The 72,089-nt window shown below is 42.9% G+C and overlaps 1 protein-coding gene across 1 annotated transcript; it reads right to left on the bottom strand.

Annotated features, from left to right (window-relative positions):
* Positions 1 to 13,430: 13,430 nt before the first annotated feature.
* LOC147450283 (protein KINESIN LIGHT CHAIN-RELATED 3-like) lies at positions 13,431 to 49,487 on the bottom strand. The gene is made up of 2 exons (XM_086519563.1): positions 47,603 to 49,487; positions 13,431 to 14,371 (listed from the first exon to the last, which is right to left on the bottom strand). The coding sequence occupies exons 1-2, from the start codon at positions 49,438 to 49,440 to the stop codon at positions 14,218 to 14,220; spliced, it is 1,992 nt and encodes a 663-aa protein (XP_086375689.1). The 5' UTR covers positions 49,441 to 49,487; the 3' UTR covers positions 13,431 to 14,217.
* Between the last annotated feature and the right edge of the window lie 22,602 nt (positions 49,488 to 72,089).

Below are 72,089 nucleotides of genomic sequence, written 5' to 3'. Positions count from 1 at the left end.
GTTTAAAATTATGATCACAACGCAAGGTACATTTACTTTAAATAAAGCTCTTGTATCGCAATACGTAGTTGTTATTTGTCGTCGTCATATATGTAGTCTTCCTTGTACTCGTGTATTGTCCAAGTTCCTTCAACTACTACACCCTTCAATTGATATTTTCATGCTTTAGCTTTATGCATTAACTTAACGCTTCATCACTCGCATGATTTTGTGCATACTCGAGACATTCCATGTGTACTTATTGTATTTTCTTTATATATGTATTTATATCTGCTTATGAAAAAAAAGCTTTTTATATATAGCCATGCCAATATATCATGCGTTTATATGACTATGAAGCGGAAGGAAAACGCTTTTCTTTTATGAAAGCGGAAGAAAAGAAACTTTTTTTCCAAATTGTGGTAGCACAATGCCCATGCTATATGTGAGATGATAGCTAGTGTCCCAGTTTTTCCTCCTTTGTGTGTGCATATATACCTGAAGACACTCTTTCGTGTGCTTCTGCCTGTGTGTGGTGTTTTGAGACAAGGTGTTATATATATGCTATGAGAAATCATTGTGTGTGCATAACCATAAAAAGCACTTATGCTCATAATTGATTGTATACACCTTGCAAAAACGAACCAAAGAAAACTCTTTTACCTTTTGTTATGCAAAGACCTGCAGTCCGTTTTTTGCTTTGTCATGCTGGGAGTTGTGTCATTGGTTGCGTATTGAGGATGCTTCCTGAGTATGCGTTCTCCGCAAATTGCGGCATACCAAAATCTTTTGGCTATTGCATGAGGAGTGCTCTTGCGCTACTGTGTAGTACTTGCGCTCTTCTCTTGTGTAGTACTTGCTCTATTCTCTTGTGCTCTTGCGCTAATGTGTGTGTGTGTGTGTGTGTGTGTGTGTGTGTCAAGATGGGAGTTGTGCCTCTTGGTGTATGGACTGTGTGCACTACAGAGAATTTTCTCAGCTTTGCATTTTTTTTACACCTTGCATATGCTTTTTTATAGTTATGGTGCACCGAACGGTGCCATTACTGTTACACGCTGTCGCTTTTGTATTTGCATGGGCAAGTTGCACCAGATTTTCTTTAAGTGGGTGCTTGACCTTGCCAGATACTCAGCCTTAAAAAGGCTACACTATTTTTGGAAAAAAAAATGGAAAGAATTAGGTACTAGATCTTATGAGTAACCATAACACATGGTAATTTGTTTTACTTGGATTTTTATTACCAGACCGTTTAATAAATACCAAATGTTGTTTATTGTTTCCAAAAAAAACCCACTGTGCAATAGTTTAAAATGTCCACTTTTTTTCCCAGGCTAGTATGTCCACAGATATATCCGCCTCTTTATAACCTTTACAAATTGAGTGCTTTAACTGCTATGTGTTGGCTTGGCAAGTTGTAGCGTTTTAATGGGTAAACTTTAAACATATGTCATAACCATTACCAGGTCATTTAAAAAAGCCTCAATTGATATAAAAAAAGGGGTTGGTTTTAATTCCACTTCTTACCTAAGGCAAGCTGTCCTTTTTTGGATTTTTACAGCAGGTTTTTTGCTTCTGAAAAAATTGGTCATGTACCTTAACTTGGAATTTCCATTTTTTTATTAAAAGAGTAACATGTTACTTTAAAATTTCAATTGTCACTGCAAATGGAGATATTTTATTTACTTGAAAAATAAGTACATCATCTGCTGCCTTCTATTGAAGCTTATGAAATACAAAAAAAAATGGTTCAATGCTAAAAAAACCCGGCATGTTTACAAACAACACTTGCTAATTGCTTGGCCCCATATTTTGTCTTTGTTGTGGTCCATCAATTTCCTGCTAATGACGTAGTTTCCAGCATCATATTCACAAGATTAGTACAGTTCTGCTTCTACGTAACCAATATCTGTGTTAAAAAACTTCTATATTTTGTGTTTGCATAAGTGCGTGTGTGTGTGGTTGAATGTCAACATATTGTATGTGTGTGTGTGTGTGTGTGTGTGTGTGTGTGTGTGTGTGTGTGTGTGTGTGTGCATGTGCATATAGCATTTGAATTGACAAGTGAGTGTGTGTGTGGGTGTCAAAAAGTCATCCACTTGCGAGGTTGTGGACAATCGAATACAAAGGTAGGGCCCGCAATTTGGTTGAGAGGGCAAAGATAGAGAGAAAATGTAATGAAATGTTATATTAACCATCTTCCAAAAGTCTATGGGACCAAACTGATCCAATCCTTATGGATCTAATGCAATGTTTGGGTACAAGATAAAATGAAACAACGTGAAAGAAAGGATTACAACTAAAAACCAAAAGTTGTCAGGTCATCATCATCGTCAATGCCTGAGGATGCCTGATGTAATGGTAATAGGTGTGAACGGACATCACCATCAAGCCAATGGTTTGTGGGTAGAGCAAAACAAAAATGGGTAGGTGACAAGTTGTAACTAAAACTTGGTTGGCATGGGCGATTCTCATAAACAGATATGGCAATTTATGAAGGAGAAGACTTTGTCTTGTAATGCTAGCTATGACTACTTGGGGGGGGGGGGGGGGGGGTGGATGCCTTACCGATTGTACTTTGGTAGGCCATTCGTAGTGAGCCACACACGATGAAGATCTTTAGTGGGATGTTGCTCCTAAAGGTGAGGCAGTATGTGTGGTTCTAGCTATCTGAAGTGATTCATGAAGCTTTAGTAACAAAAAGTAGAGAAAAGGGAAATTGTATGTCCACCAGTGTGATCAGGGTGAGTGTGTGCATCGTAAAGGTATGCTAGCAATGATAATTTTTCTTGGGACTCCTTTGATTAGCATCGTTGTGGAGAGGATTTGTCTTTTATTCTTGGACATTTTCATAGTCGCCTTGCCTTAAGTACCTTGTCTCATGTCGATGATGGTGACCTGGATCTTTATCGGTATCCCATGGTAGATCCTGAAGAATTTCATGCCACGTGCATTCTTGACAATATTCTTGGCCTACCTGGATTTTGAAAACCTGAAGTCACGAGCTCAGCAACCAGTGGGAAGGAGCCCAAGAAGTCACAAGGGTTTGTATAGGTGAAAGCATTTTGTCCACTAATGTGGTCCATTGTAAAATGACGGTTGATCCCAGCATATACTGTCAACAAATTGCCATCACACCAAGCCATTATGCCCTCACATCAACAAAACAAGCCGCCCAATTGTCTGTTGTCAAGTTCAACGAAGCCGAGAACGTGATGTGTGTATATGCAGGGCAAATAGTGCTCACAGAATTGTCCTTCCACTAGCAAGTCAAGCCGTCCAAGGTTGTTGTAGCAAATAACCTGAAGAGGTCGGGCCATGCAAAAGTTGGCAATCACAATCAGTGCAATGCACATGTGGCCTACCAGAGAGGTTTGAGCGCCAGTGGTCACATGGCAAACGTAGCGGGTGAGGGAATAAATTACAGCCTGAGAAGGCAATAAATGGGGAGAGCGAGAGGTGGTTGGAGTGTGGGCGCCTACTGCTCGACGCCATGCAAGAGATAGAGGGTGGGTGGGTTAGTTGGTGCAGTTCTCAAAAGGGCCATGCAGAACTCTTTGGCATGCAACCCTGTAGGACAAGTGAATTCTGCGACTACGGTAGGCGCCATTGGGTGATTGATAGAGAGAGAGAGAGAGAATTAAGAGTGTGAGTGGTATACATTGGCTGCCTATTGACGAGGAGGAAGAGAGAGAGAAAGAAGTTAGTAGGTAGCTGGTATATTTGACGAGGGAGAGAGAGTGAGAGAGGTAGGGTTGGTTGGCGGCCGACGTAAGAGAGAGGGGTAGTTGAGGCGTGGTGCCACTGAAAATTCTTGCATGGGTCAGCTGTGAAGGTGAGTGTGCATGGTTGGTGGTAGTTTAGACAGCCGAGATATTGTGTGTGCACTTCTACTTCAGCAATGAGGGGCAGACAAAGAGAGCAAGATAGAGTTGGACTGCAGATGGGATGTGCTCACCACCTCTTGTGTGGTAGGCGCCCCAACTGCGAGAGAGAGAGAGAGAGAGAGAGAGAGAGAGAGAGATCACTGGTTGGATGGCGATGGTACTGCATGGTGGTGGGGGGAATTTGTAAATGGGTGGTACAGGTCGGGTAGTAGTCGTGTGCCATACACTTTTCCACTTCATGCAGCTACCGGCACTACTTGGGTTGGTGCTGGATGATAGTGGATGCCATGGTGTACCCTGACTATCGTATGTGGTCAACGGCACTGGCTTGATGATGATGAGTGCTGATGCTTATCTTCGCACGACGACGATGATGAGGGCATAAGGTTCTTGGGGTGCCTTTGACTGCATGTTGTCATTTTCTAGCGTGATCGCAAATCAACAATGTCGTCTACTGCAGCAAGCAATAGATTCGACATATTTAGTCTCTTTTTTTTTCCCTACGTTGAAGTTTGTTTGGGTTTGTTCTTGCTATGTCTCAAAGCTAAAGTAGCTCATTTTTAATGAGAATTTTTGAGCTAAGTGCTGATCAAATCGCTCTCTAGCATCTCCTTGGACCATTCTTGTTATCATGTGAAGTGCTTCCCCGTTGCATTTTACAAAGAACCATTTGAAGGCCATGTGCTACATACATCTTGAAAGCTTAGGGATTCAATCAATTTTGATAAAGTTGAATGTGTCCCTTCTACAAAACACCACTATAACTTTTGTACTACTATAAGCAAGTATAATCTCTTCGGCGAGGTCATATTTCTCCTCCTCTTCTCGACATCTTTTCCACCTTCCTATCGTTACTAGAAAAACTCTAAACTTCATTTTTTTTTGTCCTATGATTTCTCATACTATGTACTCTATAAGAAAGTGTATTATTTTACCTCTAACTTAAGGTTCATCATTTTCCAAACAAAATATGTGTATATTGAAAGAAAGATTCAAGATAACTTATCTCTTTTTATTGTAGCTCTTTTCTTTCCAATTTTCATATTTCCTTAGAAATAATCACGATTCCAAGATTGTTTCCAAAGCTCTGATACTACTGCTAGAAACGGAGGCGCGGTGTGCCCTACAAAATACTCAAAATAGCACATAGCAAGATATAAAGGAACAAATCTACATACCTGCCGACTCGCACAAATCCATAATTGAGCACAACATGAATAGAGAGAGACAGAGAGCGGGAGAGAGCAAAAGAGCACGTGCAAACGTACCTTCTAGAGCGGACTACGCCAGCATGGCGAGACAGAAGAGAGAGAGAGAGAGAGAGAGAGAGAGAGAGAGAGAGAGAGAGACAAGCACTGGGTGCAATCTCTCCCCGTGCAAGAGTGACATTTTCCTCTTGCAGGTATTTGATTTATAGATTTTTTGAATGGTCAAATTGAGTACAAACTGACCGATTGGTCATAAATGGCCAAAGCTTATAAAGAGCACTTGAATAATCAAATATACATAAAATATAACATCCTTTGCAATGGCCTAGCTTGGTCAAGACTTTTCCACCTATCAGCTGCAATAAATAATAAGATATCAATTCCATAACATCCTCTATGAAATATTCATAGATCCTTTAGAGCTACCTTGAAAGCTTCCCAATCTTTTCCATGCTTAGCTCTCATAGTTTTCACACGATCTCGAATCTTTGGCACTACAACAAGCTCAAAACTCTTCATCATCTTGATTCCTAGCACCATGTTTAACTATATCTCCTTCTCATAGTGACGAAGATACTTTATGATATTATTTCCATCAAACTGATCAATCTTATCAATAATTGAGTGAAGTGCCTTTGTAGTTGAGACTTCTCTCCTTTTTGTAGCTTGTTATTGTTGCGCATGAAAAAAAAAAGGCTTGAAACATTTGCATTGACCCAGCATCAAATTGCACACCTTGATAGCCTTGTTGATCCACCATGGTTTCAAGCCTTGAAACACCTTTGCAAACCCTCATCCTAGCTTATTTCATGACAGGCCCACCAAAAAAGAATGTCGGAAAGTTAGCAGTCTTGCCACAAATGCATGAGGATCTAGTTATGGAGTTTGTGAGGAATTGCAAGAGACTTCAACACGTTGAAACTTAGTAGTTGATAGTAGAAACTTTGAGTGCATCCATGGGATTTCATTCTCTTGCACCCACATATACACCCCTCACTCAAAACAAGACAAAAATGAAAAAACATCAAAGCTCAAATCATATTTGATCATGGGTAGAATAGACGGGTTTAATGATGCATTAATGGTTGTAACCTTTGTGGCCCAAACATGCTATGGATTATCCTTTGAATTTGTAGTTTAAATCTCACAATGATATATATATTTTGCCTAGCAATTGGGACAAGCTGTGTATATAGATCTTCTTTGCTCAAAGCAAAACCAAGTGGAGGCTCAACTCTTAGAGAAGGAAGATGAGGGGCTTATAAGTACTAAGCACAAAAATTGAAAGAGAAAGGAATAAAATCACAACATGAAACTCCTGTACAAACTTGAACTAAACATGAAGAGTGTGACACACCTTTTACTATCCAAGCTCCACAGGCTCGATGCAAATTTGATGAAGGAGCAAAGAAGAGATACCCTTTAACACATTATTAACCGCCATCAACAAGGAGTTGTTGAGAAGAAATGGTTATATAGAGCATATGAGAGTTTACAATGCTAAGTGTGAGGGCAAGAGTAGCACATGATGATAGTAATATGATAGAGTTTTCTTGGGCTCATATGGGAGAAGAATGTCTCTCAAGTAAGTGATTGGGAGGCCATAGGCTTATGATGAGAGTTTGCAATGCTAAGTGTGAGGACAAGAGTAGCACATGATGATAGTAATATGATAGAGTTTTCTTGGGCTCATATGGGAGAACAAGGTCTCTCAAGTAAGTGATTGGGAGGCCATAGCTTTATAGAGTAGGAATGTGTTTGGGGGATTAATGCTTAGCGTGATAGAGTGGAAATGTGATTGAGAGATTAAGGCTTAGCGTGGTAAAGTGAAAATGTGATTGGGAGATTAAGGATTAGCTTGATAGAGTGGAAATGTGTGGAAGATTAAGGCTTACCTTGGTAGAGTGGATATGTGATTGGGAGATTAAGGTTTAGTGTGGTATAGTGGAAATGTGATTGGAAATTAAGGCTTGGCTTGATAGAGTGGAAATGTGATTGGGAGGTTAAGGTTTAGCTTGATAGAGTAAAAATATGATTATGAGATTAAGGCTTAGCGTGGTAGAGAGAAAATGTGATTGGGAGATTAAGGCTTAGCTTGATAGAGAGGAAATGTGATTGGGAGATTAAGGCTTAGCTTGATAGAGTGTAAATTCATTGCCCAAGTGATAGAAGGAGAGCCCTATTTATAGGCAAAGTTGCCTCCTTAAGGAAAAGATATTGGTACCATTCAAACACATGTTCAGCTACTTGTGTCACAAGTATCAATTGTGTGAATAATATGAGTGACGCTTGTCTATTTTCATCTCCAATCTTTTGTCTTAAAATATCTCCTTGTTGGTGATGACACTTGTCCTTCTAGAATTCATCTTCTTGCCACTTGTTCTTTCGCTTAGATGCTTCTAGCTCTAGAAGTCTTAGGCTTGCATAGGCTGTCATTTTCTTCCAAGAGCAAACGCATCATCACAGATGTAAGCATACTATGTAGCCTTTGACTAAAGCTAATAAGAGGATTGATCAGAATTTGAAATGATGCATGGTAGGGGAAAGACAAGCTAGTGCTTTGGATTATGTCACTATGCACTTATACTAGATATGCATAAGGAGTTAAATAGCATAAAGAAACAAGGTGAAGTAAAAGAAATAACTCGAAATATTCTTTTAGATGAGGTATATAATTTAGTCCTAATATATTATGTGTGCAAATGTACATTATGGAGAATGGTCCCATGCATCTAAATATATGTCATGGTGCTCATCACATGTTTCCACTATGTACCTAATACTACACAACAACAATGTGTTCTTCATGAGCTCCTTGTTACTTTGGTTATCATTAATTTTCACATTTCTTATCGAGCTCTTCCCAATTCTCAACAATGTCACAAGTTGCTTAGATCGCGTCGCAATACTCTCGAGTTATCTTGCTACCTCAATCACTTAGAGTGGTGAACAAACAAAAATTACTAGCCTTCTCTTTAGTAGTATTTTCTTACCGAGAATAAATTTTGATAAAATATCCATCACAACTTCCTTTTCTCTACAAGCCACAGTTGGCTTCAAGTCCAAAAATCACCTCATCTTCACTACCTAAATGATTCTTTGATCTTCCTTGACATCTTCCATTATTTTCTTGCTCGGGTAAAAACAAATCAATATTCACTTTGAAAAATAGTTTCAAGCAAGGCAAAGGTAGATAAAGTTAAGAATTTTGATAAAATTAAGAATCAAGGATAAGGCATACCAAAGACTTAATCTAATAGTTAAATTTAAACAATCAAGGATAAGACATAACAAAGACTTAAACTCAACCACAATGATCAAGGGTCTTGGATTTGAAATAATCCTTGAGATTTGAAAAATCAACCATTTCTAGTGCAAAGCCCACATGTAAAATCAACAAAAGTAGAATTTGGTAGTTTGGTTACATCAAGCCTATGAGAAATATTGTCTTTGAAGTTTGAGTTTGAGATTTGGACACTTGTCCAGATTTGCTTTGAAACTCAAATCCGGATGATTGTCCACATCTCATCATCCTCTATATTTATACATTTGTTTGAGACGTTAGGAGTTCTTAATCTATGAGTAGTTTAAGTCTATGATATTTGGATAACCACTTAGATCTCATATTCAAGCATAGATTTTTTTGGGGTTGAGATTTGGAGGATTATTCAAATTCTATCCCCCAGGTTTGTGTATTTTTTAGGGATGCTAAGTATCAACAAAAGTGAACAAGAGTTTTGGATTTGAGATAAGACTTGGAAACTCGATAATCATCCATCAATACCTATACATAAACTTAACAAAAGTGTGGTATCTTGTTGCAGCAAGCAAATGGAAAAGGTGGTCTTTGAAGCTTGGACTTGAGATTTGGATGGTTCTCTATATCTTATCCGCAAGGTTTTTGTATATGTTAGGAATGTTAAGTGTCCTAGATCCTCCCTAGATCTATCAATAAAAATTCTATGAGATCAAAACAATCAAATCTCATGTTCAAGCATATAGATTGAACATTGGAAAGTTCAAATCTCATAGCTAAGCCTTTTGTATTTGTTAGGAATTCTAAGCAGCATAAATCTTTAAGTGACAAATCTCTGAGATTTGGAAAGCCGTCAAAATTTAATGTTCAAGATGGATCTAATTTGAGGTTGAGATTTGGACAATTCTCCAAATCACATCCCATAGGGTTTTGTAATTGTCAGGAACTTTAAGTAGCATAAATCTTTGAGTAACAAATCTACGAGATTTGAAAAATCGTTCAATCTCATGTAGAAGATGGATCTAATTTGGGGTTGAGATTTGGACGATTGTCCAAATCGCATCCCATAGGTTTGTGTATTTTTTGGGATATTAAGATGCCAGGAAAACAGAGAGTCTTGGATTTGAGCTAAGCCTTGGAAAGTGGACAATAGACCATAAGTGGTGCAAGATCCATAGGTAAACTTAACAAAGCATAATTTAGAGTCTTATTTCTATGAGTGACAAGTAAAATTAACAAAAGTACAATTTTTAGTTTAGTTATACCAAATCCATAGGAAATGTGGTCTTTGAAGTTTGGGTTTGAAATTTAAACAGTTGTACAAATTTTGTTTGGGGTGGACGGTCATTCAAATATCAGTCCCTAGGTTGCTATATTTGTTAGGGATGTTAAGCATCTTAAATCTATGACAAATGTATGAAAGTTGTACAATTATCTTAATCTCATATTCAAGTATGGATTCAATTTTGGGTTCAAATTTAGATGAATCTCATTCCCTAGATTTGTTAGGGATGTTAAGATGTCAACAATAGTGATCAAGGGTCTTGGATTCAAGATAAGCTTTCAAAATTGGAAAAACCACTAGTGCAAGACCCATACATGAAATTAACAAATGTAGAATTGGGTATCTTGTTGCAGCAACCCAATGAGAAAGATGGTCTTTGAAGATTGGTTTTGAGATTTGGACGGTTGTCCACATCGCATCCCCTATATTTATGCAGTTCTTAGGCATGTTAAGCTTCCTAAATCTATAAGTGAAAATTCTATGGGATTTTGACAACTATCCAAATCTCATGTGCAAGCATGGATTTGGTCTCAGGTTAAGATTTGGATAATTGTCCAAATCTTATCCCAAGGCTATTGTATTTGTTAGGGATGTCGGCATCAAGGGTTTTGGATTTGAAATAAGCTTTGAGAACTAAACAATTGATTATGATTGGACCAAGACCCATAGATAAGCTTAATAAAAAGAGAATTTAATATTTAGTTGCAAAAATCCATGAGAACGTTCATCTTTAAAGTTTGAGTTTTAGATTTGAACGGCTAGCCAAAATGTTTTAAGGGTCATGAGATTTGGACACTTGCAAAATCCAGTCCACTAGGTTTATGAATTTGTTAGGGATGCTTAGAGTCCCAACTCTATGAATAATTAGTCAGATGGTTGAGATCTAGATGGTTGTCTAGATCTCTCATCCTCTAGGTTTTTGTATTTTTTTGGAGATGTTGAGAGTCCTATATCTATGATGAAAAGTCTATGAGATTTGAAAAATCATACAAATCTCATGTTTAAGCATAGATTTGGTTTGGGCTTGATATTTGGATGATTGTCCAAATCACATTTCCTATGATTGTATATGAATTAGAGATGATAAGATGTCAACAAGAGTGGTTAAGAATTTTGGATTTGAGATAAGTATTCGGTACTAGACAAGAGACCATAACTCCTACAAGATCAATCCATAAAATTAACAAAAGTAGAATTTGGTGTCTGGTTGTAGCAACCCCCCCATAGGAAAGGTGGTCATTGAAGCTTGAGTTTCAGATTTTTATGGTTGTCCAAATTTTTTGTTAGGATTGAAATTTGGACAATTATCCAAATCTAAGTCCACTAGGTTTTTGTATTTGTGAGGGATGTTTAGAGTCATAAATCTATGAGTGACAGGTAAGATGTTTGAGATCCAAATGTTTGTCCAAATCTCATCCTCTTCTAGATTTTTTTTATTTTTAAAGATGTTAAGAGTCCTAAATCTATGATGGTAAGCGTTCTAAATCTATGAGTGAAAAATACATGCAATTTGGTGGACAACCATCCTATTCTCATGTTCAAACATGGATCAGCTATGGGGTTGAGATTTGGATGATTGTTGTAATCTCATCCTATAGGTTTCTGTAGTTGTTAGGGATGTTAGATGCCAACACCCATATTCAAGGGTCTTGGATTTGAGATAAGCTTTGAAAAAATGGCTATCGACCATAATTGGTGTAAGACCCATACATAAAATTAACAAAAGTAGAAGGTATCTAGTTGCAGCAACCCCATACGAAAGGTGGCCTTTGGAGCTTGAGTTTGAAATTTGTATTGTGCTCAAATCTGATTTGGAGTTGAGATTTGGACGTTTTCCAAATGTCATTCCATACATAAAATTAACAAAAATAGAAGGTATCTAGTTGCAGCAACCCCATGAGAAAGGTGGTCTTTTGGAGCTTGAGTTTGAATTTTGTAAGACCCATACATAAAATTAACAAAAATAGAAGGTATCTAGTTGCAGCAACCCCATGAGAAAGGTGATCTTTGGAGCTTGAGTTTGAAATTTGAATTGTGTTCAAATTTGAATTGGAGTTGAGATTTTGACGTTTTCCAAATGTCATTCCCCCCTAGGTTTGCATAATGTTAGGCGTCGAAAATCTACAAGTGGCAACTCTATAAGATTTGGACATTATCCAAGTCTCATATTCAATCATGGATTTAGTGTGGGACGCAGATGTGAATAGTTCTCCAAATCTCATCCCCTATATTTGTGTGTTTGGTAGGGATGTTAAGATGTTACAACATTTATTCAGGGTCTTGGATATGAGATAAGCTTTGAGAACTAGAGTTGACCCATGATAAAGGTGGTCATTGAAGCTTGGGTTTGATTTTTGTACATTTGTCCAAATCTCACTTGGAGTTGAGAATTGAACTATTGCCCAAATCTCCTTTCTTAGGTTTGAGTATTTATTAACGATGTTTAGAATGCTAACTCTATGAGTGCCACATAAAACCCACATGCAACATTAACAAAAGTAAAATTTGGTAATTTGGTTGTTGTAAAAGATGATCTTTAAAGCATGGGCTTGAGATTTGGAAAACTGTTCAAATCTGGTTTGGGGTTAAGCTTTGAAGGGTTGTCCAAATCTCATCCCTTAGGTTTATATCTTTTTTAGGGATGTTAAGCATCCTAAATATAAGAGTGGAAAATCTACAACATTTGGAGAACCATTCAAATCTTAATTCAAGCGTAGGGGGTTGAGACTGGAACAATCGTCCAACTCTCATCCGCTAGGTTTGCATATTTATTAGAGTCTTGAGCTAAGCTTCCCCATGAGAAAGATGGTCATGTCCTTATATTTAAATTTACAAAAAATGATGTATCCAAAATGTGTGCGCGGTTTTTTCTTATCCACCCAGCTCTCCTCTAGTAGACCATGGTTGCATTCTTCCATTTGCCGAGCTGATCCGACCCTTGACCCTATTAAATAAATAAGCTCAATGCATTTCTCAAAATCTCAATTTGGGGTGGTTGGTTTGCCCATAAACAACTATTATTTAAGAGCTTACAGATAGAGATGTAGTACACCATCCAAGAGCCTTTGTTAGTGGTTTGGATCGTTCTTGCACTTGCATTGCAAAATCATGGCATGATGGCCCAAAAACAACCTTCTCTAGCCAGGTCTCCCATTCCAATGTTATCACCACAGAAGCATGCTTAGCTACAAGGATCCCATAATTTAATCAAGCCATCCAAAGCCCAAAACCCTAAGGCATTGGAAACCTTCAATTTACCAATTTATGCAAGCCTTGTCACAATTGCTTCACTATCAAAAAATTCACACCATCATTACCCACCATAAAAGCATACCATGGCATGTTAACAACCTTCCTTTCTTCTACTTTCTAGATAATTTGTTTTAGTGCAAATAATAATTGACTCCTCTCGCTAATTCATCATGGTCTCGCGGACCATATTGCCTTCCAGAATCTCTCTCTCTCTCTCTCTCTCTCTCTCTCTCTCTCTCTCTCTCTCTCTCTCTCTCTCATGCATGCAGACCTGAGTGCAACATAGCAAATCCATACTCTCCAACTTGCTGTCTTGGAAGGTTTCATTCCAAACTGCTGAGGAAACAATGTGCTGATCAAGTAGACCACTTGTCACCACCTTGGTCAACCCTCATGTATGCCCACTGCAGGAACAATCCCCAGATCTATTCGACAAGTCTTGAACTACATGTGCATGCATGCATGCACACAACTTTTGACATCTAAGGAACAATCCCAAGTAACCTCAAAGATCTATTTGAAAAGTCTTGCACTCACGACCCTTGCACACGAGAGAGAGAGAGAGAGAGAGAGAGAGAGAGAGAGAGATCTTATTAACACCCCATATACACTAAAAACATTATGACCTATCAATACTCTGGGTGAACATCTGAACTTAAACAGAACACTCCAACACCTTTCAGAGAGGGATATAAAATAGCATGAATGTCTAAACAAAGATGCACAGAAGTTCTCCAACCCTCATCAACCCTTCATATCTGGAACTCCTCCATAATAACTCCACCCATTATCCTTCCTTCCTTGCCTCATAAACTTAGTAAACTCTGGTTTCCTGCTCCTCTATAATGTGTAGGTGCAAGCCCATCTACCATCCATATCTTCGTGTCCACACAGACACACACAAGTTCAGTTGGTAGAGTCGAGCTCATCTCACACGGAAAATGCATGGTGCAAGTTGCAACAAGACTCCAACTTGGAAATGTCCAGGTCAGAGTCTAGTGGCATGACCATTGGGTTTAGCATTCTAATACTTCACAGAGGCTCATTCTAATACTTCACAGAAGCTCCGTTTACCAGAAACTGCCCTGGAGAGAGAAACACATGAAGTTGCCAGATATACACAAAATCCACTGTTGTAAACTACTGTTTACATGCTACTTTGAAAACTAGTCTACCAAAAAGGGGCATTTCGTAGTGAGGACGACCTGCAGTATGGCAGAACTTTGGCATAGCCCCCTTGCCCAAAAAAGCTTCCTGGTTTGAAGTATGCAGGAACTGAAACCAACAGTGAAACGACAAGCACTGCATACACTTCCATCCTCCGGACACATTGCCAGTTTCGAGGATATGAGATTACAATTCACACTTGCCCGTAGTCTCAGCTTGTGTTTGAAGTAAATTATCAAGTGATTTCTGAATTTCCTCCTTTAAGGAGGCAATTTCTTCTTGGTTGCTGTTTGTCGCTTTGTCAAGAGCGGTCTTCTGACAGTTAATGGCATCCTCCAGCCTGTACAAAATTGAACATTAGTATTTCAACGAACCTTGAAAATTATAATGAAACAAATTTCATCGTTTTTACTAGATGGAAACAAAACCAGTGGCCAAAAATGGTAAGCACAGCCAAATAAGGCACAATACCAGACTATTAGAAGGAAGCCAACAATGTGCAAGGTAGTCGTTTCATGCATGTGCCATGATATACAAGAAGAGAGACGAGTTTGTAAACACAACCTTCCACTTCTATAGACACAAGTACTGCTAAAAACGCAATGTGTGAGAGGTAAACAATAAAAAAGTTTCCACACCAAAGTGCTACACGAAAAGCACATTGATAGACAGATGCATGCGTAGCGGAGTCTCAAGAAAGACAGAAAAAAGCAGCAGATCGACTTGGTCGTGATTTGAAATTGAAGGAGAATTATTGTGTGCTCTTACATTTCGAGAAGGCATGCCCGAGAAAGAAAAAAAAAGGGGAAAGGAGCGACTTTCTTGAAAGCTTAGCATGAGATAGTGTGGACCTTTCCAGATTTCCCGAAAAGATAAATGATGTCTCCTTTGGACTGAAGCTGCCCGAATACTTGGAGGATTCACAATGTTTTTCATGTGAGCCTCTTGAAGCCTTTTGAAGGCGATGTGCCTGATGATGAGCAACCCGAAATGGACGAAAACGAGCAGATACTCGTTCCAGAACAGAGATTGGCACAAAAAGAAAGAAGGTAAAGCGAAATGACGGTTCTTGGTTAAATTAAAGACCTACTCCGCATTGGATGCGAGGCGAATGGAGGAGGACCTAGCAGATACTCCTCGGAATGTGAATCTTTACCTTGAAGCTTTTGGTTTAGCATAGTCTATTCCAAATGAAACCCCGAACTCAGCTTGGCCGGAGATCTGGTGCAGTGGGTATGCACAAGAGGGGAGTTACTCCGCTCCTTTGTCAACAGATGCCTCGATTTTTATTTTTTTTTAATACTAGAGTCACTGATGTCTCTTTGAGCCTCAGGGATACTAAGAGCTTACAGTATTCTGCTATGACTTTATGAAATGGAATTCCGGAAAATATGAAACTGATTTGTTCTTGACTTGTTTAAATGCAGGAACTGATAGACGAAATGACTGTAGCATTTTGGTCTGAATGATCTCGATAGACATGGTTGCAATAGGGATTAATCAATCGGGCATCTATGAGGTCCTGAGTGGATCTAGATGTGATTGCTAATTGCATTGCCGAAAAATCATGGTCTGAGATCTGAATGAATGTTGAATGTGATTTGTCATGTGACGTCTTGTGATGTCAAGTGATGTCCTGTGATGTCATGTGATGTGACTGTCGATTGGTACATGTGCTAGATGTGTATTCCTAGTGCGTCGGTACTAACAGTCAGTGTCTGCTAAGACAGTTTATGGCTTCTGTCTGTTTCGCAAGCGTAATCAAGGGCGATTACAATGCTTTCAAGAGGGGGGTATATCACAAACTGGTGACGTGGCTTCCCAGTTGTGTGACGTGGCTGCCCAGTACATACACACACACACACTTCCCCTTGGCAATGGACTCCCGGAAAGTCTGGCAAATGCTGACGTGGCTGGTTGCCGAAAAATGCAGCGCAATTTGCGGAAATTCATCCACGTGGCAGCCTGTACAGACATCCGTGATTTACTGCACTGCTTTTGGGCAATTTTGCGTGGGCTGCTTTTCTACGCAAAAGAGGAGAGAGAGAGAGAGAGAGAGAGAGAGAGAGAGAGAGAGAGAGAGAGCTCTGCTTTATTTATTAAAGAGAGAGAGCTTGTGAGAGACAGAGAGCTTTTGCTTTATTTGGCAAGGCTTTTGATTTTCAGCTTTGGGCTCTGCTTTAAATATGTGGGCAAGCCTCCCACTCTGCAGAGCATCTGAACGCAAAGTCTGAGAGTGAGAGCCTCCTTCTCGCTTATACTTTGCAACAGATTAATACAAAAAGAAATTCTGAAAGGGGCGTCAGTCTTTGGGGCCAACATCTCTAGGCACGGAACTCCGTCGGGCCAGTGTCGAATCAATTGTGAATTGTGAACTGTTTTGAAGTGATTTATTGTGGTGTCACGGTAGATTCTCAACTTGGAGTGTTCGAGTCTGTTACATTGAAGGTCATGCTCTAAGAACGAAAAGCACAGAAGGGGTATGTAAGTTCCTCTTGGATAATGTAATTAGTTGTTATGACTGTATTGGGAAAATAACAGCGGACAGGGGTGAGTTGGATGTTGACATAGCAAGGGAGTTTTTCTCTAGGCTGGGTATTAAACTTGCTCTCACTAGTATTGCATATAATCTTGAGGGAAATGGTAAACCAATCTCCAGAGCGTGGGCATCCTCCTGTCATTAAAGCTTTGGCTAAGGCCTGCAAAGATAAAATGGGAGAGTAGCCTAAGTTATTGCCTTATGCTCAGTTACTGGTTATATACCTTTTCAGTTGATGTATGGTCAGAAACCTATAATGCCAATCGAGGGTGTAATTCCCACATGGAATGTATTGCCTTGGGAAGATGAAATGAGTAGGGAAAACCTTCTTGCTTTGAGCATACAACAATTAGAAAGAAGGCCCCAAGATATTGAGATTGCAGTAGCACGATTGAAAGATGCAAGGTTAAAGAATAAAGACAGATTTGATAAGAGGCATAGGCTCAGACCTAAAGCCATTGAGGAAGGTGATAGGGTGTTGGTGTATGACAGCAGTCTTGACAACCAACATTCAACAATAAGAAAGCTTCCAAAGGGATAGTTTGGTCCTTATGTGGTTCAGCATGTAATGGGAATGCAACTTATACCTTGCAAGAGTTGGACGGGACAAAAATGAAGATTCCCATCACAAAGGAAAAGAATCAAGTTATTCAAAAGAAGAGGTGATGCAGATCCCTTTGATTCACAGGAAAGTCAAAATGAAGGCTCTTCTAAAAATGATATGGATGTGGATGAAGAACGAGAGGATGATGCGTTAGATTTTGTTGCAAGCGATGATGAAATCGACATGTAGGTGGGCTTACATGAAGACTAAACCTGCTGCAAAAAGATATGTGTGGCACATGCCGGAGGATGTGCAGGTTTAGAGGGGTGGATGTCATGCCGTAGCACGTACATATTGTGAAAATAAAAATATCTACCTCACTCTTAATGTTTTTTATGTGTGGGACCAAATGCTACAATGTACATAGTGTGATATATGCGAAAATGGATGCCATGGTTGCAGGCGTGTACATACCTTGCCGGGCACGCGAGGCCACGGACGTGGCATCGTTGCATGTTTTAACACATTAAAGGATTCTTAATTTGCATTAGGAATGTACAAATGTCAAGTGCTTTGAAGTGGCACGCTCGTTTTGCCTAGAAAGTTCAATGCGGACAATCTTGGCCAAAAATAGCAAGCTTCGGGCGCGGGCGTAAAAGACGTGTCCAAAGTGCTTACCAAGTGGGAAAATGAGGTTCAACATGATCTTTGAGCCCAATGGGATTTTTCCACAAATTTAGAGATTTTACGGAGCTCGTTTGGGCATTTTACGAACAAAAAAGGAGGCATTTTTGGGCAAAAAAATGCCATAAAATGGTCAAAAATAGCAAAAAATGGCTCAAAATGCCACATCAACGACGGTGCCATCGTTGCTCAAGCTGAGGGGGAAGTTTTAGAGCCAAGAATGAGCTCATTTGGACATATAAGCAAAGAGATACAGCCATTCCAATACAGGGTGCTAGTGCAGTCCCATGCTGCTTTCACTACATGGTTGAGACTGTGAGGCCTCCAATTAGGGTTTCCCCTCCTCAAATAACTACTCGGGCTTCTCCAAATGAAGTACTAAAGCTTCCATGAAATGGTCACGACGAGAAATCGAAGCGTCATCTTAGGGTTTTTAACAGGTCGAATGAGGACTGCATCGATGCAATTGGGAGCGAGGCTACACCTAATCCTCACACACACAAGAGTTTTGACTTAGCATTGGTTATTTTGAAAGTGGAGCTTTCATTGCTGGAGTTTTGTTCTATTTGAGTGTGTTTTTGGCTTCAAATCATCTACTCCTTGCTTGATTTAGCTACGAATTCTCACAGTCAGAGGCCCGGTGCTTTCCTAGTCGCATTGCGCACTTCTTGACAGCGTGCCATCAGATGTTTTTGGAGCTCGACGAGATTTACAGGGGTAGTGGACACCAACTGGGACAAGCTAAAAGCTACGGTGCGTCAATCAGAGTCTCGATGGTCGAGATATGCCAGTTTAGAGTTCGGTGGCAATTGGCGGCAAAGCGGTCCCAGATGTTTTTTTTCACTTTTCCTAGCTTTGGTTGGTGGGCCCGATGGGGTTTAAAAGCGACGAGGACAGTGGACATCGAAGTCCCGGTCGGCAGCTCATGGTGGCACTTCACGGCTTGGCGACTGGGTCCTTGAGCAACATCTGGCAAAACAAATGGGGCCAAGAGTTGGATAATTTGGGGGTTCTTTTTAAGGGCTTTCTAAGGAGATTTTTTTGAGCTTGAAAAGCAAATTAAGCATGGAGATGCCATGTGGCATTCACTAATACCCACATGCGCAGCTCGAGCTGTGGAGGATGGTCAATATGAGCCAAAGCGTGGGCTTTTGTGGAGTGTACCAAGGGAGAGAGAGCTTGGAGCTCCCGTTCATGGCATGAGCTAGCTGGCGCTATGCAGGTGGTTGATGCCGTCGGTTTTGGGGCCGTAGGCGGCGCGTGGCGGCCAGATGTGGCGTTGGCGGCCATATCGCCCGTCGGTGCTGGTTGCTCTTGCCGTAAACGAAAAGTGGGAAAGATGATGACAGCCCAAGTGGCTTGTCTCGCGGCCGTGGTGGCCCAAGTTTTTTTGAAGGGTTAAGCCCCCCCTCCCCCCCACTATCAATATCGCTAGTGGTAGGAGGGAGGGAGTGTTCATATGGGAAATGCAGTGGTGGCAGAGAGAGTGGCCGGAAAAAGGGGAGGAATCACATGTAGTTAAAGAGAGAGAGAGAGAGAGAGAGAGAGAGAGAGAGAGAGAGAGAGAGAAAATGGCCCAAGTGTCCACCATGCAGAGTAATACCCAATTGGATGTACCAAGTGTATGGAATGCAAAGGAAATTCTAAAAATAAGCTCATGAGGGAAGCTGCACGGGCAAGAGGATTCTAATTGTTACATTATTGGGGTTGGCACCTCCTATAAGAGGGGTATTTTCAACTTGAAAGGAATTCTTTTGTTGTTCTTTTTTTTTGCTTTCTTCTTCTTGGGCCATTTTCGAAGGTTCTTAGGGAGGGCTTTTGGGAATGAACAGCAACAGAAGGCAAAGCTAGCTCTTGAGAGCAGTCGGAGACGACAAGGGAAGGGCGAAAAAAGTATTGAGAGCACAAAAATCGGGAAGAGCATCAAGAGCACAAGGAAACTGGAGGCGGGGCAGCTTGGGAAAGAATTCTGAGCCAAGGGTTGCAATTCGAAAGGCATACCGAAGCGGGCGTACGCAACAGAATTATAAAAGAGCAGTCAGAAATCTTACGATGTATCTGCTGTCAGTTGTCAGCATCTCTTGAGTCTTGAGGCTCTGTTTCTTTTCATCGTATCAATTACTAGTATTCTTATTTGCAATCTTCTCTCTCTTAAACTCTTTTTAATCACCGATATTACCTGTATTAAGCCATTAATTAAGTCTATCTGCACTCTTTTATCCTAGTTTGAGCGTCTCCTAAGCTCCTGTCTACAGCCAGAGGCCAGGTGCTTTCCTGGTCGACCCCAGAGAACCGCACGCTCCGACAACGCGCACTCTCACAAACACACGAACAAATACTTCAAAATCACTGAACTTTAAGAGAGAGAGAGACAGAAAGAAAGAAAGAAAGAAAGCTTTATTAACATCTTCGAAAGGCAGAACTCGACCTATGAGACAATATCATATACATGTGTTGATGCTCTAGGCATCGGAAAATTTTAAAAAAAGGTACAAACTGAAATGAGCCTATACTATGCAACAGGGTGTGGTAGGGTGGTGCATGTGGTGTACAATGTATAGTGTGGGTCCTCGTGTCGAGGTGTGCTCACGCATCATCAGGCTCAACTAGGGGCTGCAAGGTGATACAACCATGAGATGATAGGGAGGGTATCTAAAAACAAGCAACATATGTAGGGTAGAGAATGTGGTACACCGGTGGTGGCCTGCTCAGGTATCTCTGGAATGTTGGATCCCCTGGTACTGGTACATGACTCTGCTCTAGATACTGATGGTGTAGAGCTAGTATCTTCGAGATCTCCCTCTGGTGATACCCATGTGTCCTGTATCTTGGGAGCCTCGGTCTCCGACGTGCCCTCTGAGACTCTGCCTACTGAAGGGTAAGCCCTCTGCTCTGTGTAGGTAGTGTGGGGGGGTCTGACCCTGCTCGTCGGAAAAACTGTGTGATGATAGTCTGTGTCTTGCTATCCTGACTCTGGCATGGCTGTAACAACTGCTCTCGAACCTCTATAGCCGCAACCAAGAACTGGCCAAACCTCCTCTGCTCTCGGCCTATCATATGCTGCTGTAATGAGTCTCCAACGCCATCTCTCTCTCTCAGCTCTGTATATGTTGGGCATCTCATGACAAAATGCTCCTTACTCTCCACCTCTGTCTGGCAGATCCGGCATGTACGCTCCTCTCATGGTATGCCTCTGGCTCTGCCACTTTCAATCTCTAGTTGATGTGATGACACTCGTAGCTGGCCAATGCTGACCCGAAGTCGGTGTGGCATGTACTCCTGCATGTATAATGGAATCTCAATGAATCCCTGCTCTGAAAACCTCAGAAAATGCTCATAGTAATATAGCATTTTAGGAGGTAGGGTGTCTGTGGGCCTGCGCCATGTCCTCTGAATATATGTATGCCATATCTCCTGTCTGATGACCCTATTCCTCTCAGAGCGTGAGAGAGAATAGGTCGGGGCCTGGGTGTCATACTGGAGTGGTGGTAGTCTATCGATATCAAAACCGTGCTGAGCTAGCCAATCTCCTGTCTAGGCATACCATGAGCTAGTGTCCCCTGCCTGTGCCATCTCTCTAGATGCAATGAAGACTCTACGAGAGATCCTATCTGGATCCATATCTTTGAATCTGTGAAGAAGGCAAACAGTCTGAAACAGTGCCTCTACCAACATCGGTGGTGCAGCCAGCTCAGCTCTAATAATGTCGTGTGGAACTGATGGCTTGCTGCGAATCATCCTGGAGAACATAATAATATGTGGCCTCTCTATCTGTGTCCATACTGAGTCTGCCAGTCCCGATCCCCAAATGGCCGAGGCATACATGAGTGCAGGTGTGACCAGTGTGTCAAAGAGCCACCCCTTCGTGCAGGGCTCCTGGAAGTGGGCCTGGTGGCACTCTCTCTCCATCATAGCTAGTGATGCGTACCCTCTGGTAAGTCTATCTCTGGCTGCCTGTGTCATGGAGAAGGTCCCTGATGCTGCGGTGAATGTAACCCCCATATATACATATGAGCATGTCACCTCTATATCCCCTCCAGCTACTGTAAATCTACTTTGTCGGCGAATTTGAGCCGATGTATGAAATATGAGAACCTTGGTCTTGCCAAGGTTCACCGTGAGTCCTCTCTGTGAGGAGCAGAAATCATCCACGGCCTCCAAATGTAGCTGTAGTCTCTCTGCCGTCTCTGACATCAGGACAATATCATCTGCATATAAGAGTATGTGTACAGTAGTCCCAGCAATATCCACACCCTCTCCACCCCTGTGCAAGATGAAGTCTACAATCTCGTCAATGTATAGACCAAAGAGTGTAGGTAATAGAGGGCAACCTTGTTTCACACCAATGGTGCTCACAAGGGTGTCAGATAATCCACCCGGGCATCTCACTCTGCCAGATACATGCTCATACAATGCATAGATCCCCCATGTCATCTCCTCTCCAATCCCAAGCGCAGCCAGGCGTCTGAAAAGTCTCTCTCTAGGTACTGTGTCAAATGCTTTGCGGAAGTCCACGAAGCAGCAATATAATCTCCTCTTCCTCACCCGTGTCTGGTCGATCAGACAACGAAGGGTGAAGATATGATCAATAGTAGAGAAAGCTCGGCTGAAGCCTACCTGTCCTGGTGTCCTCATGCCCTCTCCCTCTGCTAGAGAATTGAGCTCCTTCTCTAAAACCGCGCCATATAGTTTGGCCAGTATAGGACCAATCATGATAGTGCGATATGTGCTAGGATCCATGGCATCCCCAGATTTGTGGATAGGCACGATGGTGTGCTCTGTCCACAACTCTGGGAATCCCTCTGAAAGCGCGCGGTTGAAGAGGTGTGCAATGAGTGGTGCCAATGCATCACAGCCATATATAAGATGCTCTGCCTGTAGGCTTGCCTGATCTCTAGCCCTCCCATGTTGTAGGAGGGATATAGCTTTCTTCACCATGTGGGTGGTGAAGAAAGTAGATGATGTGGGTCGGGTAGCCGATGGCGTATGTATGGGTGGCTGTCCTGGGATCTCATATAAGCTCTCAGCATATCTGTGCCATGTCGCTGGGTCCTGAATAGAAGTGGATGGCCTGGGAGGTCTGATCCGGCGCGATGCCTCAGCACTATCCTGGCTCATGAGTAAATGATAGATGTCCCAATACTGGTGCTCCTCCCACTCCCGTCTTTTACGACGGGTAAGTGTCTGCATCCTGCGCTGAGCCTGGCGATGTGTAATCTCCCCTCTGATCTCCAATATACGTAGGTGTCTGTGTAGATCTCGACATTCGTCATCGTACCACCTATTTTGTGGCATAGTGCCAATGCGTGGAGGGTGTGTGTGTATGCGATGTGGGAAACTTTGAGTGGCTGACTCATGTAAGATGGATGTAATGTGTGTGGTGAGTGTGTCTAGAGGTGCTGTGGGGTCTAAGTGTATAAGGTGCTCATGCAAGTAATGTATATAAACAGGAGTGAGCTCATGAGTGAAAGAAATGGTAGTGTAAGTGTGAGGGGGGGGAGGGGGGGGGGGGGGGGGGGGTCAGCAAGCTGTGTAGCAAGAAGGGAGAATGTAAGATAAGTATGATCCGCCCTTATCGGTGTGCGTGCAACGTTGAAGGAGTGTATAAGCTCTGATGTCTGGGTAGAGCCCATCAAATAGTCCACTGTGCTCTCTCCACCACTGTGTGGGAAGCAAGTGATCCCCCAGAATCTGGCCACCTCGCCATCCCGTTATAAATAACGAGATGGTGCCTGCTGCCAAGCTCAAGAAGGTGTCTGCCATATCTAGTGTTGTCCTGTCCCCCATCTGCAAACACTCTACTCACCCCCATGTCCTCTGCATCAAGTGCCCTCATGATCTCCGACTGCTCCATATCATAGATCTCACACTGTCGACTCTGTGTCCTCCCGTTGAAGTCCCCCATGAGGACGACTTCCCCGAGTGATGTGTAGTGAGAAATGTCCTCCGACAATCGAGAGTAGGGGTCCTAGATAGCATATCGTGATCCATGTGGTGAAAAGTAGCATATGGCAATGTATATCCCTCTCTCGTGGGTGAGCTCTAGCCGTACCCACATATAGCATGCCTCCTCGTCTCTACTCATCACCTGTATCCGGTTGTGTAAGCTGTGTCTGAATAGTATGGCCACCCCTCCTGACCCCCGAGCTGTACTCTGTCTGGTGATGGTCCTGTAAGTCGACTCCCACTAAAATCCTATGACTACAGGTAGTCCTCTCCCTGGGCTCTCATGGGTCTCCGTAAAACATACAAAGTCATGCTCACTGATGATCTCCTCTAGGCGCTCCGGACGTGTCCATATAGAACCATTGCAGTTCCAGACTGCCCCTCTGAGTGGTGTCTCTTGTGCTAGTGTATGTGTCTCATAGGTCCCGAATCCATATGAGATTGGGCGGTCGTCGATGAAGATTCTACCATCTCGAAAGAAGGCCTTTTTACCTTCTTTCTGTGCCTGAAGGACCCTGGGCATGCATGATTTCCTACGCTCAATCTGCATCCTAGTGAGGTCCTCGTCCATAAAGATATGGCCGCCTTGGAGGCCTCGTAAGAGCACCCTTTTGCGAAAAAAGGTGGTGCGGTCCTCATCTCCTCGTAACTGCATGATCAACGGGCGAGCTCGAGTGGTGTCACGGCTAGCTCGCCATGCCTTTGTAAAAGGCATAGTCTCTTTGTAGCCTAGTTGGCTACAAAGCTCTCATGCATCCTCCTCTGCTGAAGGTCCCTCTTTAAGGCCAATGATCCTAACATTGTGTTTCCTCATATGGCGCAATTGCTCCTCCTCGAGAGTAAGCTGAACCCTCAAGTGCTCTCCCATGTGAACCTCCTCCCATACCTCCTTGATATTCTTTTTAACTACTTCCACCCATCCCGATTGTTTGGCCTCCATTTTTGTCTCGATCTCTTCTTTGATGTCTGTTTTCCATTTATTTTTTATCTCTACTTCTATATCTTCAAAGCTCGAGATTTCCCTCTTCCCTGGAGATCCGGAGGTGGTTGATGCTTTCTTGTATACGGTGTATCTCCGTGTTGGAGGTGTCACGGAGTTCTTCGAATGCTTTCTTCCAGGCCTCCTTTTCTTCTGTGAGGCCTCTGATGTTATCCTCCATCTGCTTCATCTTTTCCGTCATCCTCCTTACTTTGGCGTTCAATGCCTTGTCCGCATCTTTCTTTGCCTGTGTGATAGCTCTGGCTATCATGTCCACTTCTTTCCTGTCAAGAGGTGCCATGGTCGAGCTCGAGGAGGCGAGGCTGAGCGCACGGGAAGCCTAGTGTTTACAGCCCATCCCCTTGAATGTTGAGCTGCTAATGGATATGGGGGTGGCCTGGGCTGCCCCTCTCTAGGCTGCTATGATGGTGGAGCTGCAGCACAAGGTGAGAGGTGTACAGGGGCGAGAGGTGGGCTGAAGGCGAGGGGTGGGTTGGAGGCGAGTGGTGCGTTGTTGAGGAGGTGAATGGTGCAGGCTGGGTGATGGCTGGCGGGAGGTGCTGCACGAGCAGACAAGGTGGCGGGCAAAAGCAGGGTGGCGGGCAAGGAGAGAGAGAGAGAGAGAGAGAGAGAGAGAGAGAGAGAGAGAGAGAGAGAGAGAGAGAATGGCAATGAACACACAAGAAACAGATGGAAAAGGCTAGCAAGCCCCCATGCCCAGAGGTATTGGCCCCAAAGTCTAGGGGCCCTTTTGGTATTTCTTTATCATTAATCATTGCAAAGTATAACTCCCGAGGGACCTCTGCTCTCAAACTCTGCGTCCAAATGCTCTGCAGATTGAGGCCCCAAGGGCTCTTATAAAAAGTACATGGGATGCCCAAAAGCAGAGCCCCAAAAGCAATCAGTTCAAAAGCACTTTCACCCAAAAGCTCTAGTCCCCAAAAGCTAGCGTTGGAGATTCCCAAAAGCAGCGAGTGTAATTTGCGAAAATCCGTACAGCCTGCCACATGGCACCTGCAACGTAATTTGCGAAAATTCCATACGGCCCTGCCTCGTCAGCATGTCAGCCCATTTTATGAAAATCTCTTTCAAGATTCAAGCTTCTGTCTTTTACGGTTTCAAGCCCCACAGTCGGTGCTTCATAAGTTCTTCAAGTTAGTCCGTTCAGTTTCTCTTGTGCACTTGGCCATTTCTCTGCCAGATGGTCATGTCACGTCTGTTAGAGTTTTGGCATCTTAAGTGAACTGCCCAATGTGATCCCATTATTTAGTTTGGCTTTTAGGTATTTATTTTACTTATTTATCAAAGTGTTAGGTAGGGCAATTTACTGAGGTTGCTATATAAGCAACCCCTTGCCTCCAATGTATACACATTCAGTTATTCATTCCCAAGGTTGATTGGTTCAAGAGACTCTCTCTCTCTCTCTCTCTCTCTCTCTTGTGCTCACTGCCCTTGGTCTCTACGCTTCCGCATCGTCGACTTTGACGTCGTCATCATTTTGTGACACCAAAGGCTACCAACTCCTGGACATACCTATAATGTGCAACAGAAGTGATTTATGGTGATAACTCAGGATGCATGCTTAGTGCATACTCAAGGTTTCTCTTACTTCATGAGAGAGTTTCTTTTATTTCATGAGAGAGCTGGGCAACAGACTGGAGAGAGGAGAGATATTGTGAGTGAAGGTTCTGTGAGTGAAGGAGAGAGAAAGAAAACAACACCAGATGGGGTCCCAACCCCCCCGCCAAGGGCCCCCTCTCAATCGCTAGAGGTATTTTCTTTAGATTGCACAAATGCTGATACACTGGATCTAGATGCTGAGATGCTGATGGGAACTTGCGATAGATGCTTGGATTTGCAAGGCTAAGGGCTGAAAATGCAAAACGCTAGGAATGCTGGCGGGAATCTGCAACTTGATGAGGCTATGGACGATCATGATCTGGTATTGTAATGTACAGCAAGAGTGATTTATGGTGAATGCTCGATCAAGGTAAGTGCTAAGTGTGTACTCGAGGTTCCTTTTTCTTCATGAGAGAGTTCCTTTTACTTCATCGGAGAGATGTGCAAACATTAGGAGAGAGAAGAGAGTGATTGTGAGTGAAGCTTCTTTGAGTGATAGAGAGAGAAAGAAGACTACCACCGGATGGGGTCACAAATCCCCCTCCAAGGGGCCCCCTTCTCTATCGCTAGACAGGTATTTGCTTTAGATGGACAAATGCTCATACAATGGATCTAGATACTGAGATGCTGATGGGATCTTGCGGTGGATGCTTGAATCTACGAGGCTAAGGCTTATAACTGAAAACGCTAGGGCTGATTTGGCTTGGATCTGCAAACGAACAATGAGGCTAGGGCTGAAATCTGGAATCGATGATGCACCTGCTGAAACGTGCAAAAACCAGTGGGCGGATGTAAAAACGCTGATGCTTGCAAGTTCTAGACAACACGAGGGGACTTAAAACCCAGGGTGCTGAGGTACTGCGAGTACTGAACTGGGCATTGATCTTATGTCTTGAGTGGGGACCAAGGGCTGCATGCATAGGCCGGTCGGGCCTGAAGGCACACAACTTGCTGATAAATATGCATGTCACTTTTAATAAATTAAAACCTCATTAATAAGAGGTGATTTGTATGCAGATAACTATTTAGGCCGGTTACTATAAACTATAATTAGAACACTACCAAGTGCCTACACCTAGCAGACACTGGTTGTGCTTATGTGCAATCACAGGGTATGCAACTACTCTAAAGTGCCTAGACATGCATGTCTTGCATATAAGCTCCCAAGGGTGCCAAAACACTTCCTAGGTTGTCCTTAGAAGTAGAAATTATAGCTTGTCCACATGCACATAGGGTTACATGTGCTCGTGACCGGTATGGCTCATGTTGAGGATGGGCTGAAAACTGCAATCGATGATCTGATGGCTAAATCTGAAAACATTGGTACTATGACGAGAGAGGTAATGCTAGGGGGAACGTTTTAAGCTGGCTTGAGACTACATGTAAGGTGCAGCAAAATGAATATTGTATTTTCTCAAGATTAGTGATCTTTATTGCTCAAGGTTCCTTTTAGTTCTTAGGGAAAGAGAGAGCTTTCCGTCTTGTAGACTGCTGTGGTCACGAACAAAGTGAGTGGATTGTGCCTGCAAGTGAATGAGATTGAGAGAAGGAGAGAGAAGAGATACGACACCCGAGAGGTTGTAAAACCCTCCTCCAAAGGCCCCCACTCTCGTCGGCGAGAGTGGTCTACTTTCATTGCACAAAGATGTACAATGCGAATGCAATGGACTCATGCAATGGAACTTGCCCATGACGACGACGGTGATGAGGACGACGACTTGATGGCTGAAATCTAAGATCCTTTATCTGCTGATTTTTGGGACTGTTCGGTGGCTGAAATTCTCTGTTTTTGGCTGCATTTTTCGAGGCTAAACTTGGGGGGACTTCTACAACTGAATGGGGCTGATCTGCTACTGTTTCTTTGCTAAGAATCTACGTTTGTAAAGGGCTGAAATCTGCGTTTTTGTCCATGCTGAAAAACATTGGAGTCTACAATTGGGGCTGGCGTATTTGCATGAAAACGCTAGCTGGTGCTGTATCTGTTGAGGTTGGAAACGCTGGGACTGCTGAGGTTGCTTGGCGCTAGGGAATGTTGAAAACGCTAATGGTTGAGGGTGGTTGGTCGCGGGAAAAACGCCAAGGATGGCCTAGGGTGCTGAGAGGGGGTACTGCTGAGAAGTTGCCTGTTGAGCGGGAAGCTCCTGCTGCCTCTTCTGCCAAAAAGTGCAAACTTGCGTTTGCTTATATATTAACTTAGCAAAATTGCACTACCTACTTTTGTTGGAAAGTCACTTAAAAATAATAAGTGAAAATCCCAATAAATAGGAAAATAGGTTAAATGCACTAGAAAATTCCCCTAACTGATGCTAATGGATTTTGATGGGAATTTCGATGATCATGCTGTGTGCAACCGGAGGATATGCATCTATGCTAAGTGACTGGGCATGCACAGTCTACGAATAGACTCACAAAAGTGCCAGATCACTGCTAATCTAAACTGATTGAACCCTGCTGTGGTGTAGCTTGTCCACGGACATATAGGGTTGGAATGTGTCACGTCATCCCCTCCTTTTCAAAGTGAGGTACTGGTACCAAACTGTATGGCGTCGAGGGAGATCGCCAATAGCATCCGGAATCTTGGAAGGGACTCTTCGCCGGCCCACTCTGATGTATGGGTCGTGCGGTACTTGAACTTCATAAAGGTCTGCAACGCTTGCTTCTTTGGGCCGCGCCAAAAGCGACTCAAAGTCTTTTGTGGCTCCTTTGATGCTTCAACTTCGTCTAGAGACCTGCTTCTTTCGTCTTCAAGAATCTCCATGGCTTAAAATTCTTGAAAGCATCTCCAACACAAAACCATGAACATACCCATTTCCATGTAAAGTGAAGGAAAAAAATCTAGTCTTCTCTAAAGACTGTGTATGCAATGTAGATGAACATAGAGACGGAGTGACAACCCGTTCATCAAACACATACAAACAATGAGGTCGAATCTTTTCTGTTTGATCGAAATCAATCAACTGTGGCAAATCACAATCGAAATGCCCATGTTTGGTGCTCATACTATCATGTGCTCGTTCGGAAACTGTGTCATGCCACGGAAGAGACATGGAATGTGACTTCCCGACATACAAACTTTTCAGCTTTTCATGAACCATCCGCATACATTCGTGCTCATCCATGATAGAAACGTGTTCAACATACAATATGTCATGCCTAGAAAAAGGGATCACATAACGATGCTGACTAAAATACAGGAAACCGTCACAAATGAAACACTCGAACAATGCGTATGTATCAATCATGCGAACACATAATACTTCTTGTAAGGGCTCTTTGGACCAATGCTCGAGAGCCAAGATCGCTTCTTCCGTGTCTATCGAATCGTCTTGTGGGGGATCTGTGGACCTCGACTCGAAAGCCAAGATCGATTCTTGGTGATTGATCGATTCTACAACGAGGTTAGCTTCGCTAGGAAAAGCATCAACTAACACATCATTCTTGTGAACAATCACATCATCTTCATGCAATTCATCATGCTTGTCTTTTTCATCCAAATCATCATGCAAATCATTATCGTTCAAATCATCATGCTTCTCATAATCATGCAAGTGCTGTGTATCATGTTGTGGATGAAAAGAGATTGAGAGAATCTCCTTATCCCGAATTCTTTCAACCTTGTCCTACATATTAGCAATGAGAGATGGAGAAGGAGCAATGTCTTCTCCATGAAAGACAATAGGAGAATCACTATCGACATTGATAGTTATAGTGTTAGCCTTAAATTTCATGAGAGCGTCATTATAACGAAACCATAAAATGCCTAAAATCATATCACATCCTGAGAGAGGAGAAACAACAAATCTTATAGTAAAGACAGTCTGTTGAATTGCAAACAACACATCAAGGCATTCCTCGGTGATGAGCGTCCATACCAGGACGAAAGCCAGAGACCTCGATAGAAGATCTCGGACTAACTTCGAAGCGGGCTCTCTCAACAACAGAGGAACTGATCACATCATGCATACCACCTGGGTCAAACAATATGACAAAACGGTGCCCCGACGTACGACCATAACATTTAATGAGAGAATCATCAATGGGAGGGTCCTGAGAAACTTTGGGCACAATCGTGTTATCATTCATTCCATTGACAGATATAGTGGGTGTTGTGGGTTCTTTAGATTCATTTGATTCAAGCTTAGGACATGTTCTTTTTATGTGACCCTTAATGTGACAATGAAAACAACGACCTTCTTTAGAATAAGTGCTTTGTTCTTCCGAAGTGATGTATCCTCCTACAATTCCTTATGCTACCTTTTCATCTAGAGTAAGCGTAGGTTTAGCACTTGTGTTAGCCTTACCATTAGATTCATTGGAAGAATTCTTTGTTGAGATACTGATGGAAGATTGGTTAGAAGAGTTGTCATTCTTACCGTTCTTACCATTCTGAGGGTTCTGAGAAGTCTGCGAGGTACTTGTGGAAGTCTTGTTCTCCTTAGGCTTTCCCTTGTTGTGCTTCATCTCCTGTGCGAGAGCAATCGCTAGCGCCTTGTTGAGATCGATTGGATCGAGTACCTCGACATTGTACTTGATATACTCGTCCAATCAAGAGAAAAGCCTCTTTGCGCTCTTCATCCGACATGCGTAATTGGGTACCTAGCTGCAAAACACAATTAGAAAAAGACATAACCGGTATACCATTTTGCTTGAGAGCACGCCAATCGTCCTTCAATCGTGCAAGGTACTGAGGTGGCATAAACCGCGCCTTGAGCTTGTCTTGGAAATCAGCCCAACTAAAAGAGAGGGACGTGAAATCGTCGGTTGCCTCTAGGTGCGCGGGTAGTTGTGCCTCTTGCCATGCGTGGTACCAATTAATGGCATCACCGGCAAGGTACATAGCTGCCATCAAAACTTTGCTATTGCTTGTCTTCTTAGTTGTCGCAAAATAAGCATTAAATTGATGCAACCAAGAATGAATAACAGTAGCATCCGGATTCCGAGAAACAGTCTCTTCCTTGGCATGACACAGTTTCCGAAAGAGCACATGATTGTATGAGCACCAAGCATGGGCATTTCCATTGTGATTTGCCACAGTTGATTGATTTTGATCAAACAGAAAAGATTCGACCTCATTGTTTGCATGTGTTTGATGAACGGGTTGTCACTCCGTCTCTATGTTCATCTACATTGCATACACAGTCTTTAGAGACGACACGATTTTTTTCCTTCACTTTACATGGAATGGGTATATTCATGGTTTTGTGTTGGAGATAGTTTCAGGAATTTTCAGCCATGGAGATTCTTGAAGACGAAAGAAGCAGGTCTCTAGACAAAGTTGAAGCAAGGAACGAGCCACAAAAGACTTTGTGTCTCTTTCGGCGCGGCCCATAGAAGCAAGCGTTGCAGACCTTTATGAAGTTCAAGTACCGCTCGACCCACGCAACAGAGTGGGCCGACGAAGAGTACCTCCCAGAATTACGCATGCTGTTGGCGATCTCCCTCGACGCCATACAGTTCGGTACCAGTACCTCACTTTGAAAAGGAGGGGATGTCACGTGACACATCCCAACCCTATGTGTCCGTGGACAAGCTACACCACAGCAGGGTTCACTCAGTCCGATCAAGTTAGATTAGCAGTGATCTGACTGTTTTGGCTGCGTTTTCTTGGCTGAAAATTGAGGTTTCTTAGGGCTGAAAACCGATGGTCTTTACGGGCTGAATCTGCTACACTTTAGGTGAATAATGCCGGTCTTAATTTGCTGCTGAAATCCAAAAACGCCAGGGGCTGAAATTGGACCTTCTATCGCCGGGGTTCTGCAAATGCAAAAACGCTAGGCTGATCTGCTGTGTCGTGATGACGCCGGGGCTGATCTGCTGTGCACAAATCGCCAAGGCTGATTTGATGCAAAAACGCTAGGTCTTCTGTGGAGAAAACGCCAGAGTAGTCGCGGGGGTTGGTCTTGCTGAGAAGTTGCCTGTTGAGCAAGGTGCTCCTGCTGCCTCTTCTGCCAGAAAGTGCTAACTTGGATTTGCTTATATATTAACTTAGCAAAATTGCCCTACCTACTTTTGTTGGAAAGTCACTTAAAAATAATAAGTGAAAATCCCAATAAATAGGAAAATAGACTAAATGCACTGGAAAATTCCCCTAACTGATGCTAATGGATTCTAATGGGAATTCCGATGATCATGATGTGTGCAACCGAAGGATATGCATCTATGCTAAGTGACTGGGCATGCACGGTCTACGAATAGACTCACAAAAGTGCCAGATAACTGCTAATCTAACTTGATCGGACTGACTGAACCCTGATGTGGTGTAGCTTGTCCACGGACACATAGGGTTGGGATGTGTCACGTGACAGGACGAGTCTCCATCACCTCTCTCATGCTCATCACCTGTATGCGAAGTATCCATTCCGCTTCGGGTGACGACCATGCACTATAATCTTGGGTTCTTAAGCTCGCGAGGAACTTGGGTTCTTGAGGGTCTTAGGGTTCTTGAGGTCCTTGATTCGTGAGAATCTTGGGTTCTTGAGGTTCTTGAGGTTCTTGAGTCTTGAGGGTCTTGGGTTCTTGGGGTTCTTGAGGTTTTCTTTCGCTTGCAAATCGCGTTGAGAAGGATCTTCTCTTCACCCGAGTTCTACTCTTTTTTGCGGGTGCACCCCTTGGCGGCCTTGCGCTCACACCAAGGTTGGTTTTTCCCACCTCACGTCAATTGGCCTGCCGCTAAGTTCGTGCGACCACAACAAGCAAAAAAAAAAATCTTGTGGTTCTTGTGGTTCTTGTGGTTCTTTCCTTGAGTAATGCAGAACACTTCCAAAGCTCTCATACCAATGTAAGGTGCAACAGAATGAATGTTGTATTTTCTCAAGATTAGTGATCTTTATTGCTCAAGGTTCCTTTTAGTTCTTAGGGAAAGAGAGAGCTTTCCGTCTTGTAGAGTGCTGTGGTCACGAACAAAGTGAGTGGATTGTGCTTGCAAGTGAATGAGACTGAGAGAAGAAGAGAGAAGAGATACGACACCCGAGAGGTTGTAAAACCCTCCTCCGAAGGCCCCCACTCTCATCGGCGAGAGTGGTCTACTTTGATTGCACAAAGATGTACAATGCGAATGCAATGGACTGATGCAATGGGACTTGCCGATGACGACGACGGTGATGACGACGACGACTTGATGGCTGAAATCTGAGATCCTTTATCTGTTGATTTCTGGGACTGTTTGGTGGCTGAAATTCTCTGTTTTTGGTTGCGTTTTTCGAGGCTAAACTTGGGGGGACTTTTGCAATTGAATGGGGCTGATCTGCTTCCATGCTGAAAAACGCTAGAGTCTGCAATTGGGGCTGGCGTTTTTGCATCAAAACGCTGGCTGGTGCTGTATCTGTTGAGATTGGAAACGTTGGGACTGCTGCGGTTGCCTGGCGCTAGGGAATGCTGAAAACCCTAATGGTTGAGGGTGGTTGGTCGCGGGAAAAACGCCAAGGATGGCCTAAGGTGCTGAGAGGGGGTACTGCTGAGAAGTTGCCTGTTGAGCGGGAAGCTCCTGCTGCCTCTTCTGCCAGAAAGTGCTAATTTGGGTTTGCTTATATATTAACTTAGCAAAATTGCCCTACCTACTTTTGTTGGAAAGTCACTTAAAAATAATAAGTGAAACTCCCAATAAATAGGAAAATAGGCTAAATGCACTAAAAAATTCCCCTAACTGATGCTAATGGATTCTGATGGGAATTCCGATGATCATGCTGTGTGCAACCAGAGGATATGCATCTATGCTAAGTGACTGGGCATGCACGGTCTACGGATACTCACAAAAGTGCAAGATCACCGCGAATCTAAACTGACTGAACCCTGCTGTGGTGTAGCTTGTCCACGGACACATAGGGTTGGGATGTGTCACGTGACACTACATCGGAGATGCCCAATATGGAAAAAGATGAGGAGCACTTGCTTGCATTGCAGCACTTGCAGGAGGCTATTGTAGGAGAGGGGACCACTACCGTCCTCTAGCCATGGAGGAGGGTGTAGCGATCTTGGTCTTTCCACCTACGATGAGGAGGAGGAGGAGGAGGAGAATGGTATTGCGTATGAGGAGGATGATGAGGATTATGCTTATTTTGACGAGTCTTGGCTATAGCCTACTTTATGGTTTACTTTTGCATCGGCCATAGGCTTCGTAGTTCACTATTTTGTCTCTAGATGTTTTTTATGATGTAGAAGCAAGCTTCTCCGTGTGAGAAGGCAAAAGCCTATTCCTTCTCTTCGTGTATATGGGAGAGAAGGTGCTCCAATTTCTTTCACATATTGATGCACATGAGCCCTAAGAAAGCACTCTGAGCGCTAATGATTGCAATTTAAGCCTGTAAGCCCCAAATGTCTCCCACCACTTCACACCTGCTCGATCTTTTTCCATCTTTTGCAATTGGAAGAGCAAAAGACTCACCTTTAGTTTTATATGTATCTAACTCATCATGCAGTGTCCCTTGCAATTCCAAGTCACTATTTGTGTACCTCCTTACCTCTTTGTCATTGTCTTGATTTTTGCCTTTCCAAATGGGATGCAACATGTAGCCCACAGCATGCAAGGATCTATGCATCATATCCCATCAATCAATGCACACAGCCAATACATCATCTACTTTTTTTTTCCTATGCCTTGCATCTTTCGCAACATCTCTACCATGCAATTGGTGACCTCGTAATCAACCCCATGGTTGCGCCTTTCCTATCTACCAAGCCTAATATCTTTAAAATAGGGACACAATGTGCCACGTGACAAATCCAACCCTATGTGTCCGTGGACAAGCTACAGCACGACAAGGGTTCAGTAACTCCAATCAGTCTAGGTTTAGAAGTGATCTGACACTTTTGTGAGTCTGTTCGCAGACCGTGCATGCCCAGTCACTTAGTGTAGATGCATATCCTCTGGTTGCACACAGCATGATCCCATCAAAATCTATCAGAATCCTTCATGGGAATTTTCCAATGCATTTAGCCTATTTCACCTATTTTTGACATTTTTCACTTATTATTTTTAAGTGACTTTTGTTGGAAAGTAGGTAGGGCAAATTGAGTAAGTTTGTATATAAGCAAACCTAGACTAGCACTAATTGGCAGAAGAGGCAGCAGGAGGTCCACCGCTCAATAGGCAACTTGTCAAGCAAGACTCCCAACTCTAGGCGAATCTACCCCAAGCAGAGCCTCCTAGCGTTTTCCTCAAGAAGCATCGCCAGACATCAACCTTGGCGTTTCCCATCAAGTCCCATTGCCATCCAGTCCCTGCCCTAGCATTTTGCATCAGCAACCCATCGACACACTTCAGGCCTAGCGTTTTTGATCAAGCCATCGCCAGAAGATTACCAGTTCTAGCGTTTTTGCTACAGTAGCGTTTTGGACAGATTTCATCCTTGGCGATTTTTAGCAAAGAAGACCAGCAGATGCAGCCCTAAAAGAGTAGCAGATTCAACCCAAAGAACATCAGTTTTCAGCTTTCTACAGTAGATGCAGATTTTCAGCCATAAAGACAAGCAAAATCAGCGTTTTCCATAGCGTTTTCGGCAACAACAAATTTCAGCCCATAGCGTTTTTGGACAGCAGATAAAAGATTGCAGATTTCAGCCCTTAGGTCGGTGTCGCCATCCCCGTCGTCATCGTCGACATAGTCTAGACTTGCATCAGTCTCATGCATACAGTTTGTACCAGTTTGTGCAATCAATAGTAGACCACTCTCGCCGACAAGAGTGGGGCCTTCGGAAGAGGGTTTTACAACGTCTCTGGTGTCGTATCTCTCTTCTCTCTCTATTTCTCAGTCTCATACACTTGCACGCACAGTGTCCATCACTTGTTTGTGATCAAGTGATCATAGCATTCTCTCATTAAGAACGGAAGGCTCTCCCTTCCATAAGAACAAAAGGAACCTTGAGCACAGTTCGGAGCACTTATCTTGAGCAAAGCGCAAACATTCATTCCGCTGCACCTTACATTGGTATCAGAGCTTTGGCAGTGTTCTGTATCACTCAAGGAAAGACCACAAGAATCACAAAAAAAAAAAAAAAGCTTGTTGCGGTCGCACGAACCCAAGTTCGCTTGGGCGTGTCGATTCCTAATCGTGTTTTGAAGAGTGACAGGAATCCCAAGAAAGAAGGGCTTGTCCAGCCTCCCTTGTGTCTCTTTTCACTCAGTGAGAGCGGACCGTGCACTTAGCGGTCGGCCAATTGACGTGAGGTGGGAAAAAGCAACCTTGGTGTGAGCGCAAGGCCGCCAAGGGGTGCGCCCGCGGAAAAGAGTAGAACTCGGATGAAGAGAAGATCCTTCTCAAACACGGTTTGCAAGCGAAAGAAAACCTCAAGACCCTCAAGAACCTCAAGAACCCAAGAACCCAAGACCCTCAAGAACCCAAGTTCCTCGTGAACTTAAGAACCAAAGATCATACTGCATGGTCATCACCCGAAGCAGAATGGATACTTCGCATACAAGTGATGAGCATAAGAGAGGCGACGAAGAGTTCTCCCCACCAAGAGATTTTTCCAACCCTCCCCCTATCGCCATCTACGACACGAGTTGTACCAACTTCCATGGAGGCGATGGTCAAGTCGATGTTGGACATGATGGCCCAACAACAAGAAGCGAATTGCGTGCGCGAAGACAGAAACAAAAGAATTTCCATACAACAAGAAGCAAATCGCATTGCCTTGGAACGCGAGCGCGATGAACGAGAAGAAAGAAAAGCACAAAGACAAGTGGAAGCTGAAGCAAGACAAGCGGCCTTGGAGGCCGATCGGGAGGCTCAAAGAGACCTCCGCACTCAAGAATTGGTTCGACAAGTACTTGCCTCGAAGTCCGAACCAGCCAAAGATCGTGGGAGCTCCTCAAGTGGCGCAAGCCACGAGGCGGATTCCAACAATCCAGTCACAGAGAAGTTGACTTTCAATAAGTATGATGGTAAGATGGATGCTACAGTTATTCATTCTTGGTTGCATCAATTTAATGCTTATTTTGCGACAACTAAGAAGACAAGAAATAGCAACGTTTTGACGGCAGCTATGTACCTTGCCGGTGATGCCATCAATTGGTACCACGCATGGCAAGAGACACAGTTAGCCGCGCACCTAGAGGAAGCCGACGAATTCACGCCCCTTTCCTTCAATTGGGCTGATTTCCAAGACAAGCTCAAGGCGCGGTTTATGCCACCTCAGTACCTTGCACGATTGAAGGACGATTGGCGCACTCTCAAGCAAAATGGTATGCCGGTTATGTCTTTCTCTAATCGTGTTTTGCAACTAGGTACCCAATTACGCAAGTCGGATGATGAACGCAAAGAGGCATTCCTTTATGGATTGGACGAGTATATCAAGTACGATGTCGAGGTACTCGATCCAATCGATCTCAACAAGGCGGTAGCGATTGCTCTCGCACAGGAGATGAAGCACAACAAGGGAAAGCCCAAGGAGAACAAGACGTCCACAAGTACCTCGCAGATTGGTAAGAACGGTAAGAATGGTAAGAACGGTGACTCTTCTAACCAATCTTCCAACAGTCTCTCAAAAAAGAATTCTTCCAACGAACCTATGGGTAAGGCTAATACAATTGCTAAACCTAAGCTCACTCCAGATGAAAAGGTAGCACAAGGAATTGTAGGAGGATACATCACCGAAGAGCAAAGCACTTATTCTAAGGAAGGTCGTTGTTTTCATTGTCACATTGAGGGTCAAATAAAAAGAACATGTCCTAAGCTTGAATCGAATGAATCTAAAGAATTCACAAAACCCACTTCCTCTGTCAATGCAATTACTGATAACACGAGTGTGCCCCAAGTTTCTCTTGACCCTCCCATTGATGATTCTCTCATTAAATGTTATGGTCATATGTTGGGGCAACGTTTTGTCATATTGTTTGACCCAGGTAGTATGCATGATGTGATCAGTCCCTCTCATGTTGAGAGAGCCCGCCTAGAAGTTAGTCAGAAATCTCCTCTCCAGGTCTCTGGCTTTGTTCCCGGTATGGACTCTCTCATCACGCAAGAGTGTCTTGGTGTGTTGTTTTCAATTCAACAAGCTACTTTCCGTAGAAGATTTTTTGTCTCTCCTCTCTCAGGACGTGATATGATTTTGGGCATTCGATGGTTTCGTGATCTTAATCCTCTCATTGATTGGGAGGCTAACACTTTCACTCTCAATGCCAAAAGTGACTATCCCATTGTCATTCGTGGAGAGAACATTGTTCATTCTCCCTCTCTCATTGCTAATATGCAGGACAAGATTGAAAGGATTCAGGAGAAGGAGACTCTCTCAGTCTCTTCTTCTCCAAAGCATGACACAGGATTTGCATGATGATGATTTGAATGACAATGATAAGCCTGATGATTTGGATGATAATGAGAAGCATAATGACTTGCATGATCAGGATGTGATTTCTCACAAGCATGATGATTTGCATGAAGATGACGTGATTGTTCACAAGGATGATGTCTTAGTTGATGCTTTTTCTAGCAAAGCTAACCTCGTTGCAGATTCGATCAATCACGAAGAACCGATCTTGGCTCTCGAGCCTAGGTCCAAAGAGCCCCTTCAGGAAGAACCGATCTTGGTTCTCGAGCCTCGGTCCACAGAACGCTCACAGGAAGTATTATGTGTTCGCATGATTAGTACGCACGCATTGTTCGAGTGTTTCATTCGTGATCGTTTCCTGTATTTTCGTCAACGTCTTTATGTGATCCCTTTTCGTAGGCATGACATATTGTACGTTGAGCACGTTTCACTCATGAATGAGCACGAATGTATGCGGATTTTTCATGACAGCTGAAAAGTATGCATTCAAGGAAGTCACATTCCATGTATCTTCTTTGGCATGACACATTTGTAGAAAGAGGACATGAAAGTAAGCATGGGCATTTCCGTTGTGAATTGCCAAAGTTGATTGCTTTAGATCAAAAGAGAAAGATTCGATCTCATTGTTTGCGTGTTTGTGGTGAACGGGTTAGCACTCCGTCTCTTTGTTCGTCTACATTGCATGCACAGTCTTTGAGGAGGACAAGATTTTTCCCACTCACTTTACATGGAATAGGTATGTTCATGGTTTTGTGTTGGAAATGGCTTCAGGAATTTTCAGCCATGGAGATTCTTGAAGAAGAAAGAAGCATGCATTGAAAGAGCCACAGAAGACGTCGCTTTCGGCGCGGCCCAAAGTAACAAGCGTTGCAGACCTTTGTGAAGTTCAAGTACCGCGGCGAAGAGTCCCTTCCCGGATTCCGGATGCTATTGGCGATCTCCCTCGACGCCATACAGTTCCGTACCAGTACCTCACTTTGAAAAGAAGGGGATGTCACGTGACACATTGTGTCCGTGGACAAGCTACAGCACAACAAGTGTTAGGTGCAGCGGAATGAATGTTGTATTTTCTCAAGATTAGTGATCTTTATTGCTCAAGGTTCCTTTTAGTTCTTAGGGAAGGAAAGAGCCTTCCGTCTTGAAGAGTGTTGTGATCACGAACAAAGTGAGTGGATATTTTGCGTGCAAGTGAATGAGACTGAGAGAAGGAGAGAGAAAACATACGACACCGAGAGGTTGTAAAACCCTCCTCCGAAAGCCCCACTCTCGTCGACGAGAGTAGTCTATTCTTTGATTGCACAAAGGTGTACAATGTGTATGCAATGGACTGATGCAACTTCGGACTATGCCGATGACGACGACGGTGGTGATGACCACGACTCGACGGCTGAAATCTGAGGTCTTCTAATCGCTGATTTCGGGGACTGTTTCAGTGGCTGAAAATGACTGTTTTGGCTGTGTTTTTATGGCTGAAAATGGGGGAGCATCTGCAACCAACTTGGGGCTGATCTGTTACTGTGTCGTAGGGCTAGGAATGTTGTGGATCTGATGCGATGAGGGCTGAAAGTTGCAAAAGCTGGCTGGATCTGCCTTTACCAAAAACGCTACTGCTGATCTGAATCTGCAAATCAAAAACGCTGATTTGGCTGCTTGGGAAACGCTAGCAATGCTGATGAATTCTGCTGGCGATGGCACTTATCTGCTAGCACTAGGGTTCTTGTAGTGTTGACGATCCAGGCTAGGCTGAAAACGCCAGATCTTGCGGGTCGGCGAGGATGGGATCTCCAAAAACACCATGGTGCTTGAGGGGGTACTGCTGAGAAGTTGCCTGTTGAGCGGGAAGCTCTTGCTGCCTCTTCGCCCAGAAAGTGCTAACTTGGGTTTGCTTATATATTAACTTAGCAAAATTGCCCTACCTACTTTTGTTGGAAAGTCACTTAAAAATAATAAGTGAAAATCACAATAAATAGGAAAATAGGCTAAATGCACTGGAAAATTCCCCTAGCTAATGCTAATGGATTCTGATGGGAATTCCGATGATCGTGCTGTGTGCAACCGGAGGATATGCATCTATGCTAAGTGATTGGGCATGCACTAGACTCAAAAAAGTGCCAGATCACTGCTAATCTAACTTGATCGGACTGACCGAACCCTGCTGTGGTGTAGCTTGTCCACAGACAAATAGGGTTGGGATGTGTCACGTGACATCCCCTCCTTTTCAAAGTGAGGTACTGGTACCAAACTGTATGGCGTCGAGGGAGATCGCCAATAGCATCCGGAATTCTGGAAGGGACTCTTCGCTGGCCCACTCTGATGTGTGGGTCGTGCGGTACTTGAACTTCATAAAGGTCTGCAATGCTTGCTTCTTTGGGCCGCGCCGCAAGCGACTCAAAGTCTTCTATGGCTCCTTCGATGCGTCAACTTCGTCTAGAGTCATGCTTCTTTCGTCTTCAAGAATCTCCATGGCTGAAAATTCCTAAAACCATCTCCAACACCAAACCATGAACATACCCATTCCATGTAAAATGAAGGAAAAAAATCGTGTCGTCTCTAAAGACTGTGTATGCAATGTAGACGAACATAGAGATGGAGTGACAACCCGTTCATCAAACACGTGCAAACAATGCGCTCGAATCTTTTCTGTTTGATCAAAATCAATCAACTGTGGCAAATCACAATGGAAATGCCCATGCTTGGTGCTCATACAATCATGTGCTCTTTCGGAAACCATGTCATGCCAAGGAAGAGACATGGAATGCGACTTCCTTACATACAAACTTTTCAGCTTTTCATGAACAATCCGCATACATTCGTGCTCATCCATGAGAGAAACGTACTCAACATACAATATGTCATGCCTAGGAAAAGGAATCACATAACGATGCTGACTAAAATACAGGAAACCTTCACGAATGAAACACTCGAACAATGCGTGCGTATCAATCATGCTAACACATAATACTTCCTGTGATGGCTCTTTGGACCAAGGCTCGAGAGCCAAGATCGCTTCTTCGGGATCTATCAAATCTTCTTGTGGGGGATCTGTGGACCTCGACTCGCAAGCCAAGATCGATTCTTGGTGATTGATTGAATCTACAACGAGGTTAGCTTCGCTAGAAAAAGCATCAACTAACACATCATCCTTGTGAACAATCACATCATCTTCATGCAACTCATCATGCTTGTGAGAAATCACATCTTGATCATGCAAATCATCATGCTTGTCATGGTCATCCAAATCATTATGCAAATCATTGGCATCCAAATCATCATGCTTATCATTGTCCTTCAAATCATCATGCTTAGCAATATCATTCAATTCATCATGCAAGTCATGGTCAATCAAATCATCATCATGCTTCACACAATCATGCAAATCCTGTGTCATGCTTTGGAGAAAGAGAGACAGAGAGAGTCTCCTTTTCGTGATTCTGTGCAAAGTACGCATGTACTTGAGAAAAAAGTCGCAACATCTCTTCGTTCTGTCGGTCACTCTATTCTTTGAGGGCTTTGTTCTCACGATCAAATTCTGCTTGTCTTTCTTTGGCTTCCAAGCGTGCTTGCTCGCTCTCACGCGTTATGGCTGCCATTCTTTCTTTATACCGGCGCTCTATGGCTGCCATGTCTTCTTCGTAGGCTTTTCTTTCTGATTCTCTTTCTTGGTCCAACTCCTCCATAGGAGTTAGTGCAATCTTTGTCGTAGATGGGGAAGGGTCAGAAAAACCTCCTGGTGGGGAAAATTCTTCTTCACCTCTCTCATGCTCATCACCTCCAAGCGAAGTATCCATTCCGCTTCGAGTGATGACCATTCTGCAATCGTGGGTTCTTGTGGGTTCTTGGGGTCTTGGGTTCTTAAGTCCACGAGGAACTTGGGTTCTTGCGGGTCTTGGGTTCTTAAGTTCACGAGGAACTTAGGTTCTTGCGGGTCTTAGGTTCTTGGGTTCTTGAGGATCTTGAGGTTCTTGAGGTTTCCTTTCGCTTGCAAATCGTGTTGGAGAAGGATCTTCTCTTCACCTGAGTTCTACCCTTTTCTGCGGAACGCACCCCTTGGCGGCCTTGAGCTCACACCAAGGTTGCTTTTTCCCACCTCACGTCAATTGGCCGGCCGCTAAGTGCACGGTCCGCTCTCAATGAGTGAAAAGAGACACAAGGGGAGACTGGACAAGCCCTTCTTTCTTGGGATTCCTGTCACTCTTCAACAAAACACGATTAGGAATCGCCACGCCCAAGTAAACTTGGGTTCGTGCGATCGCAACAAGCAAAATAAATTCTTGTGGTTCTTGTGGTTCTTTCCTTGAGTAATGCAGAACACTTCCAAAGCTCTGATACCAATGTAAGGTGCAGCCGAATGAATGTTGTATTTTCTCAAGATTAGTGATCTTTATTGCTCAAGGTTCCTTTTAGTTCTTAGGGAAGGAGAGAGCCTTCCGTCTTGAAGAGTGTTGTGATCACGAACAAAGTGAGTGGATATTGTGCGTGCAAGTGAATGAGACTGAGAGAAGGAGAGAGAAGAGATACGACACCGAGAGGTTGTAAAACCCTCCTCCGAAGGCCCCACTCTCGTCGGCGAGAGTGGTCTATTCTTTGATTGCACAAAGGTGTACAATGAGTATGCAATGGACTGATGCAACTTGGACTATGCCGATGACAACGACAGTGATGATGACGACGACTCGACGGCTGAAATCTGAGGTCTTCTAATCGCTGATTTCGGGGACTGTTTCGGTGGCTGAAAATGACTGTTTTGGCTGCGTTTTTATGGCTGTAAATGGGGGAACATCTACAACCAACTTGGGACTGATCTGCTACTGTGTCGTAGGGCTAGGAATGCTGTGGATCTGATGCGATAAGGGCTGAAAGTTAAAAACGTTGGCTGGATCTTGCCTTTACCAAAAACGCTACTGCTGATCTGAATCTGCAAATCAAAAACGCTGATTTGGTTGCTTGGGAAAAACGCTAGCAATGCTGATGAATTCTGCTGGCGATGGCACTTATCTGCTAGCGCTAGGGTTCTTGTGGTGTTGACGATCCAGGCTAGGCTGAAAACGCCAGATCTTGCGGGTCGGCGAGGATGGGATCTCCAAAAACACCAAGGTGCTTGAGGGGGTACTGCTGAGAAGTTGCCTGTTGAGCGGGAAGCTCCTGCTGCCTCTTCGCCCAGAAAGTGCTAACTTGGGTTTGCTTATATATTAACTTAGCAAAATTGCCCTACCTACTTTTGTTGGAAAGTCACTTAAAAATAATAAGTGAAAATCCCAATAAATAGGAAAATAGGCTAAATGCACTGGAGAATTCCCCTAACTGATGCGAATGGATTCTGATGGGAATTCCGATGATCATGCTGTGTGCAACCAGAGGATATGCATCTATGCTAAGTGATTGGGCATGCACGGTCTACAAATAGACTCACAAAAGTGCCAGATCACTGCTAATCTAACTTGATCGGACTGACTGAACCCTGCTGTGGTGTAGCTTGTCCACGGACACATAGGGTTGGGATGTGTCACGTGACAACAAGGGTTCAATGAGTCCAATCAGTCTAGGTTTAGAAGTGATCTGGCACTTTTGTGAGTGTTCGAAGACCGTGCATGCCCAATCACTTAGTGTAGATGCATATCCTCTGGTTGCACACAACATGATCCCATCAGAATCTATCAGAATCCTTCGGGGGAATTTTTCAGTGCATTTAGCCTATTTTACCTATTTTTGACATTTTTCACTTATTATTTTTAAGTGACTTTCGTTGGAAAGTAGGTAGGGCAAATTGAGTAAGTTTGTATATAAGCAAACCTAAACTACCACTAATTGACCTAAACTAGCACTAATTGGCAGAAGAGGCAGCAGAAGCTCCATCGCTCAACAGGCAACTTCTCAAGCAAGACTCCCAACTCTAGGCGAATCTACCCCAAGAAAAGCCTCCTAGCGTTTTCCTCAAGAAGCATCACCAGACATCAGCCTTGGCGTTTCCCATCAAGTCCCATCGCCATCCAGTCCCTGCCCTAGCGTTTTGCATCAGCAACAAATTGACACACTTCAGGCCTAGCGTTTTTGATCAAGCCATCGCCAGCAGATTCCCAGGTCTAGCATTTTTGCTACAATAGCGTTTTGGACAGATTTCAGCCTTGGCGATTTTCAGCAATGAAGACCAGCAGATGCATCCCTAAAAGAGTGGCAGATTCAGCCCAAAGTACATCAGTTTTCAGCCCTACAGTAGATGCAGATTTTCAGCCCTAAAGACCAGCAAAATCAGCGTTTTCCATCCACAATTCCCAAAGGCCAAATGTCAACCCATAGCGTTTTTAAACAGCAGATAAAAGATTGCAGATTTCAACCCTTAGGTCGGTGTCGCCATCCTCGTTGTCATCGTCAACATAGTCTAGACTTGCATCAGTCTCATGCATACAGTTTGTACCAGTTTGTGCAATCAATAGTAGACCACTCTCGCCGACTATGTGGGGCCTTCGGAGGAGGGTTTTACAACGTCTCTGGTGTCTATCTCTCTTCTCTCTCTATCTCTCAGTCTCATACACGTGCACGCAGTGTCCATTCACTTGTTTGTGATCATGGCATTCTCTCATTAAGAACGGAAGGCTCTCCCTTCCATAAGAACAAAAGGAACCTGAACTGTGGAACCTTCACCACAGTTCAGAGCACTCATCTTGAGCAAAGCACAAACATTCATTCCGCTGCAACTTACACAATGTCACGAGACTGTGACAAACACTAACCTTATTTGTTGATTTCCTTCCCTCAATTTTTATTTAATTTTTGCGGCCCTCTTTTTGAAGTCACAAATGCCCAAACATTGTATGGCCAGTAAGAAACGGCCGATGGCCAAGAGTAATCCGCAATAGTAAAGGCCAGGCGATCATGAGACAATTGGGCCGATCGGCACTAAAAATTGATTAGTACAAAGATGGTTGTTTTCAATGAGCTACGCAAAAACAGGCTACTCATTAATGCAAATAGTGAATTCTTTTAGAAGATATTCACTTTCTTGGACACATTGTTTCAAAGTGGAAGTAATTAAGTCATGGCCAGATTTGAAATCTGTACATGACATTCAAAGCTTTCTAGGCTTATGTTCCTATTACAAGCGGTTCATCCGAAATTTTGTTGAGTTTGCTTCTCCACTTGATGCATTGCGAGGGAAGGGCCTTCTTCCCTTGCCTCATGTAGAACGATGATTCCGCTCTCGTGCCTCTCTCTCCCCCTAGTTGGGCTCCTCAGATGACTGTACAATCTTGTGGGTTTTATGCGTGTTTGCCAAGAGCCTTCTAAACAAGAACCTAATAGCTAATTGCTAATCCCCATAGGTTCGCACAGTTCCATCGCGACAGGTTGCGAAACAAGAGAGTTTTCTCGCGTGAAAACTTGTCCAAATCAAAGGAAAAGTGTCCCATTGCGTGCAGGAGCTCCTAAGACACGTGTAGAAGTGTTTGCTCTGCTCAAAACAATCCAAAACAAATAATTACAGCTTGCTGCGTTTAATTGCAGGTTTAGGGTTTCGCACCTAAACTACAAGAGAACACCAAAGAAGCCTCGGGGAAGCCTTGGGATGATTATACAAGAGTTTGTGCACCTGTCAATGACCAAACAGAAAATTACAGCATGCTGAAATTTACTTACAGCTCACAGGGAAGCTTCTAGAATGCAAGGGCATGCACCTTGGGCTTGTCCTTTTGACCTACAGAGACTTTCATGTCGCTATGATGCCAAAATTGGGTCAAAAATCTGCAATTTCAACCCTTGAAAGGTTTGAACAGCTTGGTGAGAGTTCGGTGTAAGTGTTCAGGTCATTTGTTTGCACTCTTTGGGGCGCTAAAGGGTGTCATTCTTCGTGTGCGTAGTGACATTCTAGTCGTTGGACGCATCTGTGTTCTCTCCTTCTCAATCCTCTGTGTAAAGTTAACAAGTAATTAAATTAGTACCACCCTCTATTGTGTATTGGCCGGTTATACACATTGCCAGGTTCTTAGCTAGGTGCTAAGTCGAATGTTTTGTGTTTCTGTTATAAAAAAAGGCTCATTTTGCAGCTCATTGTTATGAGACAAAATCATCAAAAAGGGATGGACATTCCACGTGGATTACTACTTTTGCCCATCTCATTCAAGTATTGTGGAGCTCCAACAACACGTACACCCCAAATTTCATAGAAGTCCACAATAAAGTTCGCATGCAAAGAAGATATACACCACTCAGATGCAGAAACTAAATGAAACTGTACTCCCTTGAAAGGAAGTATAGATGACCCCTGCTTCAACCTTAGACACAATGAGCTAAATAACGTCGCCAGGCAGAATATAGTCAGAAATTATGCTCACATTCAGCTCTACCTAAAATATCAACTAAAACATGCACCTTGGCCAAAGCTCCCTACCTCAGACAAACAGAACCTGCTGCGAGGTCCTCTTGCTGGCTTCCTCTAGACTTTGCCATCTTAATAACAGCTACCTATGGGATTGCCAGCAATTTGTAAAAAGCTTGCTTCAATCCCTTTCTGCTTCCACTGGGCCTTACATGAACTCTCTCAGCTTTTTGGCTTCCTTCAGCTATAGCACTCACACAACCTTAACACCTTCCTGTAACGCCACTGTCATTACACGGTCTAAATATGTAGCTCTCAGACCCCTATCACACTGTATGCTTTGCAACTGCACCTCAGTTCACACATCCTGCTTGACTCATTTTGGCAACGCACTTGTTGCCCATCACTTTGGTCTTTATTTAAAGAGAGAAAAACAAAAATCTATTTCACACAACACCAAGCAAATAGCTGGCACTTGAGTGCTCTTGAAGTAGGTGTACACAGCCTAACTTACCTCCCATGAATTTCATTATAAAATATCATATTTCCACAAGGAGATGGTATTGATATTGTGATATTTTCACAAGGATAGTATCTCGCAGAATGTCATATATTAAACAACTTCAATAATGCAGTGAGGATGCATTTACAAGTCCCAGAAAAATTCTATATACCACTAATGTCTTACCTGCCAGTCGCTTTGTACAAAGTGGCAAGATTTTGATGTAATGATAATACGATTGCATCATCGAACTCCGTGAGATCGCTTGGCAATAAGTGCTTGGCAATTTCAAGTTGTTCCAGAGCCTCGTTAAGTTTTCCTACCTGCAAATATTCTGCTCCAATTCGGTTATGAACAGCTATTAATCTTGTGTTATCTGATCCCATGAGGCTTTTGTTTTTCAGGGTATAATTTTTCAAATAGACAGCCGCTTGCGAGAACTTTCCCCATCTCAGAAAAGCAATGCCAATTTCACCTTCAGCATCTGCTGCTTTCAGAGCTGCTTCATCTCCAGAAAACTGAATGAAAATTGCTAAGGCCTTCTTGTACAGCATTATAGCTTCCTCATAATATTTTTGCATTTCGTATGTTGATGCTAGTAAGCAAATATACTCTCCAGTAGTTACTGAAAATTTCAGGTTGCTTTCCAGCACCTCAAGGGCTGTGTTGGAACACTGAAAAAACTCTTTTTTCTTATCTGAAAGAGCATATACTTTTGCTAGAATGCAAAATGATGCAGCATGAGCAACAGAAGTTTTTGGAGCTCTCCTCCTGAGCTCTTCTAGCCTCGTAATCGCCAATTCATATCGTTGAAGTTCGATCAATGACAAAACAGACTTCATGATGAAAGGTGCCATGTTTTCTATGGAGTTTTCCCCCACCGTCTCTAAAATAGGTCTAGCTTTATCATACTCCGAAAGACAATCCTCATAAAGCCCAAGCCAATAGTAGGCTTGTGACAAGAGTGCCCTTACATAACCTACTTGATAAGAGCTTGGGCCAAATTTTTCTGCGAGAATATTGAGACCTTGAAGAGCATAGTGTACTGCTTCAGCATTCTGACCTGCTTCTTGGAAAGCTTCAGCTGCTTGAATGTAGACTGCTGCAAGGCTTGGATCATCTCGAGCGACTAGTCTTTCCTTCAACTTGACATACTTGACAAAATGAGCGAGTGCTTCTTCAGCCCGTCCAAGAGACATTTTGCATTTAATCAAAACAGCTTGGCTTGCAAACTTTAAATAAATGAGGTAATAACTGCGGGCAGTCTTCTCTAAGTGCCGTAAAATCAGTGCCAGGTGTTCTGCTTGCTTCAAAGCCTTCTCAAACTCGCCTGTATTGCAGTGGGCTGCTGCTATTGCATACAGGCAACGGCATGCTGTAAACTTTGCAATTATATCTTTGATGCGTCTGAGTATTTCAAATCCTTTTTGTGCATATAACAAAGACTTTGCTGGCTCCTTGTGCCACTCTGCTAGTGTGGCACATGCTTCACCTATTCTCTGTTTTTCTTCAAGAGTAGCAGATGACTCTGCCTGAGCGAGCAAAGTCTCAAGTGTTTGCAAGGTTTTTGGGTCTGCATCCTTGTCAGAAGCCTTTAGTTTATTTACTATGTCATTGAATGCTTGCAAAGCCTCTTCAGTTTTGGAACAAGCATCTTGAGCCTCACCAAAGGGTTTCCCATTGGCTTTGGAGTGAGCTGTTTCATGTGGACTTTTTGGATGTGAAGTACCCAAGGCATCTGGCTTGGCTAGCGCGATTTGATCTAGACCATGGACGTGGAAGCATCGGAAACTGCTGGTGTGGGTACCAAGCTTGCTGTGAGTACCGAGGTACCCCAACGAGGCTGCCATAATGGTCTGGAAAGGTGTGGGCTTCGAAATGCACGATCGCCCATCCTGTAATCCCAGAAAACTACGAGCTCTGCTGGTTCGTTCATGATCTCCCTCCGCCTTGCGCGCTTCTGAGCAGACTAGAAGAGCTCTAACAATCCGCGAACCTCGCCTGCAAGTACCAGCCTGCAGCATAGGAATCCTTGAGGGGGTTTCAGTTCTTTAAACCTTAGCCTAGTGATGCCGACCCTTTTTGCTAATGAAAAAGGGGAGGTTACTTTAAAAACATATTTTAAAATGATTACGTTTTTTACTAACAAACAGGAAAAAAAAATTGACTGATTTTGTTGGTTTTCATTCATGATAAGAGGGCTCCCCCATAGGCCCTGCCCTCATAGCTTATCACAGGTGCCCCATAAGCTGTCCCATGCGTGCAAGGCACCCAAGATCCAGAAAAGCAAGTGACAGGCTATGACTGCTGCAATTTCGTTGAGGGGGTGTCTCAACCACCCCCTACATCAAAGAGTGCGGTGAAGAGTGGATGAAAGTTGTCCTGGTGTTGCTCACAAACAACCTCAGTAGGAGGGAAAGTTTGGATTCTGGAACAAGGAGAAGACCCACTTGGTATAGGACAAAGAGCGCTTCTCTGTGATGACCAACCTTGATGTGGCTCTAGTTGCAACAAGACACCTTCCATGAATTTGTGAATGGCTTCTTGGCACTTTGACCTCTTACTATCTTACAAAAGCAACAAAACCAAGGGATGCATTTGCTGCAACAAAGCAGACACTATTGCATAGAGTTCTCGTTCATAAGCAGAGTAATTCTTATGTGTTGAATCAAGCTTCTTGCTTTCAAATGGAGGATTATGTGAACTTCAATGAGTGGTAGAGATCCGTGGTGGAAGTACCACCCTATCAACATCAAAGGTATGCAACTCTAGTAGGTGAAACCTTACCCTACACCTGGTATGATAATGACAACAGGCTTGAAGTCTTTTCTTTTTGTTTCTTACATCATATGCATGTAAATGTATACATAGATAGGAAAATATTCTACCAGCAAAAGATTGTTTTCCTATTTGGAACAGAAATACTAGAAGAAATCCTCATATCCCCATCCTCTATCATCCTACCTATCCTCAATTACTACCACTCTTTTGATGTAAACATTTTTATTCTATTCTAGCCTTGTGCTCTTTTAGCCGCAGTTCTAGTTTTCCAATCCTTGTGTAAAAACATGGACATTTTAGAGGAGGAAGACTCCTCCACCTCAACTAAGTCTCCTTGAAAACCCTCAACTAGCTAGTCATTGGCCTAGTTGAACCAAATATATATATATTGTTATAGAATTGACATTTTATTATTACTGCAGCTGACAGGTGGAAAAGACTAGACCAAGCTTGGCCTATGCGAATGGATTTGTATATCATGTACATTTTATTATTCAAGTGCTCTTTTATGAGTTTGGCCATTTATGACCGGCCGGCCAGTTTGTTCTCACTTTGACCATTCAAGAATCTATAAATTAAATACGTGCAAGAGGGAAATGGTCACTCTTGCATGGGGGGAGATTGCACCCAGCGTCGTCTTGTTCTTCTCTTCTCTCCTCTCTTCTCTCTCGTCGTGCTGGCGTAGCACTCCCCTCTAGGAGGTGCGCTTGCACATGCTCTCTCGCTCTATCTCCCTCTCTGTCTCTCTGTGCCCGTGTGCAGCTTGATTAGCGCAAGGATGATTGCCAGGTATGCAGATTTGTCGGTTTATGCTAGATATTGTGTTATCTTGGGTATTTTGCAGGGCAGCCATGTTTCTGTCTGTAGCAGTGGTATCAGATCGTAGGCTACGCTCCAAAGATTAAAGATAATCAATAGCTAAGTACCTTTTTTTTTTTTTTTTGTAGAGTTGTTATTTGCTTTCGTTAGTGTGATTGAACAAGACAGTTAGGGGTCTTTGAAATGAAAGAGAATCCCTTCTTTGTTGTCGCAATATCGTGATTAGCAATATAATTATGATAATTAAACATAATAACATATTAAAACTTAATCTTATGAGAATACTCATAAAAAGAAGAGCTTGGAGATGTTTTCCATAGCTATATAGGGAAGAAATAGGGAGTACTTTATTAAGGGATTATAAAGTAATAATGATTTTCTTGTGAAAGCGTAGTGAGATGATGGCAAGACAATCAAGGTAGGGTAGCAGTTTGGATATTAAGCCCGTTAGGAATGGAGATCTCCAAAGAAGGTGGAGGAGTAATGGAATTTCCCGTGGGAAACAACACTGAGACCTATAGAATCATTAAACTTCTGCATTTATTTATTTATTCTGTAAAAAAAAAAACCCAATTATGACGAAACCCCTTGCGCTGCTGCCTGTTGACAGAGTGCAGCCGCCAAAGCCTAATGGAGGGAGGGCAGCCTTTTGCAAGGGTGCTTGAAATGCGACATTTGCATGAGGCACTATCGCTTTTTTTCCCGTTACTGCCCATAACGAGCGGGTGCCAACCCCCCACAGTTTTGAGCCGCAATCTTTTCTGTCTCTCGTTCTAAATCACCCACAACCACAAGCTATGGCATGCACTCTCTCTCTCTCTCTCTCTCTCTCTCTCTCTCTCTCTCTCTCTCTCTCTCTCTCTCTCTCTCTCTCTCTCTCTCTCTCTCTCTCTCTGTGTGTGTCTCTCTCTCTCTCTCCTGCCGTTTTCTCTCTTCTTCTCCCCCTGCTTACTCCTTACTCATGTCGCCATCCGTTGCGCACCACCGAACTGTCATGCAGGCTTTTTATTTTTTTGACTGCCATTGAACTATAGCCCCATGACGGGTGGTTGTGGTGTGTGGCAGACAATGCACACACCCACTCTCAAGTGCCGACTTCCTCTCTCGTTAAACTCCCTTTCTCGTTCATGAACAGAAACACATGCATGCAGAACTCCTTTTTCGCTATCGGTTGTAGTCCACTAGCAATCATTGAAACCTTCTCTCTCTCACTCTCTCTTTCCCCCTCCTAGTCAGACTACCTATTGACCCCCCGTCTCTGTCTCTGGCGCAGCCGCCACCACTGATAGTATTCTCTCTATCTTCCACTCAGTCAAATAATCATAGCCGCCACAACCGTCACTGCAGCTAAATCAGTTATCTTTCTCTCTGGCCTATGGGCATCCCCACAGACACACACTTGTCATGCCGCGGCCTCTCACCCACCCACTTCAATTAGCTTGAGTTGTTCGATTTCTGTCTCTTTCTTGAGCAGTTCTCCGTGCACCTTTTTCTCTACCCCACGTTAGGTGCATGCAGTTTTCTCCCTCTGCCCCTCGTTTACTACACAAGGCCCACATGCACCTAGTTTGGGCTCCCTACTCATGATGAAGGCAGTATGGCATGCAACTGCTATGGCGCAATCGGCCAAGCTTCGGGGGGCAAGAGCTGAGAACAGTCCGCGCTATCACTATGTGCGTTGTCACTCGTTTACCCCCCTGCAAGAGGCATAGCAGTTGATGACAACCCCATCCACTTTGTACTAGCCGATAGCCCCTCTAGTCTCTGCAGATTTTTAAGGCCTCCCCCCCCCCAACGCGGGAGTGGTCTGCATACGTCTGTGCAAGCAATACAACTGTCTTTGTTTTTTGCCCACTCGCGTCTCAATGGCTATTCGTAGGCATCAATCAACGAAACTTGGAGCCCATCTCTCTACAGTCCCACTAACACTCAAATTTATCCTTTTTTTTTTAGCACCTCAATGATGCTCAAGCTCTGCCAGACGATTCATCGAGCTCCAATTGGCTTTTCATTCCACCGCTCAGGCTACCATGCAGGCATCAGTATCGTTCGACGTCTATTTTTAGACGTATCGTTGTTCTTGGCTGGTCCGCCAAGCTTGACCGACCTAAGCTAAACACAGTTATTTGTTTTATTTTTTTTATTTTTTTTAAAATTAAATCTTTCTCTCCTTATCAAAGACCGATTCCCCTGCGCATGTAATCCAACCAACAAATTTTTATATTTGCCTCTAAATTTGATGAATTATGGCAAACTTGGCGGCAATCTCCTCTCCCCTCATGCGGTAGTTATCCTGATCTAAGGTATGAAGGTGGGGGAGGTGACGATATATGATGCCAATCTTGCAATTCTTGAAGAGCTTGTGAACACTAACATCAAGGTTTCTTTGATGCTACCAAACGACCCGATAATTCCTGTTGGCTTGAACAAGTTGACACTAGCTCATAACTTTGTCCTCACCAACACTTTTCGAAAGCACATGCTCAGAAACGTAAAATTGAGCACCCCTCTATGAAGGGATTTATTCGCAGAGTCTCTGTTTCCTCCCTCGAGAGCCTCTTTTCCCACTAATTTAATAGAGCATGTGTTGAAGCTCATGTTAAGCTTCTTGGATGATACAAGATTCTTATTTTTCATAGATGTTTTCCTTTCTTTGAGTGGGAGAATAAAAAAAATAAAAATGCAGTTAGCATCTCCCTGTACTTCGCTCTTTTTGCATCAAATGTAACAATCTATAAGATACCATTCCTCAGGCTTCTTGTGCTTTCAGCGGTTATTACAACAAATTTCACAAATTTCAACGATTGTGTGTTTTTGGTGGGACTACCAAATTCACCACAAAAGATCCAAGTTATGGTTCTCGCAATTATGCACCGACTATTGTACAGAGTGCATTCGCTCAAGGCTTGAGAATTGTCGTGACACAATACTTTAGATTTTATTTTAGCATCCGTTGCATTGCTTTCAATAAGATCATCATGGATGAGGGCAATGTTAAAAGCTTGGTGCAAGCGTGCTACCTTTGTCAAGCATACGAGCACATAATGGGCTTGTTGTAATCCTCATCATCTTCACTTGTGTAACCTACTTTATGATCATCTTGACTTTTGCTTGTTTTTAAAATGTCTCACTGGCATGCGCATCATGATATTGAACCTTTGGAGTGGATGCCAGGCAATTCAAAATGTCAAATTTTTCCCGAAGACTGAGGTTTTAAGTGAATGTGAATGGGACATGAAAATGCTGGGTCAACTTTTGGCATTTATTTATGTAAATGCTACAGCGATGGGGTATTATCATGGCAACGTTGTTAACTCATGCATGAATGATAACATCTACTTATTATTTTGCTTCAGATTTGTAATGTGTAATGCAACATGTTTTACCATTATCTACTTGTTTGTGTTCATGTCTCCCTATTTCCAACACCAACTCCGCATCACTTTTATCATTAACAACTTTTAAAATATTATGCATTAGTGTACAGTCCAATTATTCTTAAATCTAGTAATTTTTATTTTATTTTATTTTTTTGTAGCGCTTTGTCTTTGAAGAACATTTTTTTGCAGATAAAACCAAGTACAATGCTCCCACATCAGAGAATCCCTCGATATTGGCTATACTCACGTAATTTTGCAACAAGCAAGAATACTATCGAAAATTTCTAGCAAACATAGCTCTTTTCCTTCTTTACATTGTGTTATCTGCAACTATAGAATCAATTATCTCTAGCATCATAACTTGTACTTACATCAGTTGTAGCTTCTACTCATAGGATTTGTCATGAAACTATACAACTACTACATGAGCTCAGCTGATTTGGGACAATCCTCAACATTTGGTATACACTACAGCGCCTCCAACCTAATATAATTTGGTACCAGGTAAATGTTTTGTAATGTTTATGTCTTGTCTAGTCCATTGGTCACAAGCACACAGATTCGCCGATTTAGGCAGTGTGTAAACATTCATCCTGTGCCGACTCGCCGATTTAGGCAGCAAACAATACACAACAGATTCAAAAGTTTACATATTATCAGTGCAGATTCGCCGGTTTAGGCAGCACAAGTGCCGATTCGCCGATTTAGGCAGCACGTCGGGTGTAGATTCGCCGGTTTAGGCAACACTGATCACAAAATCATGCTGCAGTGATTGGCCACCACTGCAACTGGTATGATTTTGTTACCCGGGTATAGAAAATGAAAGATATTTTGGATTTGGATTTGGAATTGGTATATGATGATTTTCTATCACGACAGTATTTATGAAAGTGAACTTGAGATTGATGAGAATTGATGAGCGTGACCAATGATATCCTGATTTATCAGGGTATGACATATATTGCTTATTCTAGTGGTATGGGACACTAGAATAGGTAGTATCTGGATGACGGCAGGCATAAGCAATATTGTCTAAATTTATGAATTTTGTTACTATTTGATACAGATTTCTAATCATTGTTTTTGACAAGTATTATTTGCAGATTTCTATCTTCGCAACTGAGGACAGTTGCTTTCCAACGGAGAGGTATGTTATAGAATTGACATTTTATTATTACTGCAGCTGACAGGTGGAAAAGACTAGACCAAGCTTGGCCTATGCGAATGGATTTGTATATCATGTACATTTTATTATTCAAGTGCTCTTTTATGAGTTTGGCCATTTATGACCGGCCGGCCAATTTGTACTCACTTTGACCATTCAAGAATCTATAAATTAAATACGTGCAAGAGGAAAATGGTCACTCTTGCACGGGGGGAGATTGCACCCAACGTCGTATTGTTCTTCTCTTCTCTCCTCTCTTCTCTCTCGCCGTGCTGGCGTAGCACTCTGCTCTAGGAGGTGCGCCTGCACATGCTCTCTCGCTCTATCTCCCTCTCTGTCTCTCTGTGCCCGTGTGCAGCTTGATTATGCGCAAGGATGATTGCCAGGTATGTAGATTTGTCGGTTTATGCTAGATATTGTGTTATCTTGGGTATTTTGCAGGGCAGCCATGTTTCTGTCTGTAGCATATATATATGTAAAATAGAAATATATTATGATCCATTAATGTGTAAGTATTTTATTGTATAGAGGGCCTAAATATAGGTATTTTTATTATTATTATTTTGATATTTATTTAAATATTTATACCTAGGTGTGCGCTATTTGCCTAAGTATTCTATGTACATTAACTCACCATTACCACAATTTTTCTTACTATTGTGCATACTCTTTATTCTATAAATAAATCTTTTCATCCAAGCCTCTTTAAACCCACTCCAACGAAAATTCACAAAAACATCTTTCAATCAGTCATTCCTTTTTACTATATAAATATTTTCTACATAAATTTTCTCTTATCCCAAGTAGATAAATGGCATCAATAAAAACAAATGAGGGCCCCCTCAATCAATTCCCCTATATTTCCAAGTGACACTATTCTAGATTCCATTAATTGTTTATGGACTCTTCTTGTTGGCTTGCCAATATAGGCACTTTGAGTTCTTGCAAGTACTTCAAAAGTTTCTTATGGATGATGCTATGTATGACATATATGGTAGCTGGACAAAGACAAAGGATGCTCTCTTGAAGTTTAGCAAAGGTCTTGCAAGTGGATAAGTAGGTTATGTCAATGAATATGCATCTCTAAGGGATAAGGAAGACATTGTCTTTGATATCACATGCAAAGTGGATGAGGTGATTGCCATTGTTAGTTTGAACTTTCAATATGAAGAATCTCATTTGGGTAAGACTACGGAAGAGTAGCATTATGGAAGCTTAAGGCAAGTCTTTGTGACCAAGAAGTGAGGTGTGAGAATGAAGCATCGTGTGATTGTGTGGAAGATGAAATTGTAGATGACATGGATACTTGTTGTGTGGATTTGGATGCTACAAATGCTCTCATGGATACTTCTCTTGGTAATAAAAGTGTTGATTTTGATAACTTGAATGCTGATTTGGACTCCTTTTCTATGAATGATGTTAAGGTGGATGAAGACTATATCTCTACATATGGGTTATTTAATGAGCTCCCCATGCTTATCGATAGTGATGAAAGTGCTCATGCTACACATGATGCTTTGGTGTCTCATGCATCTTTGATACTATGAAATTGAGATCTTTGATGATGATCAATATCCCATTGGTATGCATGAGATGGTATCACATGAAGATTATGTGTCTACGTTTGGCTTGTTTGATGAGATAGAGGACATTTCTAATGATGTTAAGCAGAGAAATAAAGAGCATGCATGCTTTGAGAGTTTTAATATGGTGGAGGGTGTGGGACGCATGTCTAACCTCACCATCCTATATTATTGCAGTATTAGCGAGAACCACGATTAAATTGTCAATCCATGAGACGAAGTTGACTCGATTAGTGCATAGAGACTACAAGAGGTTGTCAATCTCTTGGAAAACAACTAACAACTCGCATCTAACTCAAGCTACACTCAAGTGACTGAAATCACCAAAAGCCAATCGCTCATCGGCAAACAAAGCACATTCGTTACAGCATCAGATGACATCTAGACGTAACGAAAGTTCTAGGATACATTTATAAGACCTAAGCACACATGCTTATGGTCTCAAACCCCACTTTAGGTCAAGTTCCAAAATCACAATTATTAACAACAATGGATTTTTGACCTAGTCGTTTTCGACCCAGAATGCATCTAAATGCCTAGCAATGATGCCCCAATACCCCGCCTATGCTTAGTTTTTTATTTGAAAGTGTAAATTCCTAGTTATGATGAAATTAGACCACGGGTCAGCGACGCCAAAAGCTACGAATTACTGTGATGAGTTTACGTCAATGCGTAGAGCTCTTACCTGCGGTTGCAATGTAGCAAATGCGACTGCAATGTGACAACCGGGGAGGGAGTAGGAAACTTGAGAAGGAGAGGAGTGAGCACTGTTAGCTCACGCTTCGTTTCTATTATCCAAAACTTCAAAAAATAACTTACAAAAATTGACTTTTATACCTTAGCCAAGGTTTTTGGTGGCCAAAACTAATAATCTGGGAGTTCTACCAAAGATAGGTAATGACAACAGGTTGATACAATCTGGAAGCTTGTAGCCCCGACTCATCAATTACAAAGTTTATCCGAGAAAATAGGAGTTACAATATTTCCGATTTATTAAAAAAAAGTGTTTTACAATGAGAACTCCGAAAAATGGTATCTGTGGTATCCGTGTTAGCTTGCTGCTAACATTCCCCCCCTCCTCGCCTGTGTTGTCCCTCGACACAGCTTTATGGGCTGAAGTAGTCTTCGGGCTGGCGGCTAGCGAGGCAGTCTTTAAGCGCATTCAGTGCCTTTTGGTATCTGATCTTCCTTTCTTTATCTGGCACTTGCAAAAACTGCATAGTTACGTTGTTCTTTAGTTCCACTACTGAGTAGCCTACAAACCTTGATGTGAGGTTGTTGATCATTGGCGCAAATATCTTCATTCGCCAAGTGAAGAATCCCGTGTAGAACGCTTCCTCGAACGCCAGCATATTGTGTGAAGGTAGAAACATGCATCTGCCCGTAGAAGCCATAGAGGACTTCTTCGGAAGGTTGGCCACTGAGATCATGGCACAAACCTTTGTACCCTCAAGGAATGACATCCAAGGGGTGCCTGCTTGCTCTGGCTCATTGAACACTTCGATGCATGTGAGCAGCATTCGACAGATCTTACATAGCATAGCACATGACAAATCTCGGAGACTTTTAAAGAATGACATGGCGCCCTTTAGGGTTTTCACAATGTATTCTTCAGTCGGTGGTCCCTTTTCTGGAGCAGGCAATCTGGGGTAGTTTAGCCAAGTTGGCCACTTCTTGAGTAGTGCCTCATGTGCTATCCAAGTCCTTAATCTTGGTACAAGAGAGAAGGTTGGATCCTTTTGCAGGGCCGCAGGTGCTCTCGTGAATATAATCAAGTACCTGGGATTCTTGTTCAGCCAACTCAACCTCCACTTCAGGTGGTCTTTATCTACGCCCTTGACTTGCATGTCTGTGTAAAGCCTTTCTTTAACCTGTAGCAACTCAACTTTTATCAGAGGGTAGGGCAGGGATTGTTGGTGCCATTGCACATTTATTTGATTGGGAGTGAGTTGTGTGACATTGATGGAATGAAGTACTCTCAGCTCCCAATCCATTGCTGCCTTCCACTGCTCATCTACCTCTTGTGTAACTTTTTCTTTTAGTGCATCTTCTTCAGCCTTTGAGAGCTAGATCATGGGCATTGTGTCTTCTTCTGTAAGTGGTACCTGAAAATCTTCCTCCCCACTCAGCTCTACTGCGGATTGTGTCTCCATCTTAGCAAATGATACTGAGGGGATCTCTATCTGAGGCTGCTCTGAAGTGCCTGCCTCTTCTTGCGTTTCCATCCTTCCCTCTCTCATTAGCTGGTTGACTCGTTTGAGTTCAGCTATCTCCTTTAGCACTTCATCTTCTCTTTGAACACGCATCAAGGCCAGGTCTCTGCACTGAGATTGCTCTAACTTCAGCTCCATCTCGAGGTCTTTATTTTTCTTTTCTAGTGCTTTGTAGACCTCGTCTATTCCTTTGATCGAGGCGACGGCTGGATTTTCTCGTATTTGCCGCAGGAATATCGCCTGATCATTGATTCTTTGTTCTGAGTATTGTAGAGAGGCATTAGCTACATCTAGCTGTACATGGATTTTTTGAGTTGAGAGGGTGGTAGTTAGCACTTCATTTGTAACTTTGGTTAGCTGATCATCCTTGGCTTTACATGCATCCGACAATTTGGTAAGCAGCTCACTTAGCTCTTCCATTTATTTCTGTTGCTTATCTTTAGTGAGCTGATGTTGTTCAGCTTCTGCTCTCAACTCCTGCACTTGCCTCTGGAGATCGGTGATGACATTAAGTCTGTCGTCTAACTCCCCTTGGAGTGCGTCGATCACCATCTCTAACTCTTTGGCCCTTGTGCTACGGCCAAGTGCTGCTGAGCGAAGCCTTTATGTCATGTCCTGTATTTACTTAGCATATTCGTTCACTTGCAAGATGACTTCATCATTCAATTGCTAGTCTTCACTTTGTGTTAATTGTCTGGATGTTTCTGCAGATTCTTTTACCTCTGGCTGCGTCATGACGACTGGTTGCTGTTGTTCTTGTAGCCGTGGCTGTTCTTTTTCCATGGAGGTAGAGGGTGGTGCCTCGGTCTTCTTTGGTTGTGCTGAGGTAGAGGGTGGTTCTTCGGCCACTTGTTCTTTTGTGTGCTCAACTTTTGCGGACTCCTCTTCTGGTGTAGGACTGGCTACCTTTTGTCTCTGGCTCTCTCACTTTGCTTCTCTTGAGTAGAGACATTTGCTTGTTGTGTTGTTTCTGCTACTTCTTGCTGTTCAGATTCTTGTGTAGCTTCTGCTGCTTTCTCCTGTTCAGCTTCTGCTACTTTCGTTGGCTCATTTGTTGTGTCTTTAACTATCGGTGATGGTGATGGGCTCGGCATTGGTTGATCAAAGTGTGTGGAGAGAGGAGAAGGGATGCGAGGAGACACATCACCTTGGGCTTGTTGTGCTTCTCCTTGTGCAGTGGCTTCCTCTGCTCTGTTTTGCAGTTCTACCGCCTCTTGTGCTTCTTTCAGCTTTAGAGCTTCGGCTTCTTGGTACATCTGTTCTAGCACATCCGCGGGTTCTTCAGCCTACTTCCTGGTGTGCTGCTTGGTTCTTGGGCCTTTAAGTTTAGCGAGCACCCACTTTTCTGGGTCCTTTCCTTGTGCTTGTCGGCTGCGCTGATAGGAGTGTTTCTCTCTTTCAAACCAGGCTTTCTTTTGGACGGGCTCCTCCTAGTGTGCTGCCACGGCTTTTCTCTTTATTTCCTCAATGCACGCTCTCCTTTCTTCGTTTTTCGAGCTCTCATTGCTATGCCGTTCGGGCGAGCTCTCAACTGATTCTTCGCCTGACTTATATGATCTTTTGGCAGATCTCATAGCTCGAGGAGATGGTTGAGCTGACACTATCCACGTGTTTTGATCTGTGGCAGGTAGTAAGTTGTCGACCATGCTGATGGCATGGTATGCAATTCTTGTCAGTACCTCTGGTGCACCCAGGTAAGTAATCTTTCCTTGTTCCTTTCAGAGTGGTCAAAACGTATTGTGCATGGTCCACTAGTTGCCTGGTTGTTGACTTGAGGACTTGCGTGAAAGTGGTGGTAACCGCATGATTTGGCGTGGTATACCTTGGTGGCCTCTTGGCAAGGAAATGAAAGTGTTGGTGGTATAACCTTGCAGGCTCTTCAACCTGTTTGTGAATAAGGTCAGCAAAGGTGGCTGCGGAAGTTTCTTTGGTGAAAGTACCTGCCGTCTTCTTGTCTCGTGCCCTCATTGTCATTCCTTCGGTGGGCAGTCTGAGTGCTTCTGCCACTATTTCTTTGGTGATCACCACTTCAACTTTGTTACCTTGAGGGTCAGAAATTCGTGCAGTTCCATCTTCTTTGATAGTGGACAAAAGCTCATAAGGCTTTTGGAAATCCACTCCACACGGCTCCTATTCATAAAAGTCTCTAAGTCCTAGCCTGCGCATTGGCTTCCTTGGTCTCAGGTTTTGCGGCGACATCATACACTTCTTTAGGCAGGAGTTGCAACTCTACTTGATGTCCCTCTTCACTCTTGAATCTACTAGTGAACATTGTGGTGTGATGCTCTTCCAGCTGTTCTTTTGAAAGATAGGTTTCCTTGGCTGTTTTGACTGACTCGGGGTCGAGTTCGTATGCGGGTAACCCCCGCAACTTTTCTTTCTGGTTGAGCTTCTTCTTGGCCTTCTCTGTTGCTTGCATGGCTCTTGTTCAGTGAATAGAGTGTCAAAGTTAGCAGATTTGACGGATTTTTCTCTAAAATGTCCTTTAATCTGAAATGCTGACAATTTTGGTCCAATTTTCTTCAAATCAATTTTTGAACAAGCGTAGATGCATAAAAACATGCAAGGAACAAAATTGTAAAGTCCAAACAAAATTTTGCAACCAAAGTAAATAATCGTGATTATTTACAGGTGAGTATTTTTTTCAACATTTTGCAAACTTAGCATCACAGGCTTGAAGTATATACCAAATACATACTGTGAGTGAAATATGGGCTCATTTTGATGCATAGGGTGGAAATGGTACCAAATTTTGGCTTTAGGTCTTTGAACAGTAGATATAAAGGAAATTTGAGATTTTGAGCTCCAAATTGGTTCAAACTTAGCTAGTGGCTTAGCACATTAAGTACTTTGGATGTATGATGGCAAAATAACAAAATTCCCCCATTTTGGCTAGAGAGTAAATAATCGCGATTATTAACTTTCTACCAATATCAACATATTTTGGTACAATTTGGTTCTAAGCATTGTATAGACCCCGTGTATGAGATATGAGGTGATTTGGATAAAGAAATGTGGTCCATAACCCAAAAATTGGCTTGCAAAGACTTCTTTGCGTTTTCTGGCAATTTTCCAAGTTATAGGTGCTCATTTTGGCTCATACTTGATTTTTGGCATGTAATAGGTGTGTACACATGATAGGTGAAGTGATAATACATTTTTTAAGAAAAAATAGTGTAAAAGTAAATAATCGCGATTATTTACAACAGTCACAATTTTTTTGCAAAACTTACAAATTTTGACCTAAACACACTTTATACACCTAAATTGAATTTGGTCAAGTTTAGTCTTGCTAAAATCACTTTGTGCTTTGTCGGCTTTGAAATCACCTATTTCTGTGACTACACTGTCTGTTGAGTTGGTCAATCAATTTTGAGGCCAACTTGTCCACAATATAGTTGTGAAGCAACTCATCCAATTCTGGCTCATTTGGAGTCAGTTTGACCACGTATGTCAAATTTGTTAAGTATGGAGCCTGATTTACCCTTTGTAATTTTCTGTGGTAAAAGCGCACATTTGTAAGGCCCCCATTATGAGGAGAAGCCATCGTGCGTGAAGGACAATCACTCACCGGAAACCAAAATTTTCACAGACAAGAATCAGGGGCAACTTTAAAGGCCTCGGGGGCGGAGGCCCCCGAGACTTTTTTTTCGCCGAAATATTCTGGCCGGACGGCGGCCGGAAAACAACCGGTCGGTTGGCCGGTGGCCGGTAGTCAATGGCTGATGGCCGGTGGTCGGAAGTCAATGGCCGGTGGCCGATGGTCGGAAGTCAATGGCCGGTGGCCGGTGGCCGAATTCAATGGCCGGTGGCCGAATTCAAAAGCAGACTTTTCTTCTCAAGGGCGGCCACACATGGGCGGATTGGAGGGTCCGATTTGGACTTATTCGCACAAGGGCGGCTACACATGGCTGTCTCTCATAAGAGAGGGCAGCCCTTTTGGCCTATAAAAGGAGGCCATTTCTACACACATTTCATAGTGTGACGTTGATGCAACAAGGTGAGTGTGAGGTGGTGAGAGTGAAGCAAGGCGGGAGCTCCATTAAGGGTATAATCCCTTTGTAAACTACTTCTTGTTTTGAAGTACTAAAGCCATTGAGTGGCTGCTTTCCCGTGGACGTAGCCCACATTGGGTGAACCACGTATATCGTGTGTACTCTCTCTCTCCCTACTCTATAATCTCGTGTATATAAATCTGTCTCTCTCCATTAAGTAATCTACTCAATTATCTATTTAGCTACGTCTTATTTCCTAACAATTGGTATCAGAGCAAGGTTTGCTCGTAGCTAAATTATCTCAAGGAAAGGATTCCTTGAATTGAGTGGGAGTTATGGCGGAGGAAGGGAAGCTCAAGATTGAGAAGTTCAACGGCAAAATCTACCAACATTGGAAGATGCAGATTGAAAACTATCTCTACCAGAAGGACCTCTATTTGCCACTAGGCGGTCTTGCGAAGAAGCCCGCAACAATGGCAGATGAAGCATGGATTGTCCTTGATCGAAAGGCACTGGGAACAATCCGGTTAAGCTTGGCGTCAACGGTGGCCTTCAATGTTTCGGAGATGAAGACCACGGAGGACTTGATGAAGTCACTTGACGACTTCTATGAGAAACCATCGGCATCCAATAAGGTATTTCTTATGAAGCGCTTGTTCAATCTAAAGATGGCAGAGAATGGTTCAGTTGCAGAACACCTAAATGACTTTAACACAAACATAAGTCAACTTCGATCAGTGAAAATCAATTTTGATGACGAAGTGCGAGCTCTCCTTATACTATCATCTCTACCGGATAGTTGGGACAGCCTTGTGATGGCTGTAAGTAATTCTATCTCTGGCACAAATACTCTTAAGTTTGATGATGTTGTGGGTGTTCTCCTAAGCGAGGAAATGCGAAGGAGAAGCACAGGAGAATCATCAAGTGCTGCACTATCAGTGGAAACAAGAGGAAGGCTTAAGGAGAGGTTCAAAAACCAAAAGGGTCGTGATCGCTCAAGGCGGAGCAAGTCACGCACAAAGTCAGTTCTTGAATGTTGGAACTGCGGCAAGAAGGGCCACGTCAAGAAGGATTGTTGGTCCAAGAAGAAGAAGGAGACAGAGTCTCAAGACAACAAGCCAACATCGGAGGCCAATGTGGCAGGTAAAGTAGAGCAAGATGCTCTAATTCTCTCATTAGACAATGTGTTTAATTCCTGGATAGTAGATTCCGGGGCTTCATTCCATGCGACACCACACAAGCAACATTTCCAAGACTACACCAACGGTAATTTTGGGTATGTATACTTGGGAGATGATGAAGCTTGTGAGATTGTCGGCAAAGGTACAGTTTCTATCAAAACTGCTAACGGAAATGAATGGAAGCTTAAAGATGTTAGGCATGTTCCTTCTCTTCGCAAAAATTTGATCTCTACAGGACAATTGGACGATGAAGGTCACAACATTGCATTCGGAAACAAACGGTGGAAGATCTCAAAGGGATCTTTGGTGGTTGCCAAGGGTGAAAAAGTCGGTACACTTTACTTGTGTACTGTTAGCACGCAACCTTCAGCTTGTGCAGCAACTACAGAAGTTGACAGTGCGGTGTGGCACTACCGACTTGGGCATATGAGTGCCAAAGGAATGCAAATCCTTCAAACAAAGAAGCTTCTACCAGGTTTGAAAGAAGTGGACTTAGAGTTCTGTGAAGATTGTGTTTATGGTAAACAAAAGAGGGTAAAATTTCAAAAATCAGGAAATGAAAGAAAAAATAAAAAACTTGAGTTGGTTCATTCTGATGTTTGGGGTCCTGCAAGTACACCATCACTTGGTGGCTCATTGTACTATGTAACATTCATAGACGATGCGACTAGAAAAACATGGGTTTATGTCATGAAGAATAAATCCGATGTATTTTCCATATTTCAAAGGTGGAAAGCCTTTGTGGAGAATGAAACAGGTACCAAGGTTAAATGCCTCAGATCCGACAATGGAGGCGAATATTGCAGCCAAGCTTTTGAAAGCTTTTGTGCTAGCAATGGCATTCGGAGGCAAAGGACAACCCCAAGGACACCTCAACAAAATGGTATTTCGGAAAGGATGAACAGGACAATCATGGAACGAGCACGAAGCATGCGGCTACATGCAGACCTACCGCTTGAGCTTTGGGCGGAAGCTGTAAGTACGTCTGTGTACTTAATCAATCGGTCACCCTCAACGGCATTGGATGGGGGAGTTCCAGAAGAGGCATGGACAGGTAAATCGGTGAATTATGCATTTCTCAAAGTGTTTGGGTGTGAGGCTTTCATGCACATAGATAGAAGCCTAAGATCAAAGTTAGATGCAAAATCCAAAAAGTGTTTCTTCATTGGCTATGGAGAAGGAGACTTTGGGTATCGCCTATGGAATCCTGAAGATGGTAAAATCTTAAGGAGTAGGGATGTAATTTTTAACGAACAAAATATGTACAAAGATTACTTGGAAAGAAAACAAACAAAAGAAACAGGTGATGAGTACATGGAGCTTGAGGACGGTGAAGACTCAAGGACTGCAAACGGTGACAATGTGCAACAACGTCAACCAAATGAAGAGCCTCAACCTATTCCCCGAAGATCTACAAGAGCAAGTAGACCTCCAGAAAGGTTTGTTCCTTCCTTCAACCATCTCTTGATCTCAGATTTTGGAGAGCCGGAATCATATGAAGAAGCTATGCAACATGAATCCAAAGAAGAATGGACGAAGAGCATGCAAGTGGAGATGGACTCACTACATCGCAACCAAACATGGGAGTTGGTTGAGTTGCCTAAAGGTAAGCGGGCACTTCAAAACAAATGGGTGTACAAGCTAAAGGAAGAAGAAGGTGGGAAGAAAAGGTACAAGTCTAGGCTTGTGGTAAAAGGTTTTTCTCAAAAGAAAGGTATTGACTTCAATGAAATATTTTCTCCTGTTGTAAAAATGAACTCAATTAAGCTTGTCTTAAGCCTTGTGGCTGCTCATGATCTAAATCTCGAGCAAATGGATGTAAATACGGCATTCCCTCACGGTGACTTAGAGGAGGAAATCTACATGCTTCAACCAAAGGGGTATGAAGTAAAAGGTAAGGAGAAAATGGTTTGCAGATTAAAGAAGAGCTTGTATGGTTTAAAGCAAGCATCAAGACAATGGTACTTGAAGTTTGATCGATGGATGTTGGATCATGGATTCACAAGATGCAACTCGGATCACTGCGTCTACACGAAGAATTTGGGAGATGAGAAATTCATCATCCTAATGTTGTATGTTGATGACATGTTGATTGCAAGTGCTAACATGCAGGACATCAAAGACCTAAAAGAGGAGCTGTCCAAATCTTTTTCAATGAAAGATTTAGGTGCTGCAAAGAGGATACTTGGTATGAAAATATCAAGGGACAGGACGAAGAAGACAATAAAGCTATCTCAAGAAGATTACATCAAGAAGGTACTAGAAAGGTTTGCAATGCAAAATGCAAAACCAGTTTCTACACCTTTGGCTGGTCATTTTAAACTAACGAAGGATATGTGTCCAAAGACACAAGAGGAGATAGCCTATATGTCTAAAGTTCCATATGCTGCAGCGGTAGGTTCTCTAATGTATGCTATGGTCTGGACAAGGCCAGACATTGCACATGCAGTGGGAGTTGTGAGTAGGTTCATGGACAACCCAGGTAAAGAGCATTGGCAAGCTGTGAAGTGGATACTTAGGTATCTAAAAGGGACAACAACAAATGCTTTGTATTTTGGAGGAACTGATATTTTTCTTGAAGGGTATACTGATGCAGATATGGCAGGTGACAAAGATACTCGAAGGAGCACTACTGGCTATGTGTTCACGGTTGGAGGCACAGCAGTAAGCTGGGCTTCAAAGCTGCAGAAAGTGGTTTCACTTTCTACCACGGAAGCAGAGTATGTAGCAATGACGGAGGCAAGCAAAGAAATTCTGTGGCTTCACAGATTCTTAGAAGAGCTTGGATTCAAACAAGACAATTGTGTCTTGTACAGTGATAGCCAAAGCGCTATCCATCTTGCGAAGAACTCAGCCTTTCATTCAAGGACAAAGCACATTGAGGTGAGATATCACTTCATACGCACTCTTTTGGAAGAGGGACAACTAAAGCTAGGAAAGGTGCATACAAGTGAAAATCCTGCACACATGTTTACAAAGGTGGTCAACAAGGAGAAGTTGAGCTTTTGCTCATCTTCAATCGGCATTCAAGGATAAGAAGCCAGAATGGAAAGCAGTCACAGGTTTGGTTTGGAGATCAGTCTCCAAGTGGGAGATTGTTAAGTATGGAGCCTGATTTACCCTTTGTAATTTTCTGTGGTAAAAGCGCACATTTGTAAGGCCCCCATTATGAGGAGAAGCCATCGTGCGTGAAGGACAATCACTCACCGGAAACCAAAATTTTCACAGACAAGAATCAGGGGCAACTTTAAAGGCCTCGGGGGCGGAGGCCCCCGAGACTTTTTTTTCGCCGGAATATTCTGGCCGGACGGCGGCCGGAAAACAACCGGTCGGTTGGCCGGTGGCCGGTAGTCAATGGCTGATGGCCGGTGGTCAGAAGTCAATGGCCGGTGGCCGATGGTCGGAAGTCAATGGCCGGTGGCCGGTGGCCGAATTCAATGGCCGGTGGCCGAATTCAAAAGCGGACTTTTCTTCTCAAGGGCGGCCACACATGGGCGGATTGGAGGGTCCGATTTGGACTTATTCGCACAAGGGCGGCTACACATGGCTGTCTCTCGTAAGAGAGGGCAGCCCTTTTGGCCTATAAAAGGAGGCCATTTCTACACACATTTCATAGTGTGAAGTTGATGCAACAAGGTGAGTGTGAGGTGGTGAGAGTGAAGCAAGGCGGGAGCTCCATTAAGGGTATAATCCCTTTGTAAACTACTTCTTGTTTTGAAGTACTAAAGCCATTGAGTGGCTGCTTTCCCGTGGACGTAGCCCACATTGGGTGAACCACGTATATCGTGTGTACTCTCTCTCTCCCTACTCTATAATCTCGTGTATATAAATCTGTCTCTCTCCATTAAGTAATCTACTCAATTATCTATTTAGCTACGTCTTATTTCCTAACAAAATTTGATGCTTTGTAGCCTTCGAGCCGTTTTTTGCTTTTCGAGGGCTTTGCTTGATTGATTTCACGAAACCAATCATATACATTGTATATGCACCTCGTAGGCAAGTAGTCTAAGGAGTCAGATCCGAAATCCGGCATCTGCCAAAAACCTAGCTTCTCTACTGGGGACCCCCTCGACCCCTGCCAAATGGTCAACTGATGATATAGAAAGGTTCTATTATGTTAGGGCATGCTACAGTTCAAATCTCATCCGATTTGGTCGAGCTGACAGGCCGCTATGGTCAGTTTTTGGTCGTAGGTCTTCGTGCACTGCTCGGTTTTTAGGGTTTTTTCTAGGGGTTTAGACTAGCTACCGGCCGTACAAATTGGATCATTGACGAGTAAATAACTTACCCCTCATGTCTCGTGTGAGACGGCGTTGAAAACGAGTGACTGTAGGCGCGAAAGAGGTCGAAAAGCTCTCTTTGCAAAGGCCGCAAGTGGAAATGAGGTGGTTTTAGCCTACCTGGGATACCTATACCCGGACTTCCCGAACCATTTTTCCCCAGATTCCCCCGTTAGTCCTACTAGGCCATGAAATCTATGTTAGACTCAAAAATTGCCTCGATCGGATTCCTCTAGCCCATTCTGCAAGAATTTTGCAAAAGTAGGTATGGCTGCCTAATTTAGGCTTCCCACTTCCATCTTCTGATTTAATTGAAAATCTTTGTGCTTGTTCGTCTTGTATTTTTTTATCACCATCGTGTCTTCCGTTTTTCCATATGAGCTTCTTTGCTATCTATTATTAATTTTTAACCTGTTTATTGGAAAAAATCAAAGAAAATAACAAAATGATCTAAAAAAGTAAAGTGAAAATCCAATAATTAAGAATCCATTGAAAAACACAGCTTTATTGTTTTTTTGTTGGATTTCTCCATTTTTAAGTTTCAATATCGAGAAAAATGATAAAAAAATAACAAAAAAAACTATTTTTTGATGATTTTTTGATAGTATATACACTATTTACACTCATCATGAATATATTATCAGTGAATTTTTCCTTGATGATGAATGATGAGGGGATTATTAGGTAATTTTGCAAAAAATCACACGTTAACATCAAACTTTCTCCTCCCTCTTCAAACATTGCCCTTAATTGCTTAGTGTCCTTCCACCCCTCCTAGATGGCATACTCCGGGACGACTGTGTGCATGGGTTGAACAATTGTGTCTTATGCATAGCCGTGGTTGGCTCTACCATGCTTTGAAGATCAATACAGTTCAAACCAATATGTTGTGCAAGAGGTGGGTCTTGAGTAATCAACTCAAGGATTTTTGATGTCGAGGTTTGTTGTTGCTGTCTTCCAAAGAGAAAATCTTATAGCTTGTGTTCTCTTTGCTTGATTGTGCCATCAAGATGCTTCAGCACACTGATTACTTGAGCTGTTGGTAGCACTTTTGACTGTTGTCGAGCTTTTTCTCGCCATTGGTAGCTTGGTTTTCTTGGTGCTGTATAGTGTGGTGGAGTCTTCTGAGACTTAACTCTCCATTGATTGATTGGTTTTACGGTTTGCGGAGAAGATAAGTGCTCCTTTTTCTTCCAAACCCATTTCATGTTAGGTTTCCTGTCCAGAGATGCGTGTCTTTGTGTTTTTTTCTTTGAAACCTCCTTTGGTTTTGTCGGTGATGTTTTGGGCACCCAAATTTGATTCTGCTTGTCCTTAAGCTGTGCTTTTGATACCCAAATTTGCCTGACTCCTTGCATGCTACTTGTAGCATGTGCTTGTCGAGAGGATGGAGAAGATTGATTGCTTCGAGGTTTGCTCTGCTGATTACTCCCTTTCCATTCCTCTTTGCTTGGTGCAATTGGAACAATGAGTTGTCCGCCTTTCGGTGATAGCTTGAGCTGATTCGTATCCCAATCTGGTACTGCCTCGTATGTTCGCATCTAGGGAACTCCAAGAATCATCGTCTCATTCATGTGTTCATCTGGTAAGCATACAAACTGATGAGGACATGAACATTCATGTACTATCACGTTCAAGTTGACTACTCCCAAAGTTGGTGTTGGGTTTTTGTTGCATCCTTTGATAGTCGCTATTCCCGCCGTCAATGCTTGATTTGTTGCTTTTTTGTACGTGGAATAAGTGACTATATTTACTCTAGCTCATGTGTCAACCAAAGCATTTGTGCTATGATTGTTGAGCTATACTTTGATGCGAAGGTCCATTCCGTCTAACCATTCATCATCTGTTGATATGGCATCTTACGGCAATTCCCATTGTTGGTCATCATTTCCAGAGTGTTGATGGGAATCGGTATCTGTTGATTCTTGAGAGAAGCCTTTTGTTTGAGTACCTGAAGCCGAGCTTCCTCTTGGGCTTCATCAATAACCTACTATAGTTTAATCCTTCTTTGCTTGGCTACGTGCATTCTTTCCAGCAATTCATTGGTTAGTGGTAGATTGTATTTCTTTAAACGGCATCCACTAATCCAATTGGCCATTGGTTCACCATCTAGGGTGGATAACTTTACTGCTCCACTTGGAGATACATATTCAATGATAAACGGCCCATTTCCCTTTTTCTTAAACTTGGAAATGTGTTGCTTAAGAGAATATACTAAAACTAAGTCCCCTTTCTTGAAGATTTTTGTTATTAGATGGGAATCAAAAAATTGTTTTTGTTTCCGCTTTTGTGCATAGATGTGAGCTACATCAGTTAGCCTTTGCTCATCTAGCTTTTTCAAATCTTCAAGTCTTTGTGACAATTCATGTCCAATCCACTCAAGATTTTTAGCTACCCTTAATGTCGGCAATAGAAATTCTATTGGCAGTATGGCATCAAGACCATAAACAAGGTTAAAGGGTGTAGCATTTAAAGCTGTTTTGAATGAACTCAATAAGCCCACAGCGCAACATGCAGATTCATTTTCCAATCTGTCCTTCCTAAACTAGCCACTTTAGTCAATACCGAGCTAAGATTTTTATTCGTATGCTCAGCTTGTCTGTTTGCTTGCAGGTGATAGGGAGCTGATTTGTTATTGATAACCATAAACTCATTAAGCAAATACTCAATTACCTCATTGAGGAAATGAGTTCCCCAATCACTGACAATTTCTATTGGCAATCCATATCTCGTGAATACATACTCATATAAGAATGCGGCAGTGGTTCTAACATCATTCTTTTGAGTTGCTTTAGCCTCAGCCCACTTGGTCAAACAGTCCGTAGCTACTATAATGTATTGAGCTTGGGTTCTATAAGCAGGTGGTTGTATTGGCCCAACAAAATCTATACCCCATTTTGCGAAAGCTCTTGCCCCCATCATTGGTCTTAAGGGCATGCTATCTACTCGTGTTGGAATTTTTGCTCGTTGACAAGCATCACACCTTCAAACATATTCCTTGGCATCTGTAAAAAGTGTTGGCCACCATATGCCTGCCATTAAGATTGCTCTTGCAGTGGTCTCACTTGAAAAGTGACCTCCAGCTAATCCAGCATGTGCTTGTTCTATAATCGAAATATACTCATTTTCATTTGCACAAAGACGCAAATGTTGATCTTTACCTCTCCGATACAAGTGGTTTCCAATAAGAGCATAGTCTCTTGCTTCTATTTCAATTGCTCATGAACTTTTTCAATATCAATAGCTATGCCATTTTTAGACACTATATGTCCAAGA

The sequence above is a fragment of the Adiantum capillus-veneris genome, chromosome 9 (genome assembly GCF_014529385.1).
Source record: "Adiantum capillus-veneris isolate H3 chromosome 9, ASM1452938v2, whole genome shotgun sequence".
Lineage (NCBI taxonomy): Eukaryota > Viridiplantae > Streptophyta > Polypodiopsida > Polypodiales > Pteridaceae > Adiantum > Adiantum capillus-veneris.
This window is presented reverse-complemented; position numbering and strand designations above follow the sequence as displayed.

Coding starts and splice junctions, on each gene's coding strand:
- LOC147450283 (XM_086519563.1), bottom strand. CDS start 49,440: ATGCTGCAGGCTGGTACTTGCAGGCGAGGTTCGCGGATTGTTAGAGCT. Junction 14,372..47,602: donor TTGTACAAAGCGACTGGCAG/GTAAGACATTAG, acceptor AATTTTGTACAG/GCTGGAGGATGCCATTAACT.